This window comes from Staurois parvus, unplaced genomic scaffold, assembly GCF_062004578.1.
Source record: "Staurois parvus isolate SC_StPar_1 unplaced genomic scaffold, SC_StPar_1.0 ptg001051l, whole genome shotgun sequence".
NCBI classification, from domain to species: domain Eukaryota; kingdom Metazoa; phylum Chordata; class Amphibia; order Anura; family Ranidae; genus Staurois; species Staurois parvus.
Window position 1 is genome coordinate 3,344,106 of NW_028318847.1, and position 60,948 is coordinate 3,405,053.

At 42.0% G+C, this 60,948-nt stretch overlaps 1 protein-coding gene across 3 annotated transcripts; it reads right to left on the reverse strand.

Annotated features, from left to right (window-relative positions):
• Positions 1-21,684: 21,684 nt before the first annotated feature.
• LOC149440833 (uncharacterized) lies at positions 21,685-60,486 on the reverse strand. Of its 3 annotated transcripts, none has more exons than XM_089658066.1 (12): positions 60,159-60,486; positions 45,723-45,897; positions 39,229-39,384; positions 38,965-39,101; positions 36,582-36,721; positions 34,433-34,621; positions 32,543-32,632; positions 30,786-30,875; positions 30,555-30,677; positions 27,064-27,195; positions 22,887-23,003; positions 21,685-22,777 (listed from the first exon to the last, which is right to left on the reverse strand). In XM_089658066.1, the coding sequence occupies exons 1-12, from the start codon at positions 60,166-60,168 to the stop codon at positions 22,652-22,654; spliced, it is 1,485 nt and encodes a 494-aa protein (XP_089514192.1). In that variant the 5' UTR covers positions 60,169-60,486; the 3' UTR covers positions 21,685-22,651. The 3 variants fall into 3 exon arrangements, with proteins under 3 accessions (XP_089514192.1, XP_089514193.1, XP_089514194.1); XM_089658067.1 differs by lacking the exon at positions 60,159-60,486 and adding an exon at positions 51,650-51,795; XM_089658068.1 differs by lacking the exon at positions 60,159-60,486 and adding an exon at positions 51,512-51,576.
• Positions 60,487-60,948: the final 462 nt, after the last annotated feature.

Below are 60,948 nucleotides of genomic sequence, written 5' to 3' on the forward strand. Positions count from 1 at the left end.
GCTCACACCTTTAAAATTAATTAGCAATACGCGCATTCAAATTTCTACCCCACGGGTTTAATTTAATAGCTTTTTATTGATTTTTTTAGTAAGAGCAATTTTACATAATTGATTGTCCTCTTGTGATAATTAAATAGAGCCTGAAATCTGTTCTTACGGTGCTCATAACTTGGCTCATAACACTCTACCAATTGCCAATCTCTTAAAATAGCTGTTTATAGGGATTCCAAAACCAACAAGCTTTGAGAGTATAAACAGTACAGGTTAAATAACCATAACTGTTCTCCTTCACTAGTGTAGCGCACTTCAGATAAGATATTTTATGAACTCTAACTCTACTTGGTATGGTTTATTTATTAAGCTGTAGCTATGGAGCTGCAAGTATTTTTACAAGTGCCTCCATCTCCTTTCTGCGAAGGTTGGTTCTGATTATAACATATGATTTTCATACATACCATTGCATTTCTTTAATAGATTCCAGAATAGCCTTAATGGAACCAAACACAAAACGGAGACATTGTGCAGAATTCAGTAGATTCTATTTTAGTGTGACTTTATTTGCTGTCTGAAAATAAGGACTTTTTAAAAAATGTTACATGCATTTTCCAAAACAACTCCTGGACTCGTGAAGTGAATCATTTATAAAAAAAATAACATTTAAAAATAGAACTGTCATTCTCCATTGCTTACATAACCATTTTATGGTTTTTCCCTAAAAATGCTAATTATGTTCATATCTATTTTCACATCCCTGATGGAAAAATGAAATGTCCTTTCTGTTTGTCAGGGCTTTATTTGTTTAGTGGTTTGCACACATAGGTTAATAAAGGTCGGGGATAAGAGCTCAACATCCTAAGTCTCTCACTGAAGTTCAAACGCATAAATACAACCCCTGCCAAGCGGTTGATATATGAAATGCCTCTGCCGATGACTTGTGAGTCCATCTCCAGAGGATTCAATGTATTTTTATATATGGCAAATATATTCCCCTTCGGGTGCCTCTTTCCCACTGTAAACAAAAACATTGTAATATTAGGAATTTTCCATTTCCCTTATTCCTTTTTGTTATTGCATCTAATACAATTCCAGGCTTTGTGGGAAAAATATAAAGCATGGCTGGTGGAAAAGGTTTTAAATGATTAACTTCATAACATGGCTAATCATGCTGGAATATTGGCAGCAGCATAGGTATCTGGGTTAATATCAAATACTGTACGTATTGATCTCCCTTGCAGGACTTTATTGTTTCATACTGTGTAGAACACCAAGAGGGAGGAACTTTGAGCATGTCTATCCACTTTTCAGTTTTGGATAGTGTAGGAAATGGTTGGAATCCTTGCCTTTCTATTATCACTTTCTATGTTTCCACTGGAAAGATTATCTAATCTTATTGTCTGGTGACCATTGTCAATAGAGATGGGATCATTTATGGAGAAATCTCCTTTACAGGACACAGGAAGCTTGGGATACACTTAAATCCCTCATAGGCACTGGCATTTGGTCCTTAGAACCTAAAGGAAAGGTGTCAAGATAGAAACATGGATGCTGGCATTGATGCCTTTTCATTATACCTGGCTGTCGCTTCTATCTCCCCAATGGGCAAGTATTTATCCCCCTTTTACGCAGATTGTACCACGCAAGGATTGGTATATTTGATGTTCTGCCAAAGTGGAGCATTTTATGTAGGGAAGACTACTCTGCAGTTAAGGCAGAGATTAAATCATTATCTCTATCATTCTTCTAATGGTAAAATGATCATCCCGATCAGCCGACAGACTTATACCATGGATTTGATACCTTGGTAGTTTCCTTTATAGTGCTAGAAGTTGTCCCAAAGGACCCCAGAGAAGGTAACTGGGACAAAAGAATCTTGCAAAGAGAAACACTATTAATAGAAAGACTAAATGCTACAAACCCATCAGGCTAAAATGAAGTACTGTCGTATAAACCTTTCTTGTAAAAAACATAAAATGTCCACTATACAACCTCTATGATTTATTCCAAGCTAACCTTTTTGCCTTGTATATGATGATGTAGTCATTGATGGTATTGGTGTATTTGATGTTTTTTAATGCTTTGGTTTTTATATTTTGGTAAAAGAGAGGGGGAATGGCTTGTGGTGGACTTCCTATATTGTGGATGTGTGTCCACTTATGCCACGCTTTAGTGTCCGCAGTGCGTACTGCTTTGGTAGTGTGGGCCTGTGTGACAGGGGAACGGCATTGAGAGATGTCCACTAGAGGGAGATTAGCCCTAGGTTGGTGCCTCCTTGACCGTGGGTGTGCGCCTCCTTGCCTGCCGATGGTTTTCAGACCAGGGGTTGGCGAATGTGCAGTCATCGAACCAGATGACATCACGTGCTGGCCTTTTGTTTGCGCGGATGTTGAGGCACTTTTATAGTGGAGCAGCCGATCTGTGTTCAGGGGATGAGAGAACTGGAGACTATAGATGGATGGTGAAAGAATTTCTGGGCATTAGTAATCTGGTAATCCGGTAAACAAGTTTCCATATGGGAAGTGGCTGGACCTGTTATAACCTCGATACTTGGCCTTATACTGAGTTATTATTAATAGATTGCCTGCATTAGTTTGAGACCATTAAGAACCTGTCCACTAGTGATATTTTATAATTTGGCAATATCGCCTGGACTGGAGATATCTGGGACCTGGTTAACTGTTCATAAACTCTATGTGCCTAACCCTAGTGGGTATGATGCAGGATTGATGACACCCTGATACAGCGTTAAGGTGAGTGGGCATTCTAGTTGTTTTACTCCTTGATATTTAGGTACACATGGGTTATTATAACATTGTGGTAGATGATAGACTTTGTAAAACCCCTTTTAGCGTGGAGACAAGCTAACAAGATTACCAGTACTATTGAAAATTTCTCCTTTTCTTTGACAGATTAAGCTATATGTCATCCAATTTACACTATTGTAATAAGAGGCTCAGACTGTCCTGAATGGGTTTTAAATTCTCTGGATTAGGACCATAACAGTCCGTGACATCGTTTTTGTTATTATCTCTTAGATGTGCCCCACTGATGAGATTTGCCAAGCAGCCGAGTATCTCCTTCTCCTTTCATGTTGGTTTATGCCTACTTGTATATTGCAAGTGACATTTTAATGACATGATTTTGTATTCTTAAATGTTTATACAACATACACTGATGTTTTTATTCCACTCATATAGATGTCATGTTAAGCTTCTGAAGAAGCGCACAGCCGCGAAAAATCTTGAGATGGATTTAGTCATCCTGGGTTGCGGCCATTCCTGACCACACTATAATACAGTGGACTCTGTTGGCGGCATCTCAATAATCATAGTTTAGGTTGGGAGGCATGATACCCAGGGAGAGCAATACCAGCTGATATACATATTGTATAAACAAAAATATTCCACTGATTACAAATGTTACAAAACTATGTCATTTAAGTAAAAAGAGAGCTTGGTGCCTAAAAAGTCCATCTTCTTTCTAAATTACATTGTCTGTGATTGGAACTAGGACTTGGCACATAGTATTCTGTATGTGTTCACAGCACCACCCTGTGGTGACATAGATTACCCCTTGTGTATACCTGGCAGTCATGTTGGGCCACTTGCCTCAAAATTTCAAGTCACTGTCCTAGAAAAATGTGCAACCAAGAACGTTTGAGTTTTTGCCAGCTTAAGACTGCAAATTAGGCGCCAGATATCATACAAACATCTTCCAGGGGTACCCTGTTCAAGAGCACATGCCCACATTCAGCGGTGTAACCAAAGTCCACTATGGCATAGAGAGTTACTGTGAGACCTTTCATTGCCATTTATATTCTTTCACTGTTATGCTGTTTACATAATCACTGCTGTGTATACAAAGTTAAAGTGATATTAAAGGAAATTTAAAAATAAATTAATTAATAATAAACATTTTATACTGCTCTGTGTAATGGTTTTGCACAAAGCACCCCCGACCCTCCTCCTCTCGGATCCCCTGTGGGTACTCCTGACCCCTCCCTCTTGTCGAGTGCCCCCAAAGCAAGAAGATTGCTATGGGGGCACCCAAGCAGGCTCACTCCGACGCCGCTGCTCTGTGTGTCCATTCACACGCAGAGTGTGTTTCTCGGGCCCACCCCTGCTTTCTCCTCATTGGCCAACTGATTTTGATTGACAGTAGTGGGAAACAAAGGCTCCCACTGCTGTCTCAGCCAATGAGGAGGAAAAGTCGCTGCCCTTGTGCACATCCCTGGATCCAGAAAGGGGCTAAGGTATTAGGGGGAGTTGGGGGGGAGGGTTTTTTTTCCCTACTTTCATGCATAGAATGCATGAAGCTAAAAAAAACTTCTGCCTTTACAACCACTTTAGGTTTGTTTAGTGGTTTTGTGGACTAGGTTAATTGCCATATCATAGTCTAGTATTCACATTACTTAGTTTATTGCATTCAAACATGTTCAGTTACAAGGCATTAATACCCCTCTCTCTCCACGGAGTACTAGTATAAAAAACAAAACAGTGCAGCGCATAAAGTGTCTATCCAGATATGTATACCAAACTCATATTCCAAATCAATGAGTGAAAACATGCATACATGTTTTCCAAAAGTGCCAAGTGCAAAAGTATAAAAAAAAAAAAATATATAGCAGTCCTTCCAGTGTGAATCTATATGCTTGCAGTGCCAACCAAGACAAAATGTATTCAATCCCACTAAGTGCTCCTTTCCAGTGCACTGTCCTCCACCACCATGCACCAAGCAACTTGGTCAGTAGCATATAACTCCTCATTAAGAGATCCTGATTATCCTCTCTCCAGCTCTGCTACAGACCTGGCTTGGACCTTGGAAAAAGATGCTCACCACACGGAGCCCCCGAATTTGTATATAGTGTAGTAATTTAATAATACTCATAAAAACATTATATATAAAAGAAATATTCCACAAGTAAGAAAGTTAACAATTGCGGTCATACATACCAAAATGTCCAACACTCCGATCCGCAGACATGGCGGTGTGATGTCAGCATGTAGGCTCCGCCCAACACGTTTTGTACGCACGCACGTCCTCATGGGCACACATACAGTATGCTACTAGTACTCCCCTACATCAATGCCCCCCTCTCTCTCCACAGAGTATTAGTGGCCTTTTTTTTTCTCCCTCTGACCACAGATACACTGGGAATTTTTTCTCCCTCTGTCCACCAACACTGGGCTTATTTTCCTCCTTCTGACCATCAATGCTGGGCATTTCTTTCTCCAACTAACCACATACATATTTCCCCCCCTGCTGACCAGCAATATAAGGGGCACTATGACACATGTTGCTGACCACTGCACTGTATACATTGTGTTGTACATAACAAGATGCTTATATATACGTTGCATACACCTGACCAAAGTGTTTATTGTCTCAATATTTGCTGTTGGTTAAGTAGTTTCTGACTAATTAACACATTTCTTCTTTAAGGCACGTTCAGACAAAGTGTTAGCTTATTGTCTATTCTTAGTTTTATTTTTTTGAAGATGATCTTTTAGATTTAGGTTGTCTTTTAAATTCTCACTTGTGGTAAATGACTTGAGGAGTATTTTGTGGTAGGAAGGACTGGGCATTTGTGTGTAGTGTGTACCGCTACTAGGCTTAGACTATATTCAACCATGTTCCTTAAGGCCACGCCCACAGATGTGCTTGTGCAAATCTTAGAGCCTCTCTTTTGAAATCAGTTTTTTTTTCTTTTGTCTTTATAGCTTGAATGTCTGCCACTTGTATTCAAAGTCTATATTTGAGGGTGTGGTTTGTGGGTGTGGCTATAAATTGGGTTTCTATTCTTTAGATGTAGTTTAAAGGTAGGTGTGGTCAGGAAGGTGTCCCTGAGATTCATATTGAAAACCTTATTCTAAGGCCCTTTCACACGAGAGATCTGATCAGGTCAATATCGAAATGTGCTAAAATCAACTATATACAATAAAAAAATATTAATTATGTACATCCATATAACCACAGTGAAAAATATAAATAAAAAAATAAATTTAGTCCAAATTAATAAAAGTCCAATAGTGTATCCACCATAAATTGAAAATCATCGCTGAGTAAACTCTGTGCAGTGAAGTGCTGTAACACCAAAAGAGACACCAAGGTGATCCCACCACCTAAATAATATTGTGCTTACCAAAGCGTTTTGACTCTCTAACCAGAGAAGTCAAAACAAGCATGTGTGAATCATGGACACCACTAGACCTCCATCCACATCCAACCTCATGCATGGACCAACCGGTTAAGTAAAGGACCCAGCAATGAATTATTCTGTTAAATCTATATCCTTCCGTGGAAACTCAAAGGGAAAAAGAATGCTCCACATGGTGTAAATCTTTATTAAAAACCTCTAGAATAGAAAAAGAATAGAATAAAATAAAAAAAGAATAGTATAGAAAAAATAGTATATATTAGAATAGAAAAAAAAGAATGAATATAGCTGTCTTCCAAAACTCAAATTTCGAATCGATTTTGAAAATGACAAATATACGAAACTAGGTAGTGGAAATTCTGAAAACTCCAATATAAAGGGGGAACTCTGCAGACTCTGATATAAACGATGTTCTGGGAAACCTGTTTAAAGTTGAATGATGAGAACTGTGATGTAAGAAAAAATGTACACAATCCTATACCCATAGTTGATCCAGAGAAAAGTGAAACAACCCCAGCAAAGCATTAATTAATTTGCTCCAGCAGGGGACAAAAATTACTTCCTGTTCCCCCAAGAGGCATTTGAATATTCCCTTGATCAACTTTACCTATAAATGTTAGTATCCAGGTATATTATGTGTATCTAGGAAAGAATCCAGGCCTTTTTTAAAGCAATCTACTGAAGTGACCATAACCAGCTCTTCAGGGACTCTTTTCCACATTTTCACAGCTCTTACTGTGAAGAAGCATTTCCATATTTGGATATTAAAGTTCTTTTCCTCTAGATGTAAAGAGTGCCCCCTTGTACTGAACTGAATATTCCAGATGAGCTCTTACTAATGATTTGTACACGGGTAGAATGATATCTCTCTCTCTGGAGTCTATACCTCTTTTAATACAAGAGAGGATTTTGCTCACTTTAGAAACGCAGCTTGGCATTACATGCCATTATTAAGCTTGTGATATACCAGAACTCCCAGATCCTTCTCCACCATTGATTCCCCCAGTTGTACCCCCCCTAGTATGTATGATGCATGCATATTCTTAGCCCCCAAGTGCATAACTTTACATTTATCAACATTAAACCTCATTTCCACATAGTTGCCCAATTAAACAGTGCATTGAGGTCAGCTTGTAAGTTGGAGACATTCCACTGCTCAGCTTGGTGTCATCTGCAAAGGCTGAAATGGTATTTTTAATCCCAGACCCTATATAATTTATAAATATATTAAAAAGTAAGGGTCCCAACACTGAACCTTGGGGTACACCATTGACAACCCTAGACCAATCAGAGTCCTTTAGCCATTTTTCTATCCATGTCCAAGCCTGTAGACTTTACCTTACACATTAGCTGTGTGTGGAGAACTGTGTCAGACGCTTTTGTAAAATCCAAGTATACCATGTCCACCGCCACTCCTCTGTCCAAGGTTTTCCTCACCTCCTCATAAAAAGAAATCAGATTTGTTTGACAACTTCTGTCTTTCATGAATTCATGCTGTTTCTTGCTTAAAATAATTCTTTTCCAGCAAGAACTCATCTATGTGGTCTTCTATTATACTTTACAGTATCTTTCCAACCATAGAAGTTAAACTAACATATCTATTGTTACTTGGTAAAGACTTTGCCCATTTTTTTTTAGGCACCACATTGCCCTTACACCAATCCAGTGGTACTATGCCAGTCTTTAAAGAGTCCCTAAAAATTTGAAACAATGGCTTTGAAATGACAGAGCTCAATTCTTTTAGGACTCCTGGGTGTATGCCATCTGGTCAAGGTGCTTTATTTACCTTTATTCTGTATAAATATTTCTGGATCATCAGGCGTGAGCCAATGTGGATAATCTGGGGCTGTGTCAATACCATGCCAATTATGGACCAGAGCTCCCCCCATGCTCCTCTGTACACACAGAGCTGAAGAAGGTATTCGATAAATTTGCCTTCTCTTTGTCCCCAGCCACCCACTCTAGATTATTTTGTAAAGGGCCTACATGATCGGACCGGACCTTTTTACTAATATATTAATATATTTGAAGAATTTTGTCATATACGTATGATACACTGCACTGAGCAAAGCTTTCAACTGCGCTAGCACTCATTTTCCCAGTTACAATATTAATATTACTAACAGGAAATTACAGATGTTGTTTACAGTGAGAAGATTGCTGTTATAAACTCCTGTTATAAACTCAAGGATGAACACGCTCCGAGTGAGTTCAACACAAAGTTATATAGTGCCTAGAGCACATATGAACAATTAACCACTCCCCTTAATAAGCAGACTGAAGGAAGCAGAGAAAAAATGCTTTTTAAAAAGTGTCAGAAAAGGTGTTTTAAAAAGCTGCTAACAAACGCCCCAAAGCAGAAAATAAATCAACTGCAGCCACAAGCAACCACCAGCAGCCAAAAACAAAACTTTTCAATTTTTCAAAAAAATCAACTCTCCACTCAAATTTCCCACTCTTCGGCTTTCAGCTGGCAAGGCGAGTCAAAACATCAGTCCCATCCTTAAATCAGAGTCCCTAAAGTTCTCTGTTAGATCAGAGTCTGCAGAGTCCCCCCTTACAGTTTAAAGAAGGGGTATCAAACTGGCGGCCCTCTAGCTATTGCGAAACTACAAGTCCCATCATGTCTTGTAGTTTTGGCAACAGCTGGAGGGCCACCAGTTTGACACTCATGGTATAAGGGAACTCTGCAAACTCAGATGTAAAGGGAAACTCTGCAGATTCAGATATAAGGGAAAACTCTGCAGATTCAGATATAAGGGAGAACATTACAGTTTCAGATGTAAACGGGAGCACTGTGGACTCTTGGGATTAACTCCATATGATTCGAAATGTTATTTAATGATAAAATATGTGTATTGTGTATACTACAAATAAAAAATTAGCAGTGCGATGCTAAAGTGTTCGGGTTGGACTTAAAGGAAAGGTGGCAACCCCAAGCTTGCCTTGCAGAGCATTTATCACCTTTGCTGCCAATATCCAGAAAGCAACAGGCACAAACACTCCTCTACTGGTGGAGCTGCCATGGTTTTGTCATTAGACAATCACCTGTATCTGATGATGCCATGACATCAGCTTTTGTTCTTCCCCTGTCTTATGCCAATCAAGTCCCTAGGATCCCCCTAAAGCCAGTTACAGCTTAGGCCAGATTCTTATACGAAGTCTTGCTAGACCCACCACTCTTGTAGGTGCTCTGTGTATATATAAGGCTCCTGTCATCTCTTCACACTTCCAATTTGTTATTAAAAATTCGTACATAGGAATGTTAATGAAAAATACAACAATGTGTTCGCACACAATTAATGGTAGACTTTCCAGAACTGTATGATTCATAAGGGATACCAGTTCAAGAATAATGCTGAGTTGAATGCAACTGAATCACCATGCAATACTGCCATCTTGTGGCTCAGTCTGCTAATAAGGTTGCAAACTTGTTACAATGTTCTATTTTTATGTTGATGAGACAAACTTAAAGCAAAAGTTCGCCTTTCATAATATGTTACACCCATATTCAGGGTGTAACATGTAACATGTTATAAACGCACCGGCCTCCACTCCCTCCTGCTTTGATAGTTAGCGGGGTTCTTCTACCCCCCCTGGCTAGCTGTCAAATTTTTAACAAACTACTCCTTCACTGTGTTCTGTGAATAAGAGTCTACAAGTCCCGACAGCCTTAGCAGCTGTCAGCTTTTACTTCTTAATGAACTATCATGATGACGTTCAGCAAGCAGGTATACTAACAAATCTGCAGGAGACCTGCATGGCACCAACAATTTGCTGATCACTTGTGCAATGATTTACAATCTTCTGCAACAAAAAATTATAAATACCCATATAAAAATATGCATTTATTATTTTTTGTATAAAGGTGAACTTATCCTCAGTAATTGTCATTAAAATCAACCCAGCCTGTGCCACTGAACATCACTGTAGGAAGAGGAATCGCCACCTAGAGACACCCAACACTTCTGGGAATGTAAAGTCCCCACTGCACTCAATAGTTTCCCCCTGATGATCCCTATATAACTACAGGACACAGTAGTGATTACTTATTAATAAAATGATATTTGGCAGAGTGTATTGTGAGAGAGCTAAGCATTATCTTTACAGAGAAACTTTTATTTACATTTTGATTTTAATGACAGAAAAGATAACTGTACTTTCATTGGGAGGTAGAATAGAAGGCCACTCTATAGGAACGAACATTTACCTGTGTATGCACAGACCAGAGAGTTTTCATGAGGGGCTGTGTGGAACCCCTGTGGGCCACTCAACATGGATTAAGCAGGTCAAGTTCTGGGAGGCAAATTAAACGTTAACAGTTAGGATAGCCTATATGTTATTATTTAAAAAATTATTTTAAGCTGGAAGATCGGTAAAAATGGTCAAACATTATATACAGGGGTTTGCCAAAAATATGAACACTACATAGTTTGCAGGTGTGAAAGTGACATGTTTCACGTTGAAAGCCGCAGTGGTGTAACATTCTTTTGCTCCCACTGTGTGATGAGACACCTAGCTAACAGGTGGGAAGTCTCACTTTCATCATTCACTGCGTGTGCTTCTAGTAATACGGAGTCATGTCAGAGCTTACTGAGCTTCAAAGAGGGCAAATTGTTGGTGCCTTCTTAGCTGGTGCCTCTGTGACTAGGGTCACCAATCTTTTTGCCGTGTCCCAATGTACAGTATCAAAGGTTATGAAGGCATATACAGTTTCCAGTAAACTTTGTCTGGTAAGCTTAAGTGCAGTTGACATGGTCAGCTGACCGAAAGAGACAAAAGGACATTGTGCAGAATTATGACCTGGAATAAGAAAACAACTGATGCAAAAGTGACTGTAGAACCCAGTCTTCCAAAGCCCTTGCCCACAAAGACAGAGTCCACTGAAGATTATCCAGGCCTTTTTGGTCTGAAAGAACCAGATTGGTGCCTTGCCCAAACTAGAGACTACCTAAAAGGAACTGCATGAGAAAGGGGAATAATGCTTTCCCAACAATCCCACAAATCCCAAAGGGTTGAACAGGACAAAATTCTGCTAAATAGCTGTTAATTGGTATCTACAAAATGATTGCAGGCTGTGCATGAAGTACAAAAAGCTAGAAAACAAACTTTCTTGAGGGAAGGTCACCTGAGTGTTCCACAATGGAGATGCCAGAAAAAGGCTCTAGGTGGACATAAGGGTACATGCTGTGAGCAGGATACAGATCTGCTGGAGAACACTGAAAAGTCAGGTGCTTACTATTAAAAGGAGCAATACAGATCTTTGTGGGCTGTGTAGGTCAGCAGTTACATAGTTACATAGTCTGGCTGAAAAGGGGAAAAGTCCATCCAGTCCCCCCCAAAAAATGTTATAATCCTATACCCACAGTTGATCCAGAGGAAGGCAAAAAACCCAGCAAACCATGATCCAATTTGCTCCTGCAGGGGGAAAAAATCCTTCCTGATCCCGAGAGGCAATCAGATATTCCCTGGATCAACTTTACCTATAAATGTTAGTATCCAGTTATATTCTGTGTATCTAGGAAAGAATCCAGGCCTTTTTTAAAGCAATCCACTGAGCTGGTCAGAACCAACTCTTGAGGGAGTCTATTCCACATTTTCACAGCTCTTACTGTGAAGAAGCCTTTACATATATGGATATTAAAGTTATTTTCCTCTAGGTGTAAAGAGTGCCCCCTTGTCCTCTGTGATGACCTTAACATGAATAACTCTACACCAAGTTCACTATATGAACCACTGATGTATTTATACTTGTTGATCATATCCCCCCTTAATCTCCTCTTCTCAAGAGAGAATAAATTCAGTTGCTCTAATCTTTCCTCATAGATGAGCTCCTCCATGCCTCTTATCAGTTTAGTTGCCCTTCTCTGTACTTTCTCCAGTACCCCAATGTTCTATTTGTGAATTGGTGCCCAAAACTGACCTGCATATTGCAGATGAGGTCTTACTAATGATTTAATATATATATTCATTGACTTAAACCCAAAAACCCACAATTATAGTGAAAAGATCAAAACCCAAAGAGATTACCCAAAAAATAAAAAATATCAAATATATATAAAAGAACAAAAATAAATAAAGTCCCAATATGCAAAGTGTCCAAATAATGTGTCCAAACAAAGATCAATTTCTTGATAGGAAGACGCTTCCTACTCCACTGAAGATGCAAATCAATCACAGGTGCTCTTCAAATACCTCAAAAAACAAAATCTCAACATAGTATATTACCTTTTAAATCCCAGAACTAAAGTGCCACACGTGTATCATGCAAAAAAAAAAACACTCCAGTGTCACAGCACTCATGTGAGAGAAAAAAAAAAAAAAAAAAAATTTAAATTTTAAATATCACTGCAAACTATATATAAAGTGCATAATTACCCTAAAACAAACAAATTCCAGTTTGTAATCAACCACATATGTACAGAGTGTCCTTAGATTGGTATCCTCTTGTTCCTCAGGACCTCACAAACAGACCAGGAATCAGTATGTGAATTATAATCATATATAAAATTTATTGTAGCCACTTACATATAAAAACGATAAAATCAGCAAGACAGCATCCAACTCCTCATGCCCAGTATGCGATCCCCTTTCCGTGTGTAGAGGGTCTCCCGATCACCAGGTAATTCCCCCTTGCTACTCCTATCCAGCACTATCACTTTGTAGCTCTGGGGGACACCTGAAGTTCACCGTTACTCTCCAGACCTCCAACACACAGGGATTCCAGAATCCAAAATGGCTGCCGCAGCACTTCCGGGAACGTCACGTGCCCTGGACGCGTTTCGTCTCTTCTGGACTTTGTCAACAAGGATCTTTGTTCTTTGTTTGGACACATTATTTGGACACTTTGCATATTGGGACTTTATTTATTTTTGTTCTTTTATATATATTTGATATTTTTTATTTTTTGGGTAATCTCTTTGGGTTTTGATCTTTTCACTATAATTGTGGGTTTTTGGGTTTAAGTCAATGAATATATATTTTATTAGTACTTCAGGGGAAGGATATTGATATGACTTTAAGGGATTGTTGAGGATTTTATATATATATGTGTGCTGATTTATACTTATTCTTACTAATGATTTGTACAGGGATAAAATTATATCTCTCTCTCTGGAGTCTATACCTCTTTTAATACAAGAGAGGATTTTGCTCGCTTTAGAAACCGCAGCTTGGCATTGCATGCCATTATTAAGCTTGTGATCTACCAGAACTCCCAGATCCTTCTCCACCATTGATTCCCCCAGTTGTACCCCCCTAGTATGTATGATGCATGCATATTCTTAGCCCCCAAGTGCATAACCTTACATTTATCAACATTAAACCTCATTTGCCACATAGTTGCCCAATTAAACAGTGCATTGAGGTCGTAAATTGAAGAAATCCTGTAAGGACGTTATTCCACTGCACAGCTTGGTGTCATCTGCAAAGAGTGAAATGGGATCTCAGACCCTATATCGTTTATAAATATATTAAAAAGTAAGGGTCCCAACACTGAACCTTGGGTACATCACTAACAACCCTAGACCATTCAGAGTATGGATCATTAACCACTACTCTTTGAATACAATCTTTTACCAGTTTTCTACCCATTTACATACGGATTTTTCCAAGCCTGTAGACTTTACCTTACACATTAGCCGTGTGGGGAACTGTGTCAAACGCTTTTGCAAGATTGAAATATACCATGTCCACCACCACCCCTCTGTCCAAGGTTTTGCTCACCTCCTCATAAAAAGAAATCAGATTTATTTGACAACTTCTGTCTTTCATGAATCCATGCTGGCTGTTGCTTAAAATATTTTTTTCAAGCAGGAACTCATCTATGTGGTCCTTTATTAAACTCTCCAGTATCTTCCCAACTATAGAAGTTAAACTAACAGGTCTATAATTACTTGGTAAAGATTTTGACCCCTTTTTTAAATATAGGCAACACATTGGTCTTATGCCAATCCAGTGGAACTATGCCAGTCATTAAAGAGTCCATAAAAATTAGAAACAATGGCTTTGAAATAACAGCTCTATTCTTTAAGGACCCGTGGATGTATACCATCTTGTCAAGGTGCTTTATTCACCTTTTATTCTGTCTAAATTTTTCTGGATCGTCAGTTGTGAGCCAATGTGGATCATCTGGAGCTGTGTCAATACCATGCCCATTATGGACAAGAGCTCCCCCATGCTCCTTTGTATACACAGAGCTGAAGAAGGTATTTAGTAAATTTGCCTTCTCTTTGTCTCAGTCACCCATTCTAGATTATTTTGTAAAGGGCCTACATGCTCGGACCGGATTTTTTTAATATTAATATATTTGAAGAATGTTTGGGAGTTTGTCCTACTATCTTTTGCAATCTGTTGTTCGTTTTCCATTTTATCGGCCTTGATTACCTTTTGACATATTCTGTTATATTCTTTGTAATGTTTAAATGATGATTGTGTTCCTTCATTTTTATATTTAATAAAAGCTTTTTTCTTATTATTTATAGCTTTTTTAACTTTGGCCATAAGCCACATAGCTTTTATTTTTAGCCTTTTAAACTTGTTGCCCATGAGAATATATTTTGCAGTATGTTCACATACAGTCATTTTGAAGAACTCTCATTTCTGTGTTGTGTTCATCGATGCCAATATTCCCTCCCAGTCTAAGTCTTGGATAGCAGCTCCCAGCTTTGGAAAATTAGCTCTCTTAAAGTTGAGTGTTTTTCCCCCTATATGTGCTTGTTGTTTACAGCTAACAATAAATGAAATCATGTTATGGTCACTGCTACCCAGATGGCCCAGCAGATCATCATTCCTAGTTGGGGCCTCTATGAACTGTAGCATAAAATTGTCCTGTAGTAGGTTTATACATTTTTGCCCTTTAACTGTTCCTGCAGTGCCATTACTCCAGTCAGTTTCTGGGTACTTAAACTCTCCCATTATTATCACTGTCCCAGTCCTTGTAGCCCTTTTTTGATCTGTGCAAGGAGCTGAGTCTCCACTTCCTCATCAACACTGGGTGGCCTATAACAAGCTCCAATGATTATCTTTGTAGTACGCACCTCCATGTGCAATACCACAGATAATAATTTAGCCTCATCACACTCTCCATCAACTAGGTCCTCTTTCACACTCGCTCTGAGATCACTTCTCACATAGAGACAGACACCACCACCTTTCCTTTTTACCGTTTCTCCGAAAGAGAGCATAGCCAAGAATATTATTAGACCAGTCATGTGAAGAATGAAGCTAAGATTCAGCAATACCAATTCTGGCATTGGTGAACACTCTAAGTCATTGACACCTTCTGCACAGGTATTTTGCATATTTTTTATTTTTGTACAAATGATACCAATTGCAATGGTTGTTTGTAACATGGGAATCTTCTTTTCACCTGCCATATCCCTCCCCCATCCCACCAACCAATAAGGACTGTCCCGTCTGATCTGTCTGCCCCATTATAATCTAATTCTTCCTCCCCCCTCAATCCTAGTTTAAATACTCCTCCAGCCTCCCCATAAACCTCTCCCCTAGAACAGCAGACCCCCTTCCATTTAGGTCCATCTCTAGCATAGAAGTTGCACCCTAATGAAAAGTCAGCCCAGTGTTTTAGAAACCCAAGCAGGGCTTAGGAGAATCCAGCACAACAACAGGTGCAATTGTTCATAATGGGAAAGGACACCCCTGTGGGAAGCAGTACAAGTTTGAATGGGAAACTATTCACAAGGATAGGCTCCCACCAGAGGGTCTAGAGTGGAAGCTACGGGACAACCTCAAGCATCCAAACTGTGAGGAGGTAAATCCAAAGGTCCAGAAAAATGAACAAACAGGCCCACACTTACAAAGTGGGGAACACCCCTTCATGCAAAAAGCTAAGCAGATGAGACAGATGGTTTCTCAAGATGAGATCTGCAGCTTAAATAGAATATAGACCCAAATTGCCTACAAGGTACTACTGCTGTAGATGAAATTTGGATCCGCCGATCTCCTGCACGGAGACACACAGTCTGACCACCAGTAGCATCAGTAATTATACTGTCAAACGCAGATCCAAAGAGACAACTTTCTTTAAAGGGCAAATATAAGTGTAGGACTCCAAACATTTGTTTAAAAAGTTCCAGGACACAAAGGTTTGATATTTTGCCAGAAAGTTCCACCTAAGGAATTTAATCAATTGTAAAATCTTTTCACAAATCAAAATTACCACTAACAGAGTTACTCCAGGTAATTTAAACTGAGCCCTAAGCAGGTTATTTAAAGTGTTTGTAAAGGTAACTTTTTTGCCTTTTTTAATCTTTTTTTTTTTTTTCTTTAAATAACAAAGTGTTATACAGTACTTACCTGCTGCGTGCAATGGTTTTGCACAGAGCAGCCTCACACCACCTCTTCTTGGGTACCATTCCGATGCTTTTGGCTCCTCCTCTTGTAAAATTGTAAAATCTTTTCACAAATCAAAATTACCACTAACAGAGTTACTCCAGGTAATTTAAACTGAGCCCTAAGCAGGTTATTTAAAGTGTTTGTAAAGGTAACTTTTTTGCCTTTTTTAATCTTTTTTTTTTTTTTTAAATAACAAAGTGTTATACAGTACTTACCTGCTGCGTGCAATGGTTTTGCACAGAGCAGTCCCAAACCACCTCTTCTTGGGTACCATTCCGATGCTTTTGGCTCCTCCTCTTGTGTGCCCACATGGAACATGTGTGCAGAGGGGATACAGCGATGGAATGCGTGTGCAGAGGAGACACAGGGATGGAACATGTGTACAGAGAGAGTACAGGGATGAAATGTGTGCAGAGGGCTACAGGCATGGAACATGTGTGCAGAAGGGTACAGAAATGGAACATGTGTACAGAGGAGATACAGGGATGGAACATGTGCAGAGGGGATACACAGATGGATCATGTGTGCAGAGGAGATGCAGGGATGGAACATGTGTGCAGAGAGAGCACAGCAATAAAACTTGTGTGCAGAGAGAGTACAGGGACGGAACATGTGTGCAGAGGGGGTACAGGGATGGAAGATGTGTGTAGAAAGAGTAAAGGGACAGAACATGTGTGCAGAGGTGGTACAGGGATGGAAGATGTGTGCAGAGAGAGTACGGGGATGGAATATGTGTGCAGAGAGGGTACAGGGATGGAAGATGTGTGTAGAGAGAGTACAGGGACGGAACATGTGTGCAAAGGGGGTACAGGGATGGAAGATGTGTGCAGAGAGAGTACAGGGATGGAATATGTGTGCAGAGAGGGTACAGGGATGGAAGATGTATGCATAGTGAGTACAGGGATGGAACATGTGTGCAGAGGGGGTACAGGGATGGTAGATGTGTACAGAGAGAGTACAGGGACGGAACATGTGTGCAGAGGGCGTACAAGGATGGACGATGTGTGCAGAGAGAGTACAGGGATGGAAGATGCGTGTAAAGAGAGTACAGGGATAGAACATGTGTGCAGAGGGCGTACAAGGATGGAAGATGTGTGCAGAGAGAGTACAGGGATGGAACATGTGTGCAGAGGGGGTACAGGGATTGAAGATGTGTGCAGAGAGAGTACAGGGATGTAACATGTGTGCAGAAAGAGTAAAACAATGAGTAACATGTGTGCAAAGAGAGTACAGTGATGGGAGATGTGTGCAGAGAAAGTACAGTGATGGAACATGTGTGCAAAAAGAGTACAACAATGAAACATGTGCAGAGGGGATACAGGGATGGAACATGTGTGCAGAGTAGTGATGGAACATGTGTGCAGAGCAGATACATGGATGGAACATGTGTGCAGAGGAGATACTTCCTGTGTCCCCACATGTGTGTAGAAGGGATACATGGATGGAACATGTGTGCAGAGAGAGTACATTAATCAAACGTGTGTGCAGAAAGAGTACAGCGATGGAACATGTGTGCAGAGCAGATACATGGATGGAACATGTGTGCAGCGGAGATACAGTGATAGAACATGTGTGCAGAGGAGATACTTCCTGTGTCTGTTTCCCCACTGGAGGGAACAGGAAGTCTCCATCCAGTAGAGTCAGAGGGTCCCTCTGACACCACTGGAGGGAGTCTTCCTCTCGCTTTGCGTTTCTGTGACACCAATGGAAGGAGTGTTCCCAACAATTCCTGTTTGACCCCACTGGAGGGAGACTTCCTGTATCTGTGACCCCCCACTGGAGGGAAAATTCCCCTCACTTCCTGACCCTGAGATTCCACTGGAGTAAGACTTTCTGTTACCCCACTGGAGGGAGACTTATCCTCACTTCCTGTCCCTGTAAACCCACTGGAAGAAGGCTTCCAGTTTCTGTGACCCCACTGGAGGGAGACTTCCCCTCACATCCTGTTTATGTGAACACACTTGAGGGAGACTTCCTGTTTCTATGATTCCAGTGGAGGGAGACTTCCTGACCCTGTGACCCCACTGGAGGGAGACTTCCTGAAACTGTGAACCCGCTGGAGGGAGACTTCCTGTTTCTGTGACCCCACTGGAAGACTTACTGTTTCTGTGATCCCACTGGAGAGAGACTTCCCTTCACTTCCTGTCCCTGTGACCCCTCTAGAGGGAGAATTCCTGTTTCTGTTACCCCACTGGAAGACTTCCTGTTTCTGTGAACCTACTGAAAGACTTTCTGTTTCTGTGAACTCACTGGATGGAGACTTCCCCTCACTTCCTGTCCCTGTGACACTACTGGAGGACTTCTTGTGTCTGTGATCGCAGGTGAACATATCGGCCACAGCCAGTAACAGAAAACCTACAGGAGGTAGAATTAAATATTTAATTAAAGTAAACTACATAGAATGAACTAAACATTTTGTACATGCATGATTTACATTTATAAGATTGTCACCCAACTGTCCTCCTGTGCAGTGCTGAGCAGTGTGGCTGGAGAATGAGGGGGCGTGATTTATGTTGAAGTGGGCAAGTACACATTCAATATGTATAGGCCTAGTGTACCCACCCACATTCAATGCAATTCCAAGAGGTTGATGGGAAATGTAGTTTGCTTTTACTGTAGAGAGGAGAGGATGTGATGTAATCCCTGCTGTTAAATCTCCTTGGCAGAGCAGATGCTGTTATCTTTTGAAATACAGTGATATCTTCCTGAAAATTCAATTAGACTTTTCTCTTCAATGGTAAGTAATTTCACAAATGTATTTACTGTTTAGTGTAGGGGGGTGTACAAATGGGTGATTTTGCCTGTCCTGGAGCTTTTTTAGTTGTGCAAAAAAACAACAAAAAATCCAAAGTGGACAGTAGCGGGTCTTGTCGGCACAGGGAAGTCTGAGCCTCATGAGGCAGAGTGTCAGGGACCCCAGATTTGTCCACGATTGCGCAGGGGTCTGCGCATGCGTGGTATGCCGGGCCGCACTAGCGTGCGAGTATTGGGACCTGGGCACCCGTGACAGCAGCGGTGGTCGCGCATGTGCACTCGCGATCGCGGACGTGCGCCTGGCACCAATCAGGGTGCAGGGTGCCCTATTTAAAACAGGTCAGGTCTGTGCTCTAATTGCCATATGCTCTTACCTGTATCCTGTGTTCCTGATTTAAGATTGCTTTGTTGCGGACCCTGCCTGGCCTTGATGTGCTGATTGTCTCCTGCTCTGAACCTTGGCTTGCCTGACCATTCTCCTGTCTAATCCCACACGTTTTGATCTCCTGTTACCGAACCCGGCTCATCCTTCTGTCTACTGTTTTGGACCATGCTGCCTCCACCGCTACCGACGCGGCCTGCCCGACTCTGCTCCTTCTAAATGCTTACATCAGGCTCCCACCTGCTATATACCTCCGGCAAGCGCTTCTACCACAACTGGGTGCACCCAGGGGCCGCGACCTGGTTTCGGCCTGCTCCAAGTCCATTCCCACCATCAGGGGCTCTGGTGAACAAGCAGGTCGGGCTTAGATTCCACGCCTTGGGGAATTCCGGTCTGTGCAATGCTGGTGGCTACCGCCGGCAGGTCCCTAACACAGAGCTTATAGAAGACTTCAAAAAGGATGACCCTGGGGTCCAAAAATAGGGGTTCCCAGACCTAGGTCACAGGCATTGGTTCTTTCCAGGAAAAATTAGAAATTGACCTTTGGAGCAGTAGTGCAGTATGGGATGAGGTCACCTGTGGTAGCAAGACTGTCCTCTGAAGGTGTTTGAAAAGGTCATTTGCACCATGTAGTGGAAAACTAGGCCCAAAGTGAAGCAAGGCTTTGCATACTCACAGACATGAGAAGCTGGTGCTAATGAGGGTTGCAAGAATCAAAAAGTGAGCAAGTCACTGTAGGTGGCCACTGCAACAAAACTAAAGACCAGTTCATCTACAATGTGCTTCAGAAGAAAAAGCTGCAATGGGACGTTGCTTCCCCAAGGCTGAATGAGGAGAGAAAAAGAATGCACACAATCATCAACATTAGTCCGCCTAGTTGATGATGTCCACACTCCAGTTCCCTCAGCCTTAACCATTACCATGCTAACCATTCAGTGTTCTATTAAGTTTATGGGTTGATTCCTAAAATTAGAAAAACCTGGCAGTGGCTGTCTTAAGCTTTGTAGTATTTACCCAGTTCACACCATGCCTAATGTAGAGGGCTGTAAGGCCATCGAAACTCAGCAGCCTGCATCATGTTTGCAGACTTGGCCCTCTTGCTGAGATGGAAGGAACCTGAAACTGACACTTCTCTAATTTGTCAAGTACAACCTACATCCCACTTACAGGAGTAGGACACTAGGCAGAAAAAAAATCAGCACCTACTATGGGCAGTGCTCTCTTGGTATAAAACCCCCTCTCTGCTATAGGCAAACCAGTTAGTGAAAAGCAGTGTCACACAGAAAACGTCCAACAGAAAGGTGGGTGCTTTGTCTGTCAATGAAGTCAGAGAAGGGGATTTTACAGTGAGGAACAAAAAATCCTGTTTTCTTTACTGTTCATTGACGAACACAACCTCGATCCTTGGCCGAACAGGGATATCCCAAAGCAGTGCCCCAATGAAGGATGGGAAACCAAAACCCCAGAAACAGGTTAACATGCTAACTTCCATACTACCCCAAGGGAGCCTCAGAAAAAAGGTTTGTGGAATCACAGGTCCCAGAAGGGAACCAGGTCTGTACTCCTGAATAACTAGTTTGCCTATAACAGAGAGGGGCTATTATGCCTTGAAAGAACTGTCCATAGGAGCTGCAGTTATTTCTGCCTAATCCTGTTCCTGTAGGTGGTACTATAAAACCCTCTTTGGTCAAGAATTAAGTAGAGAGGCAGCGATCATTGATAAATGTAAAAGAAAAATCTTTTCTGATCCCCCAGGAGGTAATCAGATATGCCCTGGATCGATTACCCCAAGTGTTATCACCTATAAATTTTTAACATCCAGTTACAGTATTGCCTTTTCAGTATTATATGCATAAGAAAAGGGTTCAGAATGGCCACAATCATTAAGACAGAAGTAACTACCTGAATGACTTGACAATTTTTTTTTTTTTCCATCACTGCTAGCTGATTGGACTTGTACCACCATTGCACACAGCAACTACACAGGAATAGCTTCAGAATGATGTTTTAGGCACTACAAAAGTACGCATACACAAGCCACAAAAAAATGTTTTATTTTGAAAAAGATAAACACTTTCAGCTGAAGTTACATTTTTACAGTTTTTTCAAGTCAAAAACCTTGCTTTGCTTTTTCATCACGGCTGATGAGGAATGCGATTAGTAGCTTTAGCCACCTGTCCAACTTTTGTGACATTGGTGATTACAATGAAGCTGGTTTACGGCAGGGAACATCTTTCCCAATTGGGCTACAATTGAGAGGTAGTTTTCAGATACAGTAAGGGTCAAAGCTAAAGATACTCAGTTACGTAAAATAGCAAAAAAATTCAGATGCAAATTCTGAGTATATGGCATAAAATTATAAGTAACTTGCATAGAATTTTTAGGGAGAGGTCAAGGGTTTCTTGATTGAAATCCTTATTTTAAGTAGTAATGCAGATTCTTACAGTGGTCTTTTGACAAACTGGTAATCACAAAAGGCTACTACTGGTAGCAGAAAATATGTCTTAACAGTTACAATTCACACAATGTTCCTTGGTAACATTCGTTTTTAACTTTTAACACGGTAAGCAGCCTGGATCCCATTCACATTGTCAGCATTGAATGTAATCTCTGAAGCCAAGGCTAAGTTGGCTTATACCATAGACATCTTCCTAAAATGAGAATTCTTTTAGACTGAAGGCCTAGGGCAAAATGTTTCACTTTTTATGAATTTACCTTGCAACTGTGATTTTGACATAATGTGTTTCCAATAATTGGAATTACACTTTCCAATTATAACTGAAACCATGCACATATCACCACCTTTGCATGAGATCTGTTGTCATTTATGCCATGTATGCTCTTTATACAAAGCCTGTAAAGTTCTATAGAAACACTGAATTGAACATACATAAGAAAAAGGCACAGAAATTAATCCATGTCATTATTACTTTTAGAAATACTGTATAAACATAGAAACAGATTCCTATTCAAACATCCATAATGACAGATTAAACAAGAAGATTTTAGGCAACAATCTCCAGAGGTTTCTCAGCATAAAACAAACCCCAGCGCTGATCTCCTAAACTGCAGCGATGAAGTTTTTCGTTCCACCCATCAATAATGTAGTTGTAATCCTCTTCAGAAAAACTCTGTAAAGGAATAAAAAAGAAATGGAAAAATTCATCTGCTTTGGATTTTCTGAGAAATAATGAATTGGGAACAAATCTATTTCTAGGGTTTCAGTCCGTTTTATTATACCTCTAAGAATTTCTGCTTTATTTCCTGTGTCCTTGTGAGTTCTTTATTCAGAACTTGTACAAACTGTTCAGTCCGATCCAGAGCTTGAACTTTTACAAATCCAACCTTCTCTAGGAACTATAGGGAAAAAAAGAATTTAAAAATGTAAAAATCTGTATTTATCTGTGCTATACTTTTACTTTACAAAACTGCCTACTTTAATGAAAGAACCGCTATCATAAAAAAAGTTGTTTCATGAAAACATTTTGCTCAATTGCATATAGTGCAAGCACTACAGCATAAGTGAGTGACAGAATTTGGGACAAACTATGAGTTTCCAATCAAACACCAGTGTAGCTTAGAAACATAGAAGAATGATGGCAGAAAAATTACCAAGCAGTTCATCGAGTCTCACGCATTTTTTTTATTTATATGTTTTTCTTTTTGTTACTTTTTTTTTTTGTCTGAGTATAATATAGGTCTATGTTTGTTCCAAGCATGTTTGACTCTACTTACTGTTAACCGATTCTCTACCTCTGCTAGAAGTCTATTCCAAGTATCAACTACTCTTTCTGTAAAAATAATACTTTTTAAGATTAGTTTTGAACTTTCCTCCTGCTAGTTTGAGGTCCTCGTGTTCTTGGTCTAAGCTTCATATTGAAAATACTGCCTTCCTGAACCTTATTCACCCCTTGATGTATTTAAAGCTTTCAATCATATTTCCGCTTTGAGGTAGGCAGTTTGTGCATTTTTTGCACCTGAAGTGCCATACAAGAGCTTTTTGGGGTAAGATTGCATGGATTTATATAGCACCAACAGCTTGCTCAGAGCTGTACATTATAACATTATAATGGGAGACAGTACACGAGACAGTAAAGTAACAATATGATTCAAAACACGAGGGGTTTGAGGGCCCTGCTCCTTGGAGCTTACAATCTAGGAGGGAGGGGATAGTGGTACAGGAGGAAATAGCTGTGGGGGATGGAGTGATAGGAGGAGTGGAGGAGTTCAGTAATTAGCTGAGGGCGGGGTAGGCTTCCCTGAAGAGATAGGTTTTCAGAGTGCGCCTAACGGTGAGGAGAGTAGGTGATAGTCTGATGGATTGGGGTAGGGAGTTCCAAAGGATGGGGGAAGCCCTGGAGAAGTCCTGGAGACGGGCATGGGAGGAGAAGACCAGGGAACTTGAGAGTAGGAGGTCTTGTGAGGAGCGGAAAGTACGTTTTGGGTGGTATTTGGATACCAGATCGGTTATGTAGTTGGGGCAGTATTATGAACAGCTTTATACGTCAATGTTAATATTTTAAAGTTTATTAAACTTTAAGTATTTGAAAAGTCCATGTAGTATGAAAAATGAGAGTATCGAACAATTGTAGGAGGTTAGTTGCTATTCTAGCACTAGTATATATACCTGATTACTTGGAAGTCTGACCTGCTTCGGTGGCAACTATGGTTGCCCTCATCATTAGACAATCATATTATGCTTGCCAGGCCATCAAACCAGGATATTTAATATATACCCCCAGTATTGATGTATTCTATCTGTGTGATGTAACACCTGTACACCACCCCTCCTTTTTTTACGTTCTGTATCCCTTCTTCTCTTTATTTGAAAATTGATAAAAATCAGATTGAACCCAAAAAAATGTATTTAACCCATTTTCATACACTGATCAGCAATAATTTTATGACCACTGATGGGTTAAGTGAATAACACTGATTATCTTGTCACAATGGCATCTGAAGGTCAGTGGAATATATTAGGTAGCAAGTAAACGTGTTGTCTATAAAGTTGATGTGCTTAAAGCAGAAAAAATGATCATTGCAGTTTATTGTGTATGGGGCTGTGTAGTCAGAGATCGGTAAGGGTGCCCATGCTGACCCATGTCCACAGCCAAAAGCACCTACAATGGGCACATGAGCATCAGAACTGGACCATGGAGCAATGGAAGAAGGTGGCCTGGTCTGATGAATCATGTTTTCCTTTACATCATAAGGATTTATTTTATTTATTTATTTATTTTATTTCAGGTACTTATATAGCGCCGTCAATTTACATAGCGCTTTACATATATATTGTACATTTACATCAGTCCCTAACCCTCAAGGGGCATACAATCTAAGGTCCCTAACTCACATTCATATACAAGGGCCAATTTAGACAGGATCCAATTAACCTACCAGCATGTCTTTGGAGTGTAGGAGGAAACCGGAGTACCCGGAGGAAACCCAGGCAGGCACAGGGAGAACATGCAACCTCCAGGCAGGAGGTGCTGTGGCTGGGGTTCGAACCAATGACCCTAGTACTGCCAGGCAGAAGTGCTAAACATTTAGCCACTGTGCTGCCGGTTGCGTGCACTTCGCTTATCTGGGGAAGAGATGACACCAGGATGCAGTATGGGAAGAAGGCAAGCTTGTGTAGGTCTGGACAATTTTCTGCTGTGAAACTTTGGTCTTGCCAATTATGTGGATGTTACTTTGACACATACCACCTACCTAAACATTGTTGCTGATCGAGTACACCACTTCATGGAAATGGTATTCTCTGATAGCAGTGGCCTCTTTCAGCAGGATATCGCACCCTGCCACACTGCAAAAAGGTTCAAGAATGGTTTGAGGAAAACAACAAATTTGAGATGTTGACTTTGCCTCCATATTCTGTAGATCGCAATCCACTGAGTATCTGTGGGATGTGCTAGAAAGGCAAATCCGATCCATGGTGGCCCCACCTTGCAACTTACGGGACTTAAAGGATCTGCTACTTAAGGCTTGGTGCCAGATACCACAGCATACCTTCAGAGGCATCCAGGTTTCAACAGGCCAGGGCTGTTTTGGCACCAAATGTGCTGTTATGGCAGCAAATGTCGGACCTACTCATTCAGTGGGTGGTAATAAAATTATGACCAATCATATATGTTTGAGTGAGAAAAGAACAGCATGGTGGCAAATCATTCTTATTAACAATTCTGATTTTATAGGAATTAATAAAGTAAAGAAAAATCCCATAGAGAATGCAAAAGCAATCCAGTCAGTTCTTCAAACAAAGGCTGCTGTATCAAAAATATCCAGCAAAAACAAGTGCTTATCTCCTGTTTTTCATAAAATACATAAACTATATATCATTAACAAATGAAGAGAGCAGCTATTAAAAAATCCCTGTTCAAATAGTCAAGCACAATCGTTCTGGAAAATGTGTGCTCAAAAAAGCAAAGTTTTTCTGATTGGAGGCTGATCATGCTTCTGACTTTTGGTTTGACCAGAGCCTTTATATTTTCTGTATTTTTCCATATATATTTGGGATTGTTGTTGTTAGTATGGAGAAATTTAATGAAACCAATTGGGAGGATTTGATGCCCAATTATCAACATCAAAATGAGAATAATTAAAAGCCGGAAGGAGGTCTTTCCTTCCTTTTTTCAGTTTGAGTAAGTCAATTGAAAAAAGTCAGCCTTACTTTGGCATATGAAACCGTTTGAAAAATACATTAAAAAAAAGGATACAACCCGATGGGCTTATGAATACACATTTTCCCTAATATAACCAAAGTCTCTGATGAATTTAAGAAAAAATGGGAGGTGAATCTGAGGGGGTTGATCCACTTGATCTGCATTTGTTATATCACATTGATCATAAGATGGTCTTTGTACAAAATTCTGTTGTTGATCAGCTGTTGTTTTTTATTATGATTGTTTTAGTGCATTATCATGAATAAAAAAAATTTATTTTTATGAGAATTTTTATACAGTGCCTAAAAAGTCATACTCCTATTTGTTTTTGTGTTGTTCTATATGAGTGGTGTGGCACAATATGACGACAAAAAAAATGTGCTTATCTCTTGTTTTTTATAAAATACTTAAACTATGAACCAGTAACAAATACAGGGAGCAGGAATCTTGAGAAAATAAGACACTGATCCCTGTCCATATTAAATAAAGAGCATAATAATCAACAAAATGTATGTTGCTTCATGGAATCATACTGTATAATAATCAGTTACATCTATTCTGTTTGTTGTTAGGCAATATCACAACAGGCGTTCTACAGGACGCTAAGTAGCTAGTTTCTACTTTACCTGTCTGGGGAAGTAATCTGGTAGTGTGAATGTCTAGGATTTGTAGCCCTCAACTCTCACCAAGTTGTACAAAGTAAATTCTATAATGCCCAAGAAGCCTTGGGATTAATAAAGCAATAGATGCAATACCTGTCCATACTCTTCAGGTGTGTACAGAATATATCCTCTCTGCTTCACATATTCCTCAAATACGGGAGACCATGGCCGTTCTCCACAACAATAATCTGTGATCAAGAGTTTTCCTCCAGGTTTTATCCAGGACTGGACAAGAAAAGAACAGAGAATAACTGATTAAAGTGTAAATCTTAAAATAAAAGAAAAGAAAACACATCACACACAAGACATAGTACATCTCTTGAACACTTTACTACATTTTATACCTTTTTACATGCTGCAGGTACAGGAATATGACAGATGATGTGCCAGAAATATAATGTACTCCTACCTTCCGCTTTGAAGAGACACCACAAGTCTGAATTCCTGAGCCCCTGGTGTCAGACCTGCCTACTTCATTTCTGATGTGTTACAAAGAAAGTAAACCTCTCCTCATCTTTTAACCCCTCCTTGTTACATAGTTAAATAATTAGCTTAAAAAAAACCTCAGTCCATCTAGTTCAACCAATTAAAAAAAAACACACACACAAACAGAAAAACTCCATATACACAATCCTATATTATTATTATTATTACATCGGGTTTATATAGCGCCAAAGGGTTTGCTCAGCGCTGTACAATAGAGGGGGGGACAATACATGGCACAGTACAACAATAACAAACAACGTACGAGGGGTAAGAGGGCCCTACTCTTTCGAGCTTACAATCTAGGAGGGAGGGGGTAAAGGTACAGTAGGAAGTGGCTGAGGGGAATGAGGGGTGGGAGGAAAGAGGGAGAATGGCCGTTAGGTGAGGGTGGGGTAGGCTTCCCTGAAGAGATGGGTTTTTAGGGAGCGCCTGAATGTGAAGAGGGAAGGCGATTGGGGCAGTGAGTTCCAGAGGATGGGGGAGGACCTGGAGAAGTCCTGCAGTCGTGCATGGGAGGAGGGGACCAGGGAGCAGGATAGAAGGAGGTCCAGTGAGGAGCAAAGGGTACGGGTAGGGCGGTAATTGGGGATCAGGTTGGTGAGGTAGTCAGGGGCAGTGTTGTGAACGGCTTTGTAGGTCAGGGTTAGAAGTTTAAATTTGATGCGTTGGGCAATCGGGAGCCAGTGGAGGGAGAGGCAGAGGGGGTGGCAGAGGTGGAGCGGGTGGTGAGGTGGATGAGTCTAGCCGCTGAGTTCAGGATGGTCTGGAGCGGGGAGAGCCTGCACTTGGGTAGGCCGGTAAGAAGAGAATTACAGTAGTCAAGGCGTGAGATGATGAGGGAGTGTACTAGAAGTTTGGTGGTGTCAAGGGTGAGGAAGGTACGTATCTTGGCAATGTTGCGGAGATGGAGCCTGCATGTGTTTGTGAGTGATTTGACATGCGGTTGGAAGGAGAGGTTCGAGTCAAGAATGACGCCAAGGACTTTGGCTTGCGGGACGGGAGTGATAGTGGAGTTGTTGGTGATTATGGATAGGATGGGGGGGGGGGTGTGGGCAGGGGGAAAGACGAGGAGCTCGGTTTTGGAGAGGTTGAGCTTGAGGAAATGTAGCGACATCCAGTCTGAGATGTCATTTAGGAGGTGAGTGATGCGGGTGGAGATAGTGGGGGTGAGGAGAGGGGTGGAGAGGTAGATTTGGGTGTCGTCAGCATAGAGGTGATAGTTGAAGCCGTGGGAGTGTATGAGTTTGCCCAGGGAGGAGGTGTAGATGGAGAAGAGAAGGGGTCCAAGGACAGAGCCTTGGGGGACCCCAACAGAGAGGGGGAGGGAGGGGGAGGTGGCACCATTGTAGGTGACACTGAAGGAGCGTCAGGATAGGTAGGATGAGAACCAAGAGAGAGCGGTATCTCTGATGTCAAGGGAGAGTAGTTTATTAAGGAGGAGGGGGTGGTCAACTGTGTCGAAGGCCGCAGAGAGGTCCAGGAGAAGGAGGACAGAGTAGTCGCCCTTGGCTTTGGCGTTTAGTAGGTCGTTAGTGATTTTGAGTAGGGCAGTTTCAGTGGAGTGTACGGGACGGAAGCCGGACTGTAGTGGGTCAAGGAGGTTATTGTCTGTAAGGTGGGAGCTTAGGCGATCGTAAACACACAGTTGTTCCAGAGGAAGGCAAAAAACCCCAATGAAACGTGATCCAAATTGCTCCACTGGGGGAAATAATCCTTCCTGATCCCCTATAAGGCAATTGGATATTCCCTGCATCAACTTTCCCTGTCATTATTAGGAGTGCATCTGGGTCTTTTTTTAAAACAATCTACTGATCTAGTTCTTGAGGGAGTCTATTCCACATTTTCACAGTGAAGAAGCCTTTCTGTATGTGAAGGTTAAATCTCTATTCCTTGTGTACAGTGAGAGCGCACAGGAAGTTATCGACTTATGAGATTTCTGGCCAAATCAACAGGTATTTTTACATCTATTGAGTAGTTATGACAAAGCACTTTCAACGGTATATTCTGAAGACCAAAAGGGAGCAAATTAGAAAAAAATTTGAGTTTACATACACTTTAAGAAGGCAAACACTTCAGGGGAAAAAAATCACAATTGTCTCTTTATAAACATTCTATTAGACTAAAAGCAGGGGTCTCCAAAATTTCTAAAGAAAGGGCCAGTTTACTGCCCTTTAGACTTCAGGGGGGCCGGAGTGTGCCCAGTGGGAGTAAACCATTTGGTATTAGGTGGAGAAATAATTGGTGTGAATGGGAGGAATAGAGCCCCATTTTTGTTGTCAGTGGAAGGAATTATGCCCCATTGTTGGTGTCAGTGGCATGAATTATGCCCTATTGTTGGTGTCAGTGGCAGGAATAATTTCTAAAGGCAAGCAAAGGGCTGCAGTTTGGAGACCACTGGACTAAACCAAGGTTTCTCAACTAGAGTTCCTGCAGAGATTACAAGGGGTTCCTTGGGCAATTAACAGTTTCTACCCTCAGAGTTCCCACTAACACCACTGATCTCTTTAGCTATTTATACGGGGATAATTCTTCCCACTAACCACAAGTGTAAGGAACATTCCTCACACTGACCATCACACTAATGTATCATGAGTTATGAGACATGAGTAGCTATAGTAATTTTAGAAGGGACTGAGACTGGAAAGTTATTTCAAAGATTCCTCTGTGTTGGAAAGGTTGGTCTAAAGATTTAAGGAGTGTATGTGAATTTGATCATCCTAACAGAATACTGTGCTGAGAAAACACTGCTGGCCTCTTTTTTGAAAATCCTAATTGCCTGGATTTCTTGGACTCCACTACTTTCCAAGACACTGACATGGAACAAATGTGCAGCTTAGGAAAGTAGGAAAGACTAACCTGTATGACTATGCAGGCCAGTAAATCTGAAAGTACTAAAGCAGAATAATAGCCAAACAGGAAGAGAGGTCAGCAATGGCAGAATAATATTTGTCTGGTACAGGTTTCCTTTATAGGCAAAAAATCTACACTTCCACACTGCTTAGGGCAACCACTATATAGTTTTGTTCAGATTTTTTCTTCAGTTTCATAGATCAGCCCCTAAATGCAGAGCATACAGTTGAATCAGTTAATTGACTTACATAGAATCTCTCGAAGAGGGCTCTCTTGTCATTGATGTGCAGGATGGTGTCTCTGCTGTACACCACATCAAATGATGCTTCTGGGAAGATCCGTCGTGTGGCATCTCCAATTTCAAACTGGACCTGTTGAGGAGGGAGAAAATGTCATTTCAATAACCAAGGAACAAATAATCAGTTTATAATAAAATGTAACAAATAAAGCCCCTAAATAGCTTCAGATGTATCACTTACCAGAGGAGTCTTCTCTGTTATGGCTCTTTCCATGGCAATTTCTACCATGTTAGACGACAGGTCCATCCCCAGGACTTCCACCCCATACGTCTTGGTAGAGAGAAAAAAAAATTATAACCAAGCCAAAAAGACTAATACAGTTTAGCTTTATGTACAGGGTCTGTCAAATTAACAAAATCTACAGATTCAGGAAATTGAACTTTTATACCATTTAACCCCTTTACTGCCATCGATGAAGAAATAACGTTGGTGGCTTTGGTGGCAGGTTTATGCACACTCTCAGTGGCAGCAGTGTGTGTAAATCTGACCACTGTCAGATGTCAATTGAAAGCAAGCTGCAAGATATTCACCCCCCCATCCATTCCCATGTTTGCACCCCTGCCATGTTTCCCAGACTAAGCACACCCATCAACTGCCGCCGGGTAGAGCAGAGGGAGATCAGTAAAAGACAATTCACTGGTCTCTCCTTCCTGTTACTGACCCAAAAATGGCATGTAAAACATACCCCCAGGTCCTTGTGTCCCTGTTCCCAGCCAGTAAGTGTGATAGCTCCCAAGGTGTATCAGTAAAACATAGCAACAGGAAAGGAGTTGCCAGATCCTAATGCTTTTTAGAACAGAAGCTCTAGCAAGCAGGGCCATCTGGTCCCGCTTGCATTGAACTGTATTGTAACAGTACGGTCTCCCTACATTTTGTAAAGCATTCCGCAAACTGTTGGTGATATATAAAACCTGTACTATCAATTAAAGAAGTAGAGCCAAAGATCGTTTGGCTCTACTTTTCCTGTGGATCACAGGAGTGCAGTTCATTCTGCACTCCTGTGACCTGTTTTTCGTCAAAGACATTACAGAGCTGGTCCAGACTGGAGAAGGATCACAACCATATGGTCAGGATCCACTCAGGAGCCTGAACTGGCACCTGGCTCAGCCTCTCAGTGAGTGCTGGAGAGGCAGAGCAAAAAGCTAGTGACTGACAGTCACAGCTCTCTGCTCAGAGCAGAAGGGGAGAACTGAGTGATCAGCGATGTTTACTTACTCAGTTCTCACCCTTAGAGCCGGCGGGGAATAGATGCAGCATCAAAACAATGCTGCATCTACCTAGATAAGTATGATTTAAAAAAAAAAAATACTTCTCTTTTAATGAAACAAGCAACAAATACAAAAAAATAAGTTCATTAAATAATATTTTCTCTGCATGTCTACTAATGAGTAGTTTGGGTTTTCTGAGTGTAAAAAAACAGCAAAGGGCTTAAAGCGGACCTGAACTCAAAAGGTAATGGATTTGATCAGTTTTAGGGCATATTCAGAAATGTTAATCATGCTCCGCTGTCTCTGCCTGCTGGTGTCAGGAGGATAGTTAGTATGAAATTTGGTGAGGTCACCACTTTGTTGCTTATGGTTCTCCTTGCTGAGGTTCTGAAATGAGGAAGCAAAAGCTCTGCCTCTACCAAGATACCCCCTACAAGAAGACAAAGTCCAGAACAAGGCATTGTAATGGGGAAAGACAACCTGAAGGCAATACTGCTGACCAGGTCTCTGTCCTCAGCCTGACTTTGTTGGCAGCTTCCAGAGTTATGTTCATCCTTAAGTGGATGTGTTTGGGAATATCTCTCCTGCATTATAATCTGCTAAACAAACCGATTTCCCAGATCTCAAATGGTAGTGGGTTGGATTGGTACATTAATCCTATAGGAAAAGCTGAAGCTCTATAGCAGGTAAGCTCAGTGCCCTGTATGCATTTCAAGAACACAAATCTACCTTGGCCATGTAGAAGTCTCCTCCACCAATGCCACAACCAACATCAATGACCCGCTGACCAGGAATAAGGTTCAGCATGGAAATAAATTCCTGCAAGAAGAAATAATTAAAAGTATGTAGCATGATTAAAACATTTCAGTGCAGTTCCATTAACTGAAACCTAATCCAAAAAGCTGTACCACTCTACACTTGTGTTATGAGGAATAGTCTAAACCAGGGGTCTCCAAAAGGGCTAGTTTACTGTCCTTTAGTCTTTAGGGGGGCTGGATTGTGCCCAGTGTATGTAAACAATGCCCCATCTTTGGTATTAGGGGGAGAAATAGCACCCCATCACTGGTGTTAGTGGGAGGAATTATGCTCCATTCTTGGTGTCAGTGGGAAGAATAGTGCCCCATCGCTGGTGTAAGTTGGAGAAATAGTGCCCCATTGTTGGTGTCATTTGGAATAATAGTGCCCCATCTTTGGTGTCAATGGGAGGAATAGTGCCCCTTTGTTGGGGTCAGTGGGAGGAATAGTGCCCCTTCGTTGGGGTCAGTGGCAGGAATTATGCCCCATTGTTGGTGTCAGTGGCAGGAATTATGCCCCATTGTTGGTGTCAGTGGCAAGAATAATGCTTCAAGGGCCAGATAAAGGCAAGCAAAGGGCCACATTCAATGGCCGGGCCACAGTTTGCCAGCCACTGGTCTAAACCATATCAGCATTGGGAATCCATAGATGAACACATAATATGGTTAGAGGAGTCACCTGGTGCACCAGGCATTTAATAGCACAATGGTAGAACCTAGGCTGGCTATATACAGAATTTATTTTGCTGATCCCTGCTGAATTGTCCGAAATTAATTCCCTTGGTGGCCTTGTCAGCGTTCATTGGCTCAAGAAAAATCATTTTTTTTTCCATATGGAAAATTTTGACTGAAAACCGTCTGCATCTAAACCAATGCAGGCATTGTTCGGGTATTATCAGAATACAACAGTCAGCACTACAGGTGCATCCATCCATACTATTTAGCGTGGATGGAGGAATCAATTGATTTTTCTTGTTCAGCCCAAGAGGCTGAACGGGAGAATTCTTAACATACATGACCAACTATAGGTCTTTTATTATAGGTCAGTATTTTTAGATGTTAGAGTAAAATCAGCAGTCTGTGTAAAATATAGGTTACATGAAAAACTGTGTAAATCAGTCAGCTCATGTGCATAATTGAATGATACAGTAGGTTCCTGTGTCCATACAGGGAGTCTGGAGATTCAGCATGGAGCATAGGATTCAACATATACCAGGACATAGACAGACAATCTCAGCATTGGTAATTTGGGATTAGGTCTCTGATTGAACTCCAGGTACAATATTAAAGACCTGTGCTTAGCGAAAAAAGTGAGAGATGGTTACAGGGTCGCACTTGAGGACACTAGAAAGAGCTTAGAAGAGCTGGGACTGACCATTCCATGTTGGCCATGTGCATTGCTAGTTGGATTGGGACTACTGGAATGTGCAGTCTTGTATTGGCTGTGTGCTGCAATCTGGACACTGGGATCTTTGGATGTGGTGCTACCTTGACATGAGCATAGTTAATGCTGGCACTCCTGAATTCCTATTTTGTGATTTGTTGGAACTTTGACCCATGCTTTTTGTATTTATTAACTTCATTTAATTCTCTTCTATCCTATTGTGTGCTAAAACCCCTTCAATAAATGCCCTGTACAACAGGCCCAGTGTGATCTACCTCTATGTGCTCCCTAGCTATGCTCCTAGTTCATACCAGGTGTTATTCCATGAAACCTACTGTACCTTTAAGTGGTGGCCTGTATTTTGTAATAAACACACATTTCAGTGTTTCCGATATAACAAAATCTATTTCAACTGCCTTCAAAATTTAAACCAGGCCTCACCTTAGTGGTTTCCAGCCCTCCAGTGCTCACAAAGCCTTCCCCAAATATCTTTTCATATCTGAGGATTCCTCTTCGGGAATATTGCTGATTATCCAGAAACTGCTGAAATGTCACATAGCCCTGGTGACCATCAGGTTCCCGGGGGACCTTCTGCAGTAGCCAACAGACCTGGTTCTGATTCTTCTTTATCTGTAAACACAGTGTGGGCTTTTAACTTTGTTTACACATAAATGTGATACCCAGAAACAGAGTGGGGTATATATAAAACAGATGCAGCACTTGGAAAAAAAAGCATGAAAAGGGAAGGAAAATTACGTAGGTGGTGTGTGTATAGAGGAGTGTTCTTCAATAAACACCAAACAGTTTAAACATCATAAAGCATGAAAAGTTACAATAGAGGACTCCAACAATAGACAGTATTGAAACAGAAATTCTAACATGTCCTGCAGTACACAGTGAGAGTCATTTATAAAAATGAGTACAATGAACACATTTTTTCACATGAGTATTTTGATGTTTTGCTTTTTTGGGAGGTGTTTGTTGTCTGATGGCGAAACCAGAAAAAACACAGCAGAAACGCATAGAACATGCAAGCACAACATTTTTGATGTGTTTCCATTGAAATCTATAAAAGCAAAAGTGCAACCTGTTGTGTGTAAAAAAAAGTCCCTGACCCTTTGAAAAAACTGGTGGAAAACACACAGATGTGAACATGACCTATAGGAAACCATGTTAAATGGACAGCAGTGCATTTCTGCAAAACTGATAATGCACTGGAAAACACATAGGTGAGAACCAGGCCTTAAAGATGGCCATAAACTGTACGAATTTCAGCTGGTTCCTGAGGAACCAGTCAAAATTTGCTCAGGGGGTGGCCCTATCAATCCCCTCTTGCTCAACAGGCTCCTACAATTGTAAAAAAAAAATTGAAGGAGCTAAAAATTGTCATCTGGATGTCTGTTTCCCCTGCCAGTCATGGTGGTTCCATCCTTTAGACCATACATAAGTACATTTCTCATCAGTGATGTAGGGTTCGTAGAATGGATCCGCAGTGCAATGGGGGACACAGGCATCAGACACTTAAAGGCTAAGTACACCTTTCAGAAAATATTATACCCCTATTTAAGGTGTAACATATAACAGGTTCCAGCTTCACCCAGAGTAGCCCCCCTTAACCCAGTGAAAGTGGGTGGGGGTTCCACTGTCACTTTTAAAATTGGCACGGCTGTGTGGGTGGATGAATAAACTACAAGCTTCCCTTTGCTGGTTTTTTTTGCCTTCCTCTGGATCAACTGTGGGTATAGGATTATAACTTTTTTTTTTTCTATCGTTGAACTGGATGGACTTTTGTCTTTTTTCAGCCAGACTAACAATGTAACTATGTAAAGGTTAACAAAAAGACTAGCAAAGGCTGCATCTCTGGAATAGTGGGAAGGTAGGGAGAAAAGGGCTGCTGAAGAGGCGATTCAAAGAGGCGATTGCAAAAACTCTTTTTTTTGCAGAAGACTTTCAGCTCATTTTTTTTAGGTGACCGACAGGATCGTTGAAGGCAGGTTTTTTCATTTTCATTTATTTATTTATTACAGGTACTTATATAGCGCCATCAATTTACACAGCGCTTTACATATATTGCACATTCATATCAGTCGCTAATCCTCAGTTTGCTCAGTTTGCTTACAATCTAAGGTCCCTAACTCACATTCATACATACACATACTAGGGCCAGTTTAGAGAGAAGCCAATTAACCTTCCAGCATGTCTTTGGAGTGTAGGAGGACACCGGAGTACCCAGGGGAAAACCACACAGGCACAGGGAGAACATGCGAACTCCAGGCAGGTAGTGCCATGGTTGGGATTTTAAAAGTGCAGAGTACAGGTTCACTTTTAGAGTCCTTGATATACTGAAGCAGTGCAACTCTTCTTGTGTGATATCAAATCAATCATCAACATAAAATGTGTGATAATCACAAGACAGAAAATTATTGTTATGCAACATATAGTAAGCACCAATAATTTTCATATTAGTGCAATCCAACATGACAGATGAAAGACTCCCTAAGGCGAAGAGAGGAACAGGCTGCTGTTGATCTTGAAAGTTTCCTGTTAATGATAGGTGTGGCAGAATAAAGTATGTAAAACATCTGCTCACCTTAATATATGTCTGCACAGACTTTGACATCACAATTTCAAAACCATTGTCTCCAGACTTCGAAGTGACTGATGTCAACAGATGGTTATACAGAGCAGGGGTACGATAAACTGTAGGGTTAAATGTTCTTTCAGCATCCCCTGTGAATGAAAAATGTGACACTGATCTTCATACACAGCTCCAAAATAATTTTATTCAACTATTAATATGACCTTAAACCTTTTTAAACCACACCATGCAGTAGTTTCTAAAAGGAGGGAGGCAATGCAAGACATGGATTGTGGTGGCAGCGAGATTTCTACACTATGCAGCAGCCAGCCACACATGGGTCTAATTTCATTACAGTAATACTGTGTAACAGAAAAATATTTAACTAATCTTCAAAATCTAAATTAAAAAAACAATTCAACTGGCTGTCATACAATATTTTTTAACCTCTTCACGCCAACTGTACGCAAATATGCAGCCTCTCAGCGGCTGGGCCTCGAAGCCGAGCGGCTGCATATTTTCGCACCTACTGTAAACAAACTGCGTGCTCCCAGCACGTGTCAGTGTCCCACGGAAAGGTCCCGATCTCTCCTTGCGATCGGGACCTTTCCGATCATGTGACTGCCATGACAGCTAATCACAGCGGTCACATGACCTTAAACCCACCCTGCCTCAGAAACCCCATAAAAGGCCGAGAGGCACCAGCGTGAATGGGGTAACATTTGGCTCACTGCTGGGGGTCTTTATATCACTGTTTGGCCAGCAATGTGATTCATGGGGACTGTAATAACGGTCAACTTAAAGTGTTAGTAAAGGCAAAAATTTTTAAATTAAAATAACAAACATGTTATACTTACCGTATTTTTCGCTCCATAAGACGCACCTGACCATAAGACGCACCTAGGTTTTAGAGGCGGAAAACTAGAAAAATAATATTCTGAACCAATGGACTGCAGACATAGTACAGTAGTACAGGAAATGACCAGAGACTGCGGACATAGTACAGGAGATGACCAGAGACTGTGGACATAGTACGGGAGATGACCAGAGAATGCGGACACAGTACAGGAGATGACCAGAGACTGTGGACATAGTACGGGAGATGACCAGAGACTGCAGACATACTACTGGAGATGACCAGAGACTGCAGACATACTACAGGAGATGACCAGAGACTGCGGACACAGTACAGTAGATGACCAGAGACTGCGGACACAGTACAAGAGATGACCAGAGACTGCAGACACAGTATAGGGGATGACCAGAGACTGCGGACACAGTACAGGGGATGAACAGAGACTGCGGACATACTACATCATATAAAATCCCAACAGGGCCCCTCCACCCAGAATATCAAATGATCTGACACCATACATCAAGGAAAAGGACTACAACTCCCAGCATTTGTCATTTCTAACTTACAGAAGGCAGGCTATAGAAGGCAGGGGGCGCACTGAGCTCCAAGGACAGGCCACCCCAGCAGATAGGACCGGACTGCAGAGCAGGGAACGCACTATGGACACATGCCAGGAGCGGGGAGGAGCTGTAAGGACAGGCCACACCTGCAGACCGGACCAGACTGCAGAGCAGGGAGCGCAGTACATAGAAATGCCAGGATCGGGGAGGAGCTCCAAGGACAGGCCACGCCTGCAGGGCGGACCAGACTGCAGAGCAAGCTGGGTTCGGCAAAGGGACTGCCTGCTATGAAGAGCAGCGGGGACAGCCCGCTGAGAGAGGGGATAAGGTAGGGTGAACTTCAGTGACAGGCTGCAGTGGGATGGGACAGCCGCTGGCCCTAACACGGCAGCGGTGACAGGTGGAGGACTGCTCAGTATTCGCTCCATAAGACGCACAGACATTTTCCCCCATATTTTTTGGGTAAAAAAGTGCGTCTTATGGAGCGAAAAATACGGTACCTGCTCTGTGCAGTGGTATTGCACAGAGTGGCCCAGATCCTCCTCTTCTTAGGTCCGCCACTGGTGATCCTGGCTCTTCCTCTTCTATGTGTGTCCCCATAGCAAGCTGTTTGCTATGGGGACAACCGCTGCGTGCTTGCTTGTTTCCAACCTGTGTGTCTACGGAGCCACGCTTCATAGAGGAAAACAGTGGGACTTAGCCCTGCCCCACCCCACCCCCGTCCTCTTCACTGCACTTGATTGACAGCAGCAAGAGCCAATGACTCCTGCTGTTCGAGTCCCTGTGTGAAGAGGAAGTGAGAGAAGAGATGCAGCCATTGGTCTCTTCTCCCCTCTCTTCCCCTTCACACAGGGAGGGGGGAGTACAAGGAACTTAAAAACGTTTTTTTACCTCAATGCAAGCAATGCATTAAGGTAAATACACGTTTTTAGGTTTAGTATCACTTTAATAGAAATGTATATATCTGTCTAATACCGACCTGACTGAAAGAAACAGGACTCCCTAAAGAAGAGATAACCACCAGGCTTCAGCCATCCCAACATCTTCTGTATCAGTGCCATTAGCTCAGTATCATTCAGATACATGAAGAGCCAATTAGAGAAGATAAAATCATAACTAAAATAAAAGAGAACACAAATCACTATAGTACTCTGCAATTAAACATCTAATAAATTAATTGGATGTCTTATTTTGACAGCAAGTGATATCCCAGTCAATAGGTATCCTAGGGCCCCCGATGTACCTGTTATCAGGAAATTCTAAATGGGTGACATCAGCCTGCAGGAAGGTGATGTTTCCACGGTAACCGTTGTCCTCTCGGTTTTTCTCAAGAAAGTTCTGCATGAAATCCACAGCAGTGACTTGGTTGGCCAGTTTTGCTAGATGGCCAGTAAAACGCCTGTAAAAAAATGTCCAATTAGCAGAGTTATTTTGGAAACCCAGAAACAAATGTGACCAGAAAAAAACTGCTATCATTGAACTGATTTTTGGACGAATCAGATTGTTCTCATTAGCGTTACCTGCTTCACGTGCGACGGGCATTATAAAAAATGACCCGCTGCAGATCTTGTAGTTCAAATGTAGTAAGACTTATTCCACCTTTTCAAAAAAAAAATGATAAATGCACCCACACCGAGTTAAAAAAAATGTGCATTTATTATTTTTTTTTGCATTTGAGAGTGCAATGCATTGCAATTGCAATGAATGATAAGCACAGGCTGCTACAGACTATACAGTACCTCTAGCCACAGGTCCGTACCGAGGTTGGGACCTTTGGTTACTGGGCTGGAGGAAGAATCAGTGAACTACGGGTAGTGATGTCATCACATTGCGATCCAATGAGAATGATGAGTCCCTCTGCAGTGGTGGCAGATGGGAATTGTAGTCTCACAAATCTGTGAATGGACGATACAGTTGTGTGGATAGACAAACCCCCCCCCCCCTCCCATACACAGATGTGCAAAATTTTATATACGACAGGAACCTGAGGGAGAAGAACGTCGATATTCAGTAAGGCTGCTTCCACACTGATCCATTTTTCTTCCGCTTTTATGTTAAAAAATGCGGAAGCAAAGTGTGTGACCATGTATTCCTATGGAACTCTTCATACTGATCCCTTGTGGGTCCAGTGCAAGTCACGCTTGCTGCATTTTTGGTGCGGTAAAAAAAGGCACCTTCTCACTAAAATCGATAAAAACGCTGTAAAAATGCATCAAAAACGCAGGTTTTTGAGTCACACATCATGTTAAAAATGCACTGCAAACACAGTAAAAACATGGCATATGCGTTATTTTGTTCCAATCCATGTGAAAGTAGTCTAAGAGGGATGCAGCCTGGGGGGCTTCATTTTACATCCTAAACATGACACATGTTACATCCTAACACATGGTCAAAAATATGTTCTTTTTAAACTTATTAGGTATTGTTTTACATAATAGTAGTTACATCCTGTCAAGCTACGATCAACAATTTCATGGTAACCTTGTGTATTACTTTATTAACCGCTTGTCCTCCAAAGAATTTATACCCCTTCCTGACCAGGCCACTTTTAGCGATACGGCACTGTTTTACTTTAACTGACAATTATGCGGTCATGCAACGCTGCACCTAAATTCGATTTATATCCTTTTTTCCCACAAATGGAGCTTTCTTTCAGTGGTATTTGATCACCTGTGCGGTTTTTATTTTTTTGTGCTATAAGCAAAAAAGACTGACAATTTTGAGAAAAAAAACAATATCTTTGACTTTTTGCTATTAAACATGCCCAGTAAAAAAATTTTAAAAATCAAATTTCGTCATAAATTTAAGCCAAAATGTATTCTGGTGCATGTCTTTGCTAAAAAAAATCCTAATACACGTAAATTAATTGGTTTACGTTAAAGTTATTGCATCTACAAATGGCGGTATATACAGTATACTGGAATGTATTTAATTATTTTTTAATACTAGTAATGGCGGCAATCAGCGACTTATAGCGGGACTGCGGAGGGCATTCTGACACTGGGGGAGAACTGACTAACTGTCAATAACATCTCCAGTGACACTAATACAGTGATCAGTGCTAATAAAAAGCACTGATACTGTACTAATGACACTGGGCAAGAAGGGGTTAACATCTGGGGCGATCAGTGGTTTACAGTGTAAGCACGCTGCTTTGTATGGCTCTGCTATGCAGAGTCATACAAATCAATGTGTAGGAGCTGACAGGGGAGAGATCTGTATTGTTTACATACAGACCTCTCCCCCGTCAGTGATACTCGGTGATCGCTGGGTGTCGGCAGAGAATCTCAGCCCGGGACCCGGTGACTGACAGCTGAAATACAAAATCACACATATATATATATATATATATATATATATATGTGATTTTTCGCAGCCCTGCCACCCTCTAGCAGTATTTCAGCTATAGGGTGGCGGGCAAGCAGTTAAAGGAAACCTGTACTTAAAGCAGAACTAAACTTCATCTGAACACTACAAAACCAAAAACGCTATTTAATTCATTTTTAATATTCAAAGTAAACTCCCCCATCCAGCCATGTCTCCATGTTTTATTAAGTTGAGAAATCACTTTGAAAAACACCCCCCCCCCCCCCAGCATTTCTGGCCATGGCCATCTTGAGTAAGGGCAGATCATTCATGCTGCAATTACCTAATGAAATCCATCTGCCCTTAGTTCAGGCATGCAGATGCAGGCAGGAGGGTGTGCTTAGCTGAGAAAACCCCTCCTGAAGACTCCTGGGATGTAAGACAACATTTTTCTAGGCCTGGAAACCAGGAAGTAACTAAAGAAATGTAAAAAAAAAGCTTAAACAAGTAAATATGATATACTTTCCTATCTATTTACTAATGCTATTAACATAAGGGTTAAAATAGTCATTGTTGACTGAAAGAGTGAAATTCCACTTTAAAGAAAACGAAGATGCCAAAGCTAATCTGAAATGACTAGCTGCCTGTAGATCAAGAAAGCAAAGTCAGAACTAATGATCTGCATACTGGTTAGACAGAAAATACTACAGCTGCTGGACTAGTATGACAGCCAGGTACAGAGTATTTTTTAAAAGCAGAGGTCAGCACCAGCAACTCCCATACTACCTCAGTACAGGTTTCATCCTTGCTTGAGATACAGAAAGTGAAAGAAAAGTAAAAACCAATACATAAATATTAACAAAATGTATTGCTCTATATCAGGGGTCTCCAGACTTTCTAATCAAAGGGCCAATTTGCGGTCCTTCAGACTTTAGGGGGGCCGGACTGTAGCCAGTGGGAGCAGAAAAGCCCCATCATCAGTTTTAATAGGAGGAGTGTTGATATCAGTGAGAAGTATAATTCCTCATTGATGGTGTCAGTAATGGTGCTCCATCACCAGTGACAGTTGATGAAACAGTGCCCCAAGGGCCAGATAAAGGCCACATCCGGCCCCCGGCCACAGTTTAGAGACCGCTGCTCTATATTTACTTTAGCATCTTTATTTGAATTTGCAAGGTACGTGATTAATGTAAAACTCATTTCCAAAGTTTGTTTCATTGACAACACTGCGAGTTACACAGTTACATAGTTAGTCTGGCTGAAAAAAGACAAAAGTCAATCCAGCTCAACCATAAAAAAAAAAATAAATTATAATCCTATACCCACAGTTGATACAGAGGAAGGCAAAAATACCCTGAAAAGCATGATCCAATTTGCTCCTGCTGGGAAAAAAATTCCTTCCCGATCCCCCCAGAGGTAATCGGATATTCCCTGGATCAACTTTACCTATAAATGTTAGTAACCAGTTATATTCTGTGTATCCAAGAAAGAATCCAGGACTATTTAAAAGCAATCCACTGAGCTGGCCAGAACCATCTCTTGAGGGAGTCTATTCCACATTTTCACAACTCTCACTGTGAAGAAACCTTTCCGTGTTTGGAGATTACATTTCTTTTCCTCCAGACATAAATAGTGCCCCCTTGTCCTCTGTGATGACCTCAGGGTGAATAGCTCTACACCGAGTTCACTATATGAACCACTGATGTATTTATACATGTTGATCATATCCCCCCTTAATCTCCTCTTCTCAAGAGAGAATAAATTCAGTTCCTCTAATCTTTCCTCATAGCTGATCTCCTCCATGCCTCTTATCAGTTTGGTTGCCCTTCTCTGTACTTTCTCCAGTTCCCCAATGTTCTTTTTGTGAATTGGTGCCCAAAACTGAACTGCATATTCCAGATGAGGTATTACTAATGATTTGTACAGGGGTAATATGATATCTCTCATTCCTAGATTGTAAGCTCCAAGGAGCAGGGCCCTCATATCCCTCTTGTATTGAACTGCATTGTTGCTGTATTGTCTCCCGTTATATTGTAAAGCGCTGAGCAAACTGTTGGCACTATATAAATCCTGTATAATAATCATTTAATACAGGAGAGGATTTTTTTTGCTTTAGAATCCGCAGCTTGGCATTGCATGCCATTATTAAGCTTGTGATCTACCAGAACCTTCTCCACCATTGGTTCCCCCAGTTGTACCCCCCTAGTATGTATAATGCATGCACATTCATAGCCCCCAAGTGCATAACCTTACATTTATCAACATTGAATCTCATTTCCCACGTCGTTGCCCAATTAAACAGTGCATTGAGGTCAGCTTGTAAACTGAAGACATCCTGTAAGGACGTTATTCCACTGCACAGCTTGGTGTCATCTGCAAAGACTGAAATGGGATTTTCAATCTCAGACCCTATATCATTTATAAATATATTAAAAAGTAAGGGTCCCAACACTGAACCTTGGGGTACACCACTGACAACCCTAGACCATTCAGAGTATGAATCATTAACCACTGCTCTCTGAATACGATCTTTACGGATTTTTCCAAGCCCATAGACTTTACCAAACACATTAGCCGTGTGTGGAGAACTGTGTCAAACGCTTTTGCAAAATCCAAGTATACCACGTCTACCGCCACCCCTCTGTCCATGGTTTTGCTCACCCCCTCATAAAAAGAAATTAGATTTGTTTGACAACTTCTGTCTTTCATGAATCCATGCTGTTTGTTGTTTAAAATATTTTTTTCCAGCAAGAACTCATCTATGTGGTCTTTTATTAAACTCTCCAGTATCTTCCCAACTATAGAAGTTAAACTAACAGGTCTAAAATTACTTGGTAAAGATTGTTCAAGACAGACTACATATCTGGCAGCTGTGCTGTGGAATAGCCTGGATTTTACAGGAATATACTGACTAATATACTAAGAAAAATCTTCGATGGTTCCTTATAAACAATGTTCCGGGTGCAAGGTCTGAGATCACAGCATACAGGTCACAGCAAACTATCCACTTATAGTTATTTGGCTTTGCTTATACATCTCACCAGACAATACAACAGTATCAATGTCATTGCAATTGCATATTCACACAAACATGAACTGTGCTACTCTTCAAGAAAGTAAGTTTCTATTTTGTGTCTTTAGTACAAAACCAGCAGAAATTTAAAGTATATGTAAACCCTCACCTTGTAAAAGAAACAATGTAGTTTAAATTAGAAATGAAAGTCAAAACATTTGTGTATAGATTTAAAAAAAGCATTATGCTGTTTTTCCCTTTTTTATAAGTGATCGCATTCCCTCTGTTCTCAGCTGAATAAAAGCTTGGGGAGCAGAATCAGATGCCCACTGATCTTCCCAATGAAAGGGTTGGGTGTCAGGACAAGTCTGATCATTGGATGAAAGCACACTGAGTTACCAGTACAGCTAGAGAAATGACCACGCTGTGCTCTCATGCAGGGCCGATGCTTTCACTAGGCAAACTAGGCAGCCGCCTAGGGTGCACTGCCACCTAGGGGCACCTGGGCACAGCACAGGCCAGCACTCTCTCTGTGTGGGACGCCGCCACGTCATGAATGATCCTTCAGCTTAGGGGAGGGGTAGCAGAGGAAAAAAGAAAGTACATAGGAAGATGCAGGGTGTCTTGGGCAAGTGTAGCAGCTGAGCTGCCACTCCTTCCAGTGTTCCTCTCAGACTCAGTCCCTTACTGCAAGCCGGCTGGTGGTTGCTGATCACTGTTGAATTCAAGCCCTTCTCTTTCTGTTCATCAGTGGAGGCAGAGCTGCGCCTGCGGGGGAAGGTAATGTCTGACTCTGATGTCTCGTGTCTGTGTGAGTGTGACATCATCACATGTGCAATGTGTCAGTAAGTGACGTCATCATCACAATCCCACAGCCAGCTCTTCTAGTGCCTGCTGATCTGTGTCAGTGTTGGCGGTGGTGTATTGTGTTGGATCTGTCACTGTGTGGGATCGCTCAGTTCAGGTGTTCTCTGTGTTTATGTGGGCTGGGCTGCCTGCTGTCACAGCGTTTTATCTTCCCCACTGCCTAGGTAATTTCAGCCTGGGATCTGTCAGTGTGGATCCATCATCCTCCATTCACTGCAAATGTCACCCTGCCACTGTCAGCCACAGATGGAAGACAAAGATAGGAATGTATGTATGATAGGAATGAATGTACACGCAGCTTCAGAGGGTGAATAGCTTTGCAAAGCCCTAAGTATATACTGTGGAACAGACACGGAACTGTGGAACAGACACAGAACCTAGAAACTTTAATATTGGTGACAGAGCATCAGGGCATCATGAGGAGCAAAACTGAGTTGATCTGTTGCGTGGTGATGGAACAGGCGTTTGCCAAACACACTGTAAAGATTTAGGATTTGTCTGCAAAGAAGAACATTTAATTCGGTCTACTGAACGCTTTCAGGAACCCTTACCCAATGCCAGCGCCAACTTCCAACACATTCAATCCATCTAAGCAAGGCAACAATGATATGATCTCTGGCTTCTCCTCCTTTGAGAGAATCGCAGCACTTGAATCCAGCATCATCTCTTCCACCGTTGCATCACGTGAGTGTTCCTCCCAAAACTGAGTCATCGTTTGTCTCACTTCTAAGAAGAGAATTGTAACAGGTTAATGAACTGACCAACACAACATTGCACATTTAATGTAGATCAAGGATCTGAACCAGAGGTGGACAACCTGGAAATACAGTGGTCCTCAAAAGCAGACCCTAACATACTATTTCTTATGGAATCTCAGAAATAAAAAGTCATCTAGTAAATCAAGTTCAAGAATCTCTTGTTTTAGGCCCCATTCACACCTGAGCAATTTATAGCTCAAAGCTCCAAAACGTTTGAGGAAAAAAAAATCAATAATCTCAATGGAGATGTTTCACATCTCTACTCCAAGTCGCCTGAAGCCAAACGGCTGAAGTTCAAACAAGTTTGGAGCATTTTTCTGCTCAAATGAAAAAATGGGAAAAAAATAATAATAAAAATAAATAAATACACAAATAAATAAAAATAATCATAAATAAATAAAATAAATGAATAATATGTAACAAATATATAAATAATCTTAGATTGTAAGCTCCGAGGAGCAGAGCCCTCCTAACCCTCTTGTATTGAACTGTATCGTTGTTGTATTGTCTCCTTTATATTGAAAAGCACTGAGCAAACTGTTGGTGCTATATATATCCTGTATAATAATAATAATAATATTAATAAATAATATTGAAATCCTAATCCTAAAAAAAATAAAAAAATTAAACAAATAAATAATAATAATAAAACGTCCTAATCCTAACAAAAAATAAATACAATATTATTATTAATATTATTTGACCTTGCTACTACCGAAGAGGTCACTAAGGTTTTCTCAGAAGCCCGTCTCACTACCTGCCCCCTGGATCCTGTCCCCTCACAACTACTACAGTCACCCTCTTCTTCCATCCTATGCTCCCTCACTCACATCTTCAATCTTTCCCTCTCTACTGGTGCGTTCCCCTCCCCTCTAAAGCACGCGCACATCACTCCCATACTTAACCACCTCCCGTTCGCCATATAGTGTAATGACGGGTGCAAGGTGGTTCTCTCATTCTGGGAGGATGTCATATGATGTCCTCCCATTCTCGGCGCGCAGCACCGCGATCGGCAGTGCGCTGTGTCCCTCGGACACAGCAGATCACCGATCTACGAAAAGAGCCGAAGATGTTGGCTCGGTCATGTGATCAGCTGTGTCCAATCACAGCTGATCAGATGTACACAGGAAAATGCCGGTTATTGGCATTTCTTTCCTCACGAGCCGTCACACTGACAGCTCGAGAGGAGGGGAGAGCCGGTAATCGGCATTCCGCGGAGGGGACATGTACACTGATCATCAGGGCACTGATGATCAGTGTGGCCCCAGAAGTGCCATCTGTCAGTGTCCGACAGTGCCAGCTGTCAGTGCTGAACAGTGCCACGTGCCAGTGCCCATCAGTGCCACATCAATGCCACATATCAGTGCCCATCTGAGCTGCCTTTCAGGGTCACCCATCAGTGCCAGTCAGTGCCACCTATCAATGCCAATCAGTGCCACCTATCAGTGCTGCCCGTCAGTGCCGCTTATCAGTGCCCGTCAGTGCTGCCTATCAGTGCCCGTCAGTGCCGCCTATCAGTGCCAGTCAGTGCCACCTAACAGTGCTAGTCAGTGCCGCCTATCAGTGCCATATATCAGTACTGCCTTTCAGTGCCCATCAGTGATGCCTGTCAATGCCCATCAGTGCCACCTACCAGTGCCTCCTCATCAGTGCCACCTATCAGTGTCCATCAGTGCAGCCTATCAGTGCCCATCACTGCAGCCTCATTAGCGCACATCAGTGAAGGAGAAAAATCACTTATTTACAACATTTTATACCAAAAACTAAGAAAAAACTTTTTTTTTCAAAATTTTCAATAGTTTTTGGTTTGTTTAAGAAAAAAAAAAAACCTAGAGGTGATTAAATACCACCAAAAGAAAGTTCTATCTGTCACAAAAAAAATGATAAAAATTCAATACGGGTACAGTGTTGCATGACCGCGCAATTGTCATTCAAAGTGTGACAGCACTGAGAGCTGGAAATTGGCCTGGGCAGGAAGGGGCTATAAGTGCCCTGTAGGCTAGTGGTTAAAAAGCCCTCCCTGGACCCCACCAACCTGAACAACTTAAGACCCATCTCCCTGCTGCCATTTACCTCTAAACTCCTAGAACGCCTAGTCTACAATCGCCTGAGCTCCCACCTCACCGACAACAACCTTCTTGACCCTTTACATTCTGGCTTTCGCTCACTACACTCCACTGAAACTGCCCTACTGAAACTCACTAATGATTTACTAACAGCTAAAACCAATGGCCACTACTCTGTACTCTTACTACTTGACCTCTCTGTGGCTTTTGATATGGTTGACCATCCCCTCCTCCTCAAAAAACTCCACTCTCTTGGCCTCCGCTCTCTCCTGGTTCTCCTCCTACCTATCGCAGCGCTCCTTCAGCGTTACCTATAATGCTGCCTCCTCCTCTTCACTCCCTCTTTCTATAGGGGTCCCTCAAGGTTCTGTCCTTGGACCCTTTCTCTTCTCCATCTACACCTTCTCCCTTGGTCACTTGATAAACTCCCATGGCTTTAAGTACCATCTCTATGCTGATGACACACAAATCTATCTTTCTACCCCTCACCTCACCCCTTCAGTCTCCTCTCGCATTACTAACCTACTAAGTGACATATTGGCATGGATGTCACTTCACTTCCTCAAACTCAATCTTTCCAAAACTGAGCTCTTAGTATTCCCCCCAGCCCATGCTCCTTCCCCTGACTTCTCCATCAAGATCAATAACACAATCATCAGTCCCTCCCCTCATGCCAGGGTACTAGGTGTAATCCTAGACTCCCATCTGTCCTTTCAGACCCAAATCCAATCGCTCTCCAAATCTTGTAGACTTCACCTCCGCAACATCTCCAAGATACGGCCGTTCTTAACCTCGGAAACCACTAAGCAACTTATTCACTCCCTGGTTATCTCTCGCCTTGACTATTGCAACTCCCTCCTCATTGGCCTACCGAATCGCAAGCTATCCCCTCTTCAGTCTATCATGAACGCTGCTGCCAGACTTATTCACCTTACTAACTGTTCTGTATCTGCCACCCCTCTCTGCCAATCCCTCCACTGGCTTCCCATTGCCCAACGGATAAAATTCAAAACATTAACAATAACGTATAAAGCCATTTATAACTCTGCCCCAAATTACATCAACGATCTTGTCTCCAAATATCACCCAAACCGTCCTCTCTGCTCCTTGCAAGACCTCCTGCTCTCTATCTCCCTTGTCTCCTCCTCCCATGCTCGTCTCCAGGACTTTTGCAGAGCTTCCCCCATCCTCTGGAACTCTCTACCCCAATTTTTCAGACTATCGCCTACTCTGATAACTTTTAGGCGATCTCTGAAAACTCATCTCTTCAAGGAAGCCTATCCTGCCCTCAGTTAATAATGGAATCTTCTACTCTTCCAACCAGTCCATTCCCCACAGTTACTACCTTTTGTACCACTAGCCCCTCCCTCCTAGATTGTAAGCTCCAAGGAGCAGGGCCCTCCTTTCCCTCTTGTATTGAACTGTATTGTTGCTGTATTGTCTCCCATTATATTGTAAAGCGCTGAGCAAACTGTTGGCGCTATATAAATCCTGTATAATAATAATAATTATTATTAATAATAATACATTATTAAGTTATTTAATATATTTTAGGGTTGGGAATTAAGGTTAGGGGTTATGTATTATTTATTTATTATTACATATTATTCAATTATTTTATTTATTATTTATTTATGATTTTTAGTTATTTGTGTATTTATTCTATTTATGTTACATTCATTTGTTCAATTTTTTTTATTATCACCCCAACCATAACAAAATTTAAAAACATAAATAATAATAAGAAAATAAATAAAATATTAACCCCAACACCTAACCCTAAACTTAACCCCTAACCCCTTATACAAACCCTAACCCCTAATCCTAACCCTAGCGCTAACCCCTTACCCTAACAAAAAAAATTATAATGAATTATATTAAAAAACTGATGGAAAAGCTAAAAAAGCAACAAATGGTGCAACAGATTACTTTTTTTCTCTACTGACCAATAAAGAAATGCCAAAGGGCAAAAACTCTTAAAATCACTGCATGAAAACATGCAAAAAAGCACGAAAAATGCTCAAAGACGCTGTGCTTAAGTGTGAATCCAGCCTCAGGGGGGACACATACATGGGGTTACAAAGTTGAATTGGCAGTTCTCAGTTTAGGGAGGGCTGGAAATGACTGTCTAAAATCTGCCACCTAACACCTACTGTATGTAAGACCTATTATGACCTCTGGTTACATAAGTAGACAAACAAATGGCATTTGTTCAGCCTAACCTTTATATCCCATATGTAAAAATACTCCCACGGCCCAAGGCCTTGTCCCGGAAATGGTATGTATGCTGATGCCTAACCCTAAATATTAGGGGAGGTGCATCCAAAACCAATGCACTATTAAAGCCCAAAGAAAAGGATCTAGCACCTCAAAGGCTTATCAGCAGTATAAATATAATTTACTAAGGACGTAAAAAGTGTAAACAACACGTATCATATCATTATACAATTATTATTATTATTATACAGTATTTATAAAGCGCCAATAGTTCGCTCAGCGCTGTACATTACAAAGGGGGACAGAACATGTGACAGAACAATACCAATACAATGTGATACACGAGGGGTTCGAGGGCCCTGCTCTTTCGAGCTTACAATCTAGGAGGGAGGGGATGGTGGCACAGGAGGAGATAGCTGTGGGGGATGGAGTGGTGGGAAGAGTGGAGGAGGTCGGCAAGTTAGCAGGGGGTGGGGTAGGCTTCCCTGAAGAGATGGGTTTTCAGGGTGCGCCTAAAGGAGAGGAGAGTAGGTGATAATCTGATGGGTTGGGGAAGGGAGTTCCAGTGGATGGGTGACACCCTGGAGAAGTCCTGGAGGCGGGCATGGGAGGAGGAGACCAGGGAACTAGAGAGAAGGAGGTCTTGTGAGGAGCGGAGTGTGCGTGCTGGGCGGTACTTGGATATTAGGTCAGTGATGTAGTTCGGGGCAGTATGGTGGACAGCTTTGTACGTCACCGTTAGGATTTTGAATTTGATCCGTTGCGCAATCGGAAGCCAGTGGAGGGATTGGCAGAGGGGGGTGGCGGAGACAGAGCGGTTGGAAAGGTGAATGAGTCTGGCAATGCACATACCCTGTTCCTATCCACCCCTCGCTGCACTTTATCCCCCACCAATCTCTCCCTCTCCAGTCCCACACAACCCCAACCCTCCCTCCCAGGGCAACCCCAGCACCCCCACAAGCCACCCCCCCAATCCCCGAACCAGAGCACCAAAAGGCTACCCCCCACCCCTCCCTATAAACCCTACAGTCCCCCTATCCTGTAAGAGTGGAAATAGATCCCCCAGAAGTCCCTCTGATGCAGCGCCTGGAACTGTATGTGGTAAGTGAGGACATATATAGTTCCGGCTGTGTGGAAAGGTTCCAAATGTTGACGCTGAGTATCATATCACAGCAAGAGGGGAGAGCAACAAAAGGGCAACCTCAGTTCCTCCAAGTGTATATAATGCAGGTTGTAGTTATTGAAGGAAGGCCACTAAGCTCTATGTCCATATACATATACATAGTCCATATACAAAACCTTCAAGCTGGTCATCTGACAGGCACACACCAGGTCCAGACTACCAATGACGGGGAGCTGATTGACTCTGATTGCCTAAAAGCCACAATGTATAAACTTGTACCAGCACAATGAAAGGGTGTAATGAAACAATCTCACCATGTGAGGGCAGCAGAGGTCCATACAAGCGTTCTCAATAGCTGGATATTACAGTGTCCATCAGTAGTAATGTCCATGTAGAAGTCCAAGACAGCATATGCTCGGCACATGACTGCACATGCTCACAGACTGGACTAGAGAGCCAGCGTGCACTCCTGCATCTCCAGGGGATCACACGAAGAACGAGGACGTGATCCTTTCCGCCTACATCTTTCGCTCCTCCCACTGACTAGGGCTTCTTCAGGACATAGATCCTTTCCACACAGCCAGACTTATACACAGTTAGGTCCATATATATTTGGACACAGGCAGAATTTTAGTTTTTTTCAGGTATTTACCAAAACATATTGAAGCTATAGCTATATAATGGATATGGGCTGAAAGTGCACACTCTCCAAATTGGAGGAAGGATTTAGGAATTACAGCTCTTAAGAGTAGCCATCCCACCTTTTTCAAAGGACCAAAAGTAATTGGACAATTGAATCAAAAGCTGTTTCATGGCCAGGTGTGGGCTACTCCTTGTTATTTATTCATCAATTAAGCAGGTAAAAGGTCTGGAGTTTATTAAAAGTGTGGTATTTGCATTTGCAATCTATTGCTGTGAACCTACATTATGCGTTCAAAGGAGCTGTCCATGCAAGTGAAACAGGCCATTGTAAGGCTTCAAAAACTAAACAAACCCATCAGAGAGATAGCAGCAATATTAGGAGTGGCCAAATCAACACTTTGGTACATTCTGGGGAAAGAAAAACACGCTGGTGAGCTCAGCAACATAAAAAGGCATGGCCATCCACGGAAGGCAACAGTGGTGGATGATCGCAGGATCCTCTCTATGGTAAAAAAAAAACCCATTCACAACATCCAGACAAGTGATGGACACTCTCCAGGAGGTGGGAGTATCATTGTCAAAGTCTACAATCGAGAAAAGACTTCACGAGAGCAAATACAGAGGGTTCACCACAAGGTGCAAACCATTCATACACTTGAAGAATAGAAAAGCCAGATTAGACTTGGCCAAAAAACATCTAAAAAAAAAGCCAGACCAGTTCTGGAAAAGCATTCTTTGGATGGATGAAACTAAGATTAATCTGTACCAGAATGACGGGAAGAAAATAGTGTGGAGAAGGCTTGAAACAGCTCATGATCCAAAGCACACAATGTCATCTGTAAAACATGGTGGAGGCAGTGTGATGGCATGGGCATGCATGGCTTCCAGTGGCACTGAGTCATTGGTGTTTATTGATGAAGTGACAGAAGACAGAAGCAGCCGGATGAATTCTGCAGTGTTTAGAGATATACTGTCAGCCCAGAGTCAGCCAAATGCAGCAAAGTTGATTGGATGGCTCTTCACAGTACAGATGGACAATGATCCAAAACACACTGCAAAAGCAACCCAGGATGTTTTGAAGGAAAAGAAGTGGAATATTCTGCAATGGCTGAGTCAATCACCCGTATCTCAACCTAATTGATAATGCATTTCACTTGCTGAAGGCAAAACTAAAGGCAGAAAGTCCCACAAACAAAGAACAACTGAAGACAGCTGCAGTTAAAGCCTGGCAAAGCATCAGAAAGGAGGAAACCCAGTCTTTGGTAATGTCCATGGGTTCCAGACTTCAGGCAGTCATTGCCAGTAAAGGATTCTCAACAAAATATTAAAAATGAAAATTTTATTTATGATTATACTCATTTGTCCAATTACTTTTGGTCCCTTGAAAAAGGGGGGGGATGGCTTCTCTTAACAGCTGTAATTCCTAAACCCTTCCTCCAATTTGGATGTACATACCCTCAAATTAAACCTGAGAGTGTGCACTTTCAGCCCATATCCATTATATAACTATAGTTTGAATATGTTTTGGTCAATACCTGAAAAAAACGAATTTTGTGCCTGTGTCCAAATATATATGGACCTAACTGTAGGTCCTCACTTACCACATACAGTTCTAGGAGCTGTATCAGAGGGACTTCTTGGGGATCTATTTCCACTCTCACAGGTTAGGGGGACTTTAGGGATTATCGGGAGGGGTGGGGGGGTAGCCTTTTGGTGCTCTGGTTTGGGGATTGGGGGGTGGCTTGTGGGGGTGCTGGGGTTGCCCTGGAAGGGAGGGTTGGGGTTGTCTGGGACTGGGGTCGGGGAGATTGGTTGGGGGGGTGGAGTGTTGGAAGGGGTGGACAGGAACAGGGTAAATGCATTGTATGATGATATGATACGTGTTATATACACTTTTTACGTCCTTAACCACTTGCCCCCCTGAGGATTTACCCCCCTTCCTGACCAGGCCATTTATTGCATTACGGCGCTGCATTACTGTAACTGACAATTGCGCGGTCATGCAACGCTGCACCCAAATGAAACTTTTATCCTTCTTTCCTCACAAATTGAGCTTTCTTTCGGTGGTATTTGATCGATTGTACATTTTTCATTTTTTGCAATATAAAAAAAAAAATACCAACAATTTTGAGGAAAAAAACTAGATTTTTGACTTTTTTGCTATTAAACATATCCAGTAAAAAATGTAAAAAATCTAAGTTCATCATAAATTTAAGCCAAAATGTATTCTGCTACATGTCTTTGCTAAAAAAAATCCCAATACGTGTAAACTAATTGATTTACGTGACGGTTATAGTATTTACAAATGGCGGTATATATACTGAGCTTTTTTTCTTTCCTTTTAAATATTTTTGTCGGTGACTTATAGCAGGACTGCGACGGGCATTCTGACACTGGGGGGAAATTACTTGGTGTCACTGACATCCCCAGTGACACCAACACAGTGATCAGTGCTAAAAAAAGCACTGACACTGTACTAATGGCACTGGGCAGAAAGGGGTTAACATGATGGGCGATCAAAGGGTTAACTGTGTGCTGTTTCACTATGTCCTGTATCCATGTGCTTCACTGTAATCACACTGCTTTGGATGGCTGTGCTGTGCACAGCCATCCAAAGCAGTGTGCACGAGCCAACAGGGAGGAGAACTGTTTTGTTTACAAACAGTTCTCCTCCCCGTCTGAGATCCTCGGAAATCACCAGGCACGGTGAGTAATCACCGGCAGGGACACGGTGATTGACAGACGGCTGCAATTGGCGGCGTGGATATGGCGTGTGCCCCCTACCGGGAAATGCAAAATCACGTGTATATACATGTGATTTTGCGCATCTGTGCTGTCCTGTAGCAGTATTTCTGCTATAGGGCGGTCAGGAAGTCGTTAATAAATTATGTTTATACTGCTGGTTAGCCTTTCAGGTGCTATATCCTTTTCTTTGTTTTTTTCTGTAGTAACCTTGATTACCACCACATGAGTAGACAGTCTACAAAGCTCTCTTCACTATGGGATTGTTCACTCTATCTCTCGCTGAGCTACTGATCAGCATAGATGAGCATCGGCTCAATGTGGAAAACAGTTGCTCACAGCACAGTGCTGGTTAGGGTAGGTTACATTGCAGTGCATAGAAGTGTAGGCACGCTGAAAATTTACACACCAAACGTTGCAAATCGCTGCAGCGCATATAGTAGAGTGTCATTACCAATAACATTTTAGCAATGTATAGCACCGCCCCTCATAGCTCCTATACAAGGTAGCATGTTGGCTGATTTAACCCTTTTATGGCCACCATTGTATCCCTTATCCAGCCTACAGGAGTGTGTGTAAATCTGGTAAATTGGCTGTCACACTCACATCATCTGGTGGCTGTGCTACCACCCAATTGCTTCCACACACCCCCGCCCCCCCCCCAAGTGCCTGTCCCCACCATAGTTACTGAGCTCCCCGTGCCCATCAGCATACCCAGGACTGGCATGATGAGTGCTGAGAGTTAAAGGGGAAGGAGATCAGTGACTGTCTGTTCGCTGATCTCCCCTCTCCCTGCTAATGACCTAGAAGCAATGTGTAATACCTCATTTCTGGATCCTGGGGGTCACTTTCCCCAGCCGGTATGGCCAGATAAGAAGCTAAAACCCGATACACACTATAAGGTTTTTTTAATTCAATCCAGCGGGTTGAACCTGACAGATAAGCATACCAACACAAGTGATGTTGGTGTGGCAATCTCCCCCGCTGTGCTACTGTATTCTGATAGGGGGACCCCCCCACCCACCCATTGGCTGCGAGTGCTGATCGCATGTTGGTTTTCCAGCATGTCCCTTGGAGAAAAGTCGGCGTTAAGCTGGCCATACATGGGTCGATTTCCAAAAGAATTTTCTTACAAAAATCTTTTCTAAGAATTTTCGTTCGAATTTCACACCATTAGTGGGCCACAGCAACAGCTAATTTTCGAGCGACCATCGAATTTGAGTTATCAGACTTGTTGGAAATTTTTTTAAAAACTAACTAATTTCTAATCGATGATGGGAGAATCGTGCGAGAAATGTAATTGAAAAAGAAATAAGCCTGAGCTGTGACCTGGAAAGAAAATTCTTGACCACGTAAATTCTTTTCTGCAGCAACATAAAGTGAAATTGAAGGCACCATCGGATTACAAGACGCACAAAATTTCCGATTTTCTAAAGAAAATGCATTCGGAATCCGACCCATGTATGGCCTGCATTAGACTGGCTTCTGTTGGACAGACCGCTGTACACACTAACAAGACTGATTTCAGAAAGTATGGGGGTTATTTACTAAAACTGGAGCACTCAGAATCTGATGCAGCTCTGTATAGTAACCAATCAGCTTCTAACCTCAGTTTGTTCAATTAGGCTTGGCAAAAAAACCTGGAAGCTGATTGGTTTCTATGCAGAGCTAAAACAGATTTCGCACCATGCAGTTTTAGTAAATAAGCCCCTCTGTACCCATAGTAAAGGGGTTGTAAACCCTTACATATACCCAGTGAAGCGATTGGCCTCAGGTGATACGCCAAAACAAATCCTCCAACATAAGTTGTACCTGTTTATCTGCAGCATCTCTTCTCTGCAGCCATTCTAAGTCAAGAATTTATACAGCTTGTCTGAGCTTCCAAAAAGCAGGATGCGTGGAGCTGAAGTTACACTCTACAGAGCTCAGTGACAGGGAAGGGACACCCCCCCCCCCCCTTCACACAGCATTTAGGAACAGAGCTGAGGCTGTCAATCACAGGTTGTGTGCTGGAGCTCCCTTCCCTGTCACCATTTTTCTCTTGGTGTCAGGAAAACTTGTCAGAAGTGATTCATGCTGATAGCAGAGGAAACAGGCAGCAGACAGAAATGACACACTGGATTTAGACAAGCACACACTATGGAGGGATATTCTCTGTTCATATTTCATGTCACAATTACTTTGATGGAGCACGATCTGCTCTCCATTCGCTTCATTGGAAGGCAGGTGAAACATAAAAGGTCTTTTATACCAAACATAACTTGTCACCAAAAAAAAAAATCACATCACAATCACTTTTTTGGCCACTATGTGATGAAAAATAAAGTTTGATGAAAAAAAAAAGTACAAAGTGTCCATTTAAAAGCCGCTGCCATTCGCACACCATAGTGATTCTCACCAGTGGCTGCCCATGTGTGGCTAAGGGCTCATTTCTATTTGCAATTGGGGAGGGCGGTGAAACCACACCGCATTTTTAGGGGCAGAAATTATATCGCCTGAATGGAGTCACGCTGCAACTGCACACAACAGCAATACAACTCCTCATTGCCTGTCAAATGCTCTCTGAAGAGCAATCCAACAGTGGATCACTCTTCAGAGAGCAAAGCAGGCACTACTGAGCCCTAACTGTGTTCAGTCTAAATGTCACACATACCTTACTAAGCTTCATTATGAAATATCCGGACTCTTTTACATATCTGAGCAATTGCTTCAAATGATAACCAACTATAGTGAGCCCAGCTCAGAATGTATAGGCAAGCCTTCTCTCAATGCCATAAGGTATCAACGATCTCTATAAAACTAGACAATTACAACTGTTAAGCTAGCCATACACTAAACAATCAGATTGTACGATCGCCTTTAGATCTACCAAAACTGAAAACAGACCTAAACCTCCAATTCAGTTTCTATCAAATCAGGAAATCCCTTGCCCCACATAGCTGATCTAATGATGGCCATACATGCACTAATCTGATTGAACAATTCTTCACATAATTGGATCTATGAAGCATCAAAAAGCCACTGTAATCAGTCGATTTCAATCAATATCAGGCAAAACCAGTAAATTCAACTGAAATTAATCTGATCGGTCCGGACAGAAAATCTGATTACGGGAAAGTAGATAATTTGATATGATTGCATTGAACAACCTTTTTGATCTTCCAATCGTATTTCTGATTGGACAGTTATTTTATAAAAAATACAATTGTATGTAACATTGTTCTGTGTATGGCCGTCATAAAGGAGATTGTACTGTCAGATTGTATGGCCAGCTATAGGCTACATTCAGATGGTTGCTTAGGGGCATACAGCGGAATCGTGAGGTTGGGATGACAGGTGTATGAGAACAGCCATGGCCAGGAAGACTGTAGAAAGTAATGACAGGCTGACAGGAGGAGCGGCTGTTCCCATGTATCCATACATCCAGTGGTCAGGGACAGATGAGACCCCGGAGGAAGAAACAGGAAACATTTCACCATGATCTGTACAACGGATCTGATTTCCAAACCCAAAAAAGTGTCACGTTTACCAAATTAGAGGACATCTAGAAGTCCTGCAAATGTTCAATTGTCATAAAATAAATTGTCTGTTGCAGATCAAATCGTTTACATCACTAAAGCTGGTTACACACTACACAATCAGATTGTACAATCTCCTTTGAGCTGGTCATACACACTTTGATAAATGATAAAAGTTTATTTTTCAATCAAACACTTCTGATAGGAATTATCGAGTTATAGCAGACAATATATATGTAAAGTGCTGCATAAATTGATGGCGCTATATAAGTACCTGTAATAAATAAATAACTTGTTTGATCGATATGTCACACACAGGGATATGGATAAGATCAGAATTTAATGGTAAATCATCAATTGCATCTGTTTCCACCATGTAATCTCATCTGAACGATCAAAATGTGATCATATTCTGGAAGAGAATATCTTGGTTCTGCCAATCAATGCAAAACAATGAATAATTCTCTACCTTGGCTGATCAACTCAGTTTGACTGAATCCAATCTGGCTATTTGATTATTTGTAGATTCGATCATTTGGATTAAATCACACATTGATCAGATAACAACATCAACAAATGTAGAGCCACCATGAGATCTACCAATAACTATGTAGTACCTATGTAGTACCAAGGATCAGCCTGACTAGATACAAGCTGAATCGATTGAATCTGTTTGTCTTCATATTGCATAGTTTTGATAAAAACTAAATAAAATTGTACAGAGATTGTACAATCAGATTGTACAGTGTATAGCCAGTGTAATAGGGTAACATATATAGAGAGAGAAATATCACAGGATCATACACAGCGTAAAGGACACAGATGAGCCTCTGACCAATGACAGATAAGTAGAGCAGATATACCGTTACTCCTGCCCAGCAGCTAAGTTCATACATTAGGAGATCTTTACAAAGGAAACAAGATAAAGGAAACAGTACAGCCCATAGATCCCATCATGGATGACAACACCAGCTCCATTGCAAATGAAATCATCAGCCCCATCACAGGTGACATCATCAGCCCTATCAGAGTTGACATCACCATCCCGCCGCAAGTGACATCATCTGCCCCATCACAGGTAACATCACCATTTCATCACAGATGACATCATCAATCCCATCACAGATGACATCACCAGCCCCATGACAGGTGACATCACCATCCCATCACAGATGACATCATCAGCCCCATCACAGGTAACATCACCATCCCATCACAGGCGGCATCATCAATCCCATCACAGATGACATCATCATCCCACCACAGGTGACATCATCTGCCCCATCACAGGTAACATCACCATCCCATCACAGGTGACATCATCTGCCCCATCACAGGTAACATCACCATCCCGTCACAGGTGGCATCATCAATCCCATCGCAGGTGACATCATCAATCCCATCGCAGGTGACATCATCAGTCCCATCACAGGTGACATCATCAGCCCCATCGCAGGTGACATCACCATCCCACCACAGGTGATATCACCATCCCATCAAAGGTGGAATCATCACCCCCATCACAGGTGACATCACCATCCCATCACAGGTGACATCACCCCATCACAGATGACATCACCATTCCATTACTGGTGACATCATCAGCCTCATCACAGGTGCCATCATCAGTCCCATCGCAGGTGACATCACCATCCCATCACAGGTGACATCATCAGCCTTATCACAGATGACATCATCAGTCCCATCGCAGATGACATCACCATCCCATCACAGGTGACATCATCAGCCTTATCACAGGTGACATCATCAGTCCCATTGCGTGACATCACCATCCCATCGCAGGTGACATCATCATCCCCATCACATCTGGCATCATCCCAACGCAGGTGACTTCATCAGTCCCATGGTATGACTGTCACCTGTCCATCACGACCCCCCCCCCCATACTCTGATCACTCACCATTCGCCATGGATGCTGCTGCACTTTATGACGTCGCACGTGAGAATCTGTGAACTTTCCCTCTCACTATAACACAGCTCTCTATATACCTCTATGTATATATATTACTATCACACTATATCACAGAACAGCAGAACAGCACTGATGTCCCCGAGTCTATCCTATGACAGTGTGAATGGCCACCCTGGTCCGGCTGAAGCTCCTGCTGTATCTGTTACATCTCCTTCCCCGAGGCCTCATTCAAGCGACTATCGGAGGAGAGGAGAAACTCCGAGCCGGCTATATATACAGAGAACGTGGACCACCTCTCTCCAGACACAGCCGCCGCCACGTGACGTCACGGGCAGCGCACACGCTGCTAAGCGGGCTCCGCCTCTCTAGGTAATGATTGGCGGCGAGGAGCTCAGAAGGCGGTGAGAAGCCAATGAGACAATGGCTGGGCGGAGTTATGCAGAAAGATTCTATAGCTAGAGGGGTCATTAGGTTTCGCAGGGAGGGGGCGTGTACTATAGAGTAGGAGTTGGCAGCGTGCCAGAGTGAGGGGCCCCGGTGTCAGCGCAATACTGAAGTCATAGAGGAGCCACCGAGATCTCATCCACCTGAGCTCTGTGCTACATCACTGTCATCATTATTATACAGGATTTATATAGCGCCGTCAGTCTGCTCTGCGCTTTACAACACTGATGACTGTATTCTATATTGTAGAGTTTTTAATGAAGTGACACGAAGCTCTGGGTTAACCACTTAGACACCAGGGAAAGATTTCCATTTTCTGCACACACCTAAAAAT

What these genes read in the sequence shown, in the direction of transcription:
- LOC149440833 (XM_089658066.1), bottom strand. An exon ending in TTAGAATTTCCTGATAACAG is followed by an intron (nt 39,102 to 39,228) that starts GTACATCGGGGG and finishes CTTTTATTTTAG; the next exon opens with TTATGATTTTATCTTCTCTA. An exon ending in CCCTCTTCGAGAGATTCTAT is followed by an intron (nt 27,196 to 30,554) that starts GTAAGTCAATTA and finishes TTTCTTGTCCAG; the next exon opens with TCCTGGATAAAACCTGGAGG.